The sequence below is a fragment of the Necator americanus genome, chromosome I, assembly GCF_031761385.1.
Source record: "Necator americanus strain Aroian chromosome I, whole genome shotgun sequence".
NCBI classification, from domain to species: Eukaryota; Metazoa; Nematoda; class Chromadorea; order Rhabditida; family Ancylostomatidae; genus Necator; species Necator americanus.
In genome coordinates this window covers 6,934,353-6,994,595 of record NC_087371.1, presented here as the reverse complement: position 1 = coordinate 6,994,595, position 60,243 = coordinate 6,934,353, and the positions used below count along the sequence as shown (strand labels likewise).

The 60,243-nt window shown below is 39.1% G+C and overlaps 4 protein-coding genes across 10 annotated transcripts; 2 read left to right on the top strand and 2 right to left on the bottom strand.

The window, feature by feature from the left end:
* Window positions 1-6,257: 6,257 nt before the first annotated feature.
* Window positions 6,258-16,892, bottom strand: RB195_004751 (uncharacterized protein; the record flags this gene model as incomplete). Of its 2 annotated transcripts, none has more annotated exons than XM_013448793.2 (12): window positions 6,258-6,330; window positions 8,592-8,776; window positions 10,383-10,480; window positions 10,547-10,657; window positions 10,706-10,826; window positions 10,923-11,042; window positions 11,114-11,239; window positions 11,556-11,628; window positions 12,327-12,370; window positions 13,595-13,709; window positions 13,768-13,840; window positions 16,877-16,892. In XM_013448793.2, the coding sequence occupies 12 exons, from the start codon at window positions 16,890-16,892 to the stop codon at window positions 6,258-6,260; spliced, it is 1,155 nt and encodes a 384-aa protein (XP_013304247.2). The 2 variants fall into 2 exon arrangements, with proteins under 2 accessions (XP_013304247.2, XP_064034004.1); XM_064182737.1 differs by lacking the exon at window positions 16,877-16,892 and adding an exon at window positions 13,901-14,117.
* Window positions 16,893-28,176: 11,284 nt separating this feature from the next.
* RB195_004750 (uncharacterized protein) lies at window positions 28,177-33,879 on the top strand (the record flags this gene model as incomplete). Of its 2 annotated transcripts, none has more annotated exons than XM_013448792.2 (12): window positions 28,177-28,220; window positions 30,339-30,409; window positions 30,494-30,630; window positions 30,938-31,012; window positions 31,124-31,219; window positions 31,355-31,429; window positions 32,392-32,487; window positions 32,686-32,837; window positions 32,890-33,064; window positions 33,126-33,249; window positions 33,643-33,735; window positions 33,788-33,879. In XM_013448792.2, the coding sequence occupies 12 exons, from the start codon at window positions 28,177-28,179 to the stop codon at window positions 33,877-33,879; spliced, it is 1,230 nt and encodes a 409-aa protein (XP_013304246.2). The 2 variants fall into 2 exon arrangements, with proteins under 2 accessions (XP_013304246.2, XP_064034003.1); XM_064182736.1 differs by lacking the exon at window positions 28,177-28,220 and adding an exon at window positions 28,910-29,025.
* A 96-nt stretch (window positions 33,880-33,975) lies between these two features.
* On the bottom strand, window positions 33,976-37,015 carry RB195_004749 (uncharacterized protein; the record flags this gene model as incomplete). Of its 3 annotated transcripts, XM_064182735.1 has the most annotated exons (5): window positions 33,976-34,146; window positions 34,789-34,944; window positions 35,199-35,306; window positions 36,609-36,764; window positions 36,851-37,015. In XM_064182735.1, 5 exons carry the CDS (start codon window positions 37,013-37,015, stop codon window positions 33,976-33,978), a joined length of 756 nt encoding a protein of 251 aa, XP_064034000.1. The 3 variants fall into 3 exon arrangements, with proteins under 3 accessions (XP_064034000.1, XP_064034002.1, XP_064034001.1); XM_064182733.1 differs by lacking the exons at window positions 33,976-34,146; window positions 34,789-34,944 and having other exon boundaries at window positions 35,190-35,306; XM_064182734.1 differs by lacking the exons at window positions 35,199-35,306; window positions 36,609-36,764; window positions 36,851-37,015 and having other exon boundaries at window positions 34,789-34,959.
* A 1,592-nt stretch (window positions 37,016-38,607) lies between these two features.
* On the top strand, window positions 38,608-44,930 carry RB195_004748 (uncharacterized protein; the record flags this gene model as incomplete). 3 transcript variants are annotated; one of them, XM_064182732.1, is made up of 16 exons in its annotated part: window positions 38,608-38,704; window positions 39,365-39,526; window positions 39,633-39,775; window positions 39,883-39,999; window positions 40,264-40,431; window positions 40,499-40,638; window positions 41,584-41,738; window positions 41,897-42,010; window positions 42,083-42,170; window positions 42,514-42,568; window positions 42,720-42,805; window positions 43,293-43,389; window positions 43,509-43,616; window positions 43,667-43,810; window positions 43,875-43,994; window positions 44,808-44,930. In XM_064182732.1, 16 exons carry the CDS (start codon window positions 38,608-38,610, stop codon window positions 44,928-44,930), a joined length of 1,917 nt encoding a protein of 638 aa, XP_064033998.1. The 3 variants fall into 3 exon arrangements, with proteins under 3 accessions (XP_064033998.1, XP_013304244.1, XP_064033999.1); XM_064182731.1 differs by lacking the exons at window positions 38,608-38,704; window positions 39,365-39,526; window positions 39,633-39,775; ... (1 more) ...; window positions 40,264-40,431; window positions 40,499-40,638 and having other exon boundaries at window positions 41,612-41,738; XM_013448790.2 differs by lacking the exons at window positions 41,584-41,738; window positions 41,897-42,010; window positions 42,083-42,170; ... (5 more) ...; window positions 43,875-43,994; window positions 44,808-44,930 and having other exon boundaries at window positions 40,499-40,642.
* Window positions 44,931-60,243: the final 15,313 nt, after the last annotated feature.

Sequence of the window (60,243 nt, the reverse complement as noted above, 5' to 3'; positions counted from 1 at the left end):
GACTTTTGCGGAGGTGCAAATTCTTAAATTCTCCTCGATTCAGTAGAAAATCCTATTTTTCGAAAATTTGATCGAAGAAATTAGATATTTGTTTCTATGTTGTGCCAACGAGGTTTTGGTGAAACATTAGTAGTGGCCTTAGTTGACGTTTTGACAACCTCGTCTTTATCAAGAATCCCTGAAAATGATCCGGAGATTTCTTCTTGTTGCTATGCATATCCCATCAAACTCCTCCTCTCTCCTCGCCATGCCTCAATATCGTTCTAAGTACACCAGCAACAAGAACTCCAAGCAGGAAATCACGAACTGACCCCTCTCACCGTCCAGACCGGCGCTCGCCAACCATTGTGCTCTCTTAGATTGTCACCCAAAGCCAGAGATCTACATACCGTACACAGTACAATATCCTTAAGTGTTGGTGTTTGGATAGTGTTAAGGAACTGTATGTGGGACAGTCTTACACCTCCTAGAGTGTTTATGAATGGCATAAAGTCATTAGTAGTTGATAAACGCCTCATTTCTATTATTCATAGATGGATTCCTCACGAAAATCCAAAACGCTTCCAATACCTCCCGAGCAGAAATTTCTTTATTTTAAATTTGACATATTTTTTAACAACTATTATTTTACTATCTTTATTAGTTTTTATTTTCATTACTCAGATTTTATATTACTATTATATTTCTATGTTATTATTATCAATATGTGGCATGCCAATAATACTACCGTAACAATATTTTGATGTATTAGTAATATAATTTAATATAGTATAATAATTGTATTCCTGAGCTAATTCAGGATAATATGTCTCTTCCAGAACTTTCAAATTTTAAAATTTTTCAATTTTTCCAAATTTCAGGTCGATTCATCCAAACTCAGAACAATTCCAAATTTGCCCTTTATTTTGGATGGGGGTTTTGAATAAATAAGGAAAAGAAGGATTTTCACCAAATTTATAAAATTTTTCAAAAAAAACATTGCAATAACTTAGTAAACAATAATATTATTCTCAATTTTGTTTCTCCAACCTTTTTCTTTTTTTTTTTTTTTTTTTTTTTTTTTTTTTTTTTTTTTTTTTTTTTTTTTTTTTTTTTTTTTTTTTTTTTTTTTTTTTTTTTTTTTTTTTTTTTTTTTTTTTTTTTTTTTTTTTTTTTTTTTTTTTTTTTTTTTTTTTTTTTTTTTTTTTTTTTTTTTTTTTTTTTTTTTTTTTTTTTAATTTTTTTTTTTTTTTTTTTTTTTTTTTTTTTTTTTTTTTTTTTTTTTTTTTTTTTTTTTTTTTTTTTTTTTTTTTTTTTTTTTTCCTTTAAATAAATAAATTTTAAAATTTTTACATTAATTTAACAATAAATTTCCAAATTTAAATTATCTAACAGCGAGTAATTAAACGTTGCAAAACTAAACTAAGAAACAAGATTAAAAGAAAACCTAAAATTCTTAAAAATAAAACAACGAGGATCAGCAACAACTTTCATAAGTTGAACTATAGTAAATTTGTATCCATAAAATTTTGCAGAAAATTCCACGAAATATCCACGGAATTTGTTGAAATCCGCCTGTGTAAGGTTCACAAGGTCATCAATTTAGGTCGTTCGTGATTTCGTGAATTTTCTAGTGCTTTTTTCCCACCGACATCCATTTTCTAGTTCTCGTTGTTCTCATTGTTGGTTAAATTCAGATATTAGATTTCTGGTGAAATTCTTCATAGTAGCAATATGAGGTTGGAAAAAGAATTCGTCCATGAAATTTTCGGAATTTAATTTTTCAATCGTAACGGGGGGTTAGTACGATTTTTTCAAGGCCAACAAAAATCTGTTGGTTCTTTGGAGCATTTTTTTTGTGTAGCTTAGAATCGCTCGGTTGAGTTTCCGTGCACAACAAGGATTACGATTATGACGACAATAGTAGCTTTATTAGATAAACGCCAACATTATCAACTACCGTAAATGTCTTAAGCGTCAGCCATTTCAGCCCCCTCTGAAACAGCAAACAGCCAATTTATTTGTTTTTAGATATAGAAAAATGATGAAAATTTGATCATCTTTTTTTTCATTTTCATCATCATCATTTTTTTCATTTTTCATCCTTTTTTGCCTCAGTTTATTATCAGATTTATTTATAGGCACAAACTTGATTCAATGACAGTTCGTTGCAGGACCTACCTGTCGATTGGATAGATGTTTTCAGTCTTAAAATAGATATGTACTTCCCCCACTCGATTGCATTTAACCGCAAGCAAATTCCTATTCGACGGCGCTATATCGTATCGCACGTGCACTTATTCGCCAGAGTGCACTTATCCTCTTGGATAAATCATATTCGATGCGGACCTAGTAGGCGGGCGTCGGGCATTATTTGTCTAGATGGTGGTCCGTGATGACTCCCGTCGAAATCATCATCGATAAAGCCCAAAAGCATGGATTTTAAAATTTTAAAGGCATGAAATTTAGCGAAATCATCGAATTTGTTCGGATCTTTAAAGGCATCACCCCAAGAATCTGAGGTGGTGCGGATTTGAGGTGGAGTATTCGTATACGGAATGAAAAAAGGGAGAACCATCGTCTTCCATGCATAAATCCTTCACATCCACCACACCGCTTCCGCTTAAAATTATCAGGAAGGAGGAGCCCTAAAACTATTGCTTTCTTGCTTTTTCTTTATTTATTCTCATATTCAAGTAGTCATCAAACTTAAAGGCATCACTCCACGAATCTGAGGTGGTACGGATTTCAGGTGGAGTATTCGTATACGGAATAATAGAATAGTATTCATTAATGACTTGAATCACCTCCATTTCTTCCTAATTGCCGTAAAAAACGGCGCGGAAGATACGGCTTCATCCGTTTTGGCGCGCCATTCTGTACAAGAGGTTCGATTGGAGCGCGCCATCCTTGTGCACGCGCCGCATCTTCCGGGCCGTTTTTTACGGCAATTAGCAAGAAATGGACGGAATCACACCCCTCTCTATCCTATGTACAAATACTCTACCTGAAATCCGTACCACCTCAGATTCGTGGGGTGATGCCTCTAAGCGAATAGATTGTATGTAACGTTGTAGATACAGTATTCTTTCCAACTGAATCATATCCAATTTAAGACTGTGTTCAATTTTTTATTGGAAATATTGGAGATATTCATTAATGACTTGAATCACCTTCATGACTTTTTTTCTCTTTATTTTCCCTTACTCTTTTTTTTCAAAATCGATCTTTTGATTGATTTGATCTACTCAAGCATACGGAACAAATGAATCAGAACTTCTTGTAGAAATGACATAAAAACCCTATGATTGTAACCATGTTGCCTTTGGATGAGCTTTGGCCCACAACTTCGCAAAATAGATAGAAATAAGGCAGTAGTTCATAAATTCAAGAGTAGTCAAGCTCACAACTCCGCAGAAGTCTGGAAAAAACGTGTGAAACAGCCAGCGATGTGTTGAAGTCACTTATCCCCAACGATGCTACTTATTACGGACGATAAAAAACAGGCGGTCCGCAATGCGTTCACGATTATGTGGGTGAAACTGCTTCTCCTACTTATTCGAGTTGTATTAATCGGATTGCGGGCTATGGACGACAACAGAGTTGCCCGTGTTGTATCGCGTAGCAAGTTGTATCGTAGAGAGAATGGGTGCAGCTAAGGCTGATTATAACGCTTTTTTTTCTGGGTTATTAGACGGAATTAAGCGTCATTACGGTATATATTCGTGAACTACACCCCTACCGCTATCTATTCGTGGAGAGACTCCAAAATCGTGAATTTCCTGATATGCCATCTTTATCCAGAAGATATATGTAAAGTATTTTGATATTTTTGAACCTACTAAAGACTTACCTCCCACGAGATCCTAGAAATGAGATTTGTAGTCATCAAGAACGCCTACAATGAAGAGATTGAGAGAATTCTTGCCGCGTCCGAGCGGTACAAATGTCTGCTTTCTCCACTACCGAAACATGAACCTCAGTTTGCTTATATTCTGTCTCATCAGAAGCTGGGGGCGGAGGAGGAGGAGGAGGAGGGGGAGGGGAGGGCAAAGATTGGAGATTCTTCGTTTTTCATTCATCAAACCCGAACCTTATTATTTATCACTTATTTACCTTGTCGATTCGTTCGAGCAATACTTCTGTTATTACTTACTGTCAAAAAATTTGACTTTTTTTCAATTGTCATTGTCTACCATCTTTTCCGGGTTCTTAATCAGTGTCGTGAAAGCAGTGTTTGTGGAAAAAAACCAAGAATGAGGTCGCTTCAAAAGGAGGTTCGCGGCGTATTTCAGAAGCATCAAATAATATCGAATCAAATAGAAATTTCACACTAAAAGCGGGATGTTTTTCCACACAAACTTTTCGACAAAATGGATTTTGGGCATCCATAAACTGAGGAAAAATCCCCCAAATGCTCCCTTAAACATATTGACGACAATGCACACCAATTTTCGCGCGCATATGGACAAAAGTATCAAAAGGTGTTTTTGATCTCTCGTATACGCGCACCAACGTGCTCGTACTATCCCTTGTGGCAGTGTTTTGCAGTGTAGCTTTTTCCTTCAAATTTTTCGTACTTTTCATTTCCTCTTTCTGTAATACATAAGGATGTCCACGAGGCTCCACCACAGCGCCGGGAGATCACGCGTGCGTGTTCCATACGCATAAATGCATCCGACAATCGTCGACACCTTGAAAAATGACTAACGCAACCTTTGACGGTAATCTTTGGACAATCGAGTATGAATACCTCCAACACTATCGTTGACCTCCTGCCTCGTACCAATCCTTCGCTACAGTACCGTCTATGAAAGCCGCAAATTCGTCCGACGTCAAAGTCAGATAAAAATGACCTCAGTTATGGTGGGATCGGGTGAGCCTAATTTTTTTTTTTTTTAGGAATTTTTGAAGATTTAAAATTGCATACATAAGGATATGGATTGCATACTCATCAAAATTTCTTTTTTCGTTGCCTGATACTAGTGCCACTGACTCAAGCGATTACTGTGAAATCTGGGGTATAGGACCGCTGCTCAACTTTGGAATCCAATGGAGTTGAAATTCCAACATAGTGGTCCCAACACGAACGCAACTGCTCTACTTCTCCACAATTCAGACAGAAGATCACCTCCAACGGTGATTCTGTTTCTGGAAATTTCTATCCTGTCCGATCGATAGATGGCTCGAGATACCAGAAGGACAATAGAAAACGAGCGTAGTCGAGGAAACTCGTATAGATCCAACACGTAGAACAAAATATTAATTATGTAGGAGGTGCTATTTGTCTTAGAAACAATTCAAAAAAATTTTTGCTGAGAATTTCCCACCATGACATATGGACCGAAGGAAAAAATCTAAGGATTTCTCATAAATTTGTTAATTTCTGTCACTCCAATCGCTGTCATTCCCTAATATTTTTTTCTCATAGGTTACTGTTTCCGTTCTATTTTTTTGTATGTTCTCTTCTCAATCTAAAGCCGTCCTGTTCGGATATCTTCGATTTAAATCTGTCCCGCCTCTCCTCCACCATGATGCTCATGCCCTTTTCAGTTCTCAACAATAACTTCTCATCAAACAACATCATTGGCTACTTTTTTTCAATGAAAGAAGTACAAACGCACTCCTCATCTACTTATTTCAAGAAAATCTCTACAATTTAAAGTCATCGTCACCTTTTGCATGTAATGCGAAGCCTAATTATCGCTGACATACATACAAGTGCAGTTTCTTTTTATCAATCACTTCTCCTCATCCAGCACAACGTCTATAAATCTCCGCTATACCGTATAGACGATGCATTTATTATTTCTAAACACTCAACACTGCTCTTTTTCCATTAGAAGCGCTAAAACGACTAATGGCTGCTCTGCAATTAAACGTGACAACAACTTTATTACGCAACGAAATTACTACTTAACTACGAACACGAACACAAACGACAATAATTTTCAGTTCGGCATCATTTAACATTGTAGCTTGACGGGGGCGGAGCTCTAACACCAAGACGGCGCGTTACTAGCAAAAAGCCAACAGAGATCGTGAGCTGGACAACAACACACAACGCCTTCACCATTAACTTTACAGTTTGAGGGGAAAAGTGAAAAATAGCATCTGAGGGAACACTACATAATGTTTGAGTTACTTGAATACCGAACTTTTGAGACAATATAGGTTACTGATTAAATATTACAAGAGTAGAAAAGACAGAGAAACACAGAGAGGAACAAAAATCCACGCCTCTTCAAACTTCCATGCTTTGCGATTGCTTCTTCCACTTAGCGGTGGTGGCTATGGTGACCAGCTTGTTGCTGTTCGATATACTTGCGGCCTGCGGCGGATTGGCGCACGCTGAAATTCGATCACAGTAGTTAAACACACTATATCGCGCTATCAGCTTCGCAGTTCACTACACTCTGCTCAGTGTTTGTATATATGGACGTAGTAGTTAGAGTAGAGAAATCTTCCTACCATGATGCGACCAGCTACTTTTTTCAATTCGACCAAAGAAAAAACAGAGTGACGGAAGGCATTCCTTCAGACACGATAAAATCAACGCCGATATCTTATATAAATAAATGTACATACTCATATATTATGTTGTACAATCATCCTATTATGCTTGATTAAAGAGGTTCCAGTTAAGCCTTGCCAGCCAGCCTCATCAGATCGACGAGCGTGTCATTAAGATAGCAAGTCCTCTTTGATGACTGTTTGATTAGTTCAGATATCATGTTATATTAGTGTTATATGCTATAGATACGATATCTGTCTAAAACGGACAAACTTTTCTTAGATTATAAGGATAGATGATGTAGAGAGCGTTATCCTTAAACGCGCTTTAGAAATGTCCGAATAAATTCGCCAATTTCCTTCCACAATTAATTTCATCACCAATTTACACTTGCATACATGATTGAGTTCCCTTTCAGAAATTTCCCCCCGGAAAGAAAATAAACAATTTGTTACTGATTAGAGGCAAATAACGATTAAACTACTGTATAATACTCAATAAACCTAGCATACTTCAACTTACCATTTCCGATAATGAATGCCACGAGATGAAAACATTTCAGAAAAGAAGCACATATTCAGGAAAGGGTGCTTCAAAAGGAGAAACTCAAGGGAAACTACCCCAACCGAGCCGATCGGATAGACGGGGATTGCAGCGAGGGAAATGAGCGACGACGCAATCTCCTGTCTTCCATTCGGCTTCATTATTATGGTGTAAGGTATGTGCAATAGTCAGAGAAGAACAGTTTCTCTCACAAATCATGAAATATGCCTCTCATTCAAGACTTCTACTACATGGGAGAGGCAGGAAACACTTTGGATGGTCATCCATACCTTTTTCACAATCACAATACGTTGTGCAAATGTAAACGTGCAAACAAAATGGATGCAAAATGAATTCCTGCAGAAGGTCAGTTTCAAGAAATATGGAAGTGTAAAGGAGTTACGGATGTTCAGTCCAGATCGACAACGAAACATTGTTCTACTTCAAATGGAAGCAACCTCACAGTGCCCAATATTAGCTTCCCCATACTCATATTGGAAGAATAAGGAAAAATGAACAGCTTCAGGTTTACAGCCTTCTTCAGACGTATCGTTCGATTTCATCAAATTCATCAAATCAATTCATCAAAATTGCTGCACTTCCGAAAATCCGTCGTTACAGTGGAAATACCGCCTAGAAATCTTCTAGGAAAAAAAAAACATAAAGGTTTGTTTATAAACATAAATGAAAAATTGGAAATATTTTTTTTTACTTTTAAATAGAGAACTTAGACTACCGAGAGAACGGAGAAGAGAAAACGCAGAAAAAAAAAAAAACTGCACTACGTTCTCCTTAAAACAATTATCTGAAATGAAGAAGTGTCACAACTAACGAAAAAAAGAGGGTGATTAAAGGAGAGGACTGCGTGGCGCGATTACTTATATGTCATTATTGTCAAATTGCTAATGAGTTGTTGACACCGCAGACACCAAGTTTACAGCACAGTTGTTGCATTTTTGTTCGAAATGAGCAGAGTGACATGAGTGTAAATTCAAGTTTACTCGGTTTCAAGTCAGTTAATTTTCCAGCATATTTTCATAGCTACTTAAATTTATGAACCTGTGTTCTTCGCATTTTCAAAAAACTGAATTAATTTCACACAATGACAACTAACTTACTTGAAGTTTCACATCCATTTCAATTCACGTGACAATGTGCAGGGTAAATGTGTGATATGTGGTGTCAACAGAACAAGCAAAGACATACGGACATCCGTACGGAGGGCAAGATAAAATCAATGAATCGGTCATAAGAGTAGGATATTGTTCAACTACAAAGGGGCAGATATATTTGTCTCATGTATTTCGCAACAGCTAACTGCAGTCTTCTAATGCCAACCTAACTCAAAGCGCTAAATGTCGATGAAGATAGTTCTTTACTGCAAATGTTACCACCTTATAACAACTCCACTGAATTAAGTGTTTGACGGCGATATCTACTACCAGACTTTATGTTCCCGTAGTCGCGTAGCTCTGGTTAGTACAACCCAAGCTCATGGAAGTAATAAACATTACGCGCCTGCTACTTCAACAACTTGAAGCCTATCTGGACTGACCACTGCTGTAGGAGATATTGTGCAGCGTGGATCTGAGTCTGCGTGCCAGTGATGGTGATGACGCGCTCCTCTTGTCCTGATGAGGGTTCCAGCTGGATCTGCGCTCCGCTCTCGTCACGGATTCTATTGATGCGATCGCCACCGCGTCCAATTATCGTGCCACCCAGGTCCGACGGGATCGTCACCTAAAAACCAAGATGAAAACCACGCGTACCTGACCAATAGGAAGCGGAGATAGCCTTAGAATAGTGACTAGCTAATACAGCCCAGTACAGTCTTGCAGTTAGACCCATGATAGCACCAATTCACACTAGACTAAATGCGCATTGCAGAATAATGTCTCCTTCACATCGATATCGGCACCTCAAACGAGCAGCAGCCGGCCGGCGACACAATGCATGATTGGCTATCAGCTAGGCAACCGCTGCAGCCTATTCAATGCTCACTGCAATACTCAGGTAAGCCGAGGCGGAGCCACAATCGTACCTACCTCATCAGCACTGCCGCGCTTTATTAAATCGAGGCCGAAACACCGTCGACGAAACGCCATCCTGCGTATAGTAATGCGGCGCCCATTGATTACTATTCACAGGTTGAAGCACAGTGAAACAGGCTACAGGCGAAATTCAACGATTAGTTGACCAGAACAGTAATCCACCCACTTAGGAGGCAGCAGAAGGAAAAAACGCAAGCAGGAACTGATATTACTATTTCCACTGATGGTAAGTTATAACGCATGTAACAACAATCTCTGCATGAACATGTTACCATCCACTAACTAACAGAAGCCCGATTAAGGAAATGCTCATAGCCTAAATGAGATGAAAGAAACAACAAATGATGAGATCCGAGCGGTCCAAGTGACGACATGAACTTTTTCCGTGGAGAAGTTCTTCCTCTACAATTGTCCTCTAATTCTAACTGTAAAACAATTACTTCAACGCATCTGCTGCGACTGGCGGAATGCCGGAGACTAGCCGTTAAAGAAATAAAAGTGATCATTACTTGCACAGGTATAAATAACCTATTCCGAGACATGAGTCTACGTCTAGCTAATCGTTTGTAAAAAGGTGCCATGCAGATTGAGAACAAAGACAGGTGCAATTTGATTTCTGGAATATGTCGATCAGACTTCATTAACAGCATACACGAGAGTCGACGTGATGTGTCGATAAGCATGCAGGATGCTTTTATAAAAATTATGTTGAAAAATCCTGCAATGAATCAAAATGTGACGTTGATCTTGATTTTCTGTATAAACAATAACACGTATCAATATAAAACTGATAGATTTTTACTGCTTTGCAAAGCTGAAAAATACCAACGTGAAAAGTTCTTCGATATCCATCATCCACGCGTATCCTTATCGCCTTGTTCGCACTTTACAACTACCAATTTGCTCAAGATTATTTTTGAACTTGATCCCAAGCATCCCACAGGACAGCCCTCCGTTATATCAGTTCCATAGAAGCCATGTTTACGTGTAGATGATTACAAATTCGTTCGGATTCATTCAATGTAAAATCCAAGGAGCTATGATGTCTCCCGGAAACCGACACAAAGCGAACCCGTGGTGCTAAACCCTCCAAGTATTTGTAGAAAGAACTAAACAACCAGTCCAAACTAAAAAGATCCTTATTTCTTAAAGGTCATCATCATTACAATTCTTGACCCAGACAAAAGCAGCAGATTGTACTCAATATAATACAAGCGGGATACGAGAGTACACTAAAGTGCACGTAAACACGCTCTATGGTCGTACAACTAAAAAAAAAACTACCAAAATTTCACCTGAGTGGTCTGGATTGAGTTCTGTCCAGGATAACCACCATAGAGACCTCCACCACCACCATACTGAGGAGGGCCACCCATGGGTCCACCATAAGGTCCTACAAAGTTTTTATCTAACACATGAGGACACTACCAACTAACAATTCAGTTTGAAAAAAAAAAACCTGAGTCATAGTCTCTGCCAATTCCGCGGTCGTAGCGCATATCAGGGCCACCAAGTCCGCCTCCACCGCGCATTGGAGGCAGAGGTGCTCCGAGTGAACGTCGAGGACCTCCTTAACAAATCATTCTATATTGTGCATGAACACAAGAATAACTACTACCTGAGAATGGGCTGATTGGGGGTCCACCACGTCCTGAGGTAGGGTAAGCAGGGGAGAAGCCGCCATAGTCTGGGGCCATGGCAGGGTCATAGTTAAATGAGGTATATGGATTGACAGGGCCCTAAAAGATGGGTAACTTGATGGTATACATTAGAACACTTCTCGTGATTGCATTCCAATGTTCAATACAAAGAGTCAAAAGATCCAACAAATAAACCTTAATAGGAATTTGTTTCAGTTCTTCCACGATATGTTCTACAGCATCAATGACATTACGGTCGTCTCCAGACAACATACAAATGCGATCAGTTGACTGAGGGCAACACTGCTGGAACACCTACAAAACAATCCGTTACATGGGCAATGAAGAATTTGTTCGCACCACCTTATCGAGAAAATCTTTAGTACCTTGATTCTGGCGTTTGTTCTGTCACGTAGTTCTTTAATTTTTCCACCTTGTCGCCCAATCAGAGCGCCAGCGTGCGATTGATGTACAAGTAGACGGATAGTGCACTTGTCCTTTTCATTTTGTGTCTGGAAAAAAGTGCGCCTGCATCACAATTAACTCCAAAAGAGATGGTCCTCGATGAGCTCCTCAACACACTTAACGCGAAAAATGTCAAACGGTCGGACCTGACTTGACTAAAAAAAACAAATGATGAATGTTGGCTTCCAAAACATCGACAAATTCCTGCTGTACCTGCCTCAAATTTCACTCCACAAATAACCGGCTACGTCAATGAAGTAACAAAACCAAGTACCATAATTTCGCAATTTTCACTAACTTAGTGATTTTGATTAAATTCCGTAAATTACAATCAGATAGCATGAATCCAATTAATGCACTTACATCTTCAATGCGTGGCAAGATGTCCTCAACAATACGAACGATCACCGATGGTGGACATACCAGCGTCAGTACCCTGTTGAAACACAGATTTAGAAGTGTTCACGAAAGAAACCAAGATAATATATTGAATATATAACTATTTAATATTTAGAATATCTTTCAAAATAATATTTACAAAAGGTAGGGGTTTCTATATTGTCTATGTTGGCAAAATAAAAGGCAAAATAAAGTAATTTCGACACGGAATTTTTATACTTCTACTTAAATCCTTGTCCAATGAACATAATAAAAGTGGTAGAAATGTTCTTGCAACCTAACCTGGCTAGTGTCAAAGATTCACAAACAGAAAAGGCTGAATGGAACTAACTTACATTTTAAACCTGACGTTTCTACATATCAAAATAGCTTTCTCATATGAAAAGAAAGTATTCACATAAGTACACACAGAAAAGTCTGCTTTATCGAAAAAATTTCTCCCGAACCCGTTTCTTTCTTTTTAGTTCTTTTAAACAGCGAATTCCGGTGACACCGAGAAAAAATATTCGTTGGACAAGGATCTTCTCATGAATCCACAAATTCCGCGTTTTACTTATTTAGGGAAAAAGGTGGAATAAACTTAGGGCCCGGGTGGGTCATTGTGGTGAAGAGGTGGTGGCGACGGAGTGAGTGGTCTCTTCCCGTACGACCACACGCATTCACATTTCTCAAGTGTCTTGGGCACAACATATTGTTGTATGACAAGCAATGGGAACGGGTAGCATAGGGAATTACCGTTCGGGAGAGTTGGAATCGGGAACTGAGATCTGGCCTTCGAACTGAAAACGAGGACGGTTAACGCATCATGTAGCGAGCAGCTTCCTTCAACATTCTTAAACACAACGCCACAAACACTATCTGAACACTGAAGCTTAAATATGACTCTCTCTTCATAAGGGTTTACCTTTTCGTGAACACTGCCCACTAAGGAACCAAATCTAGCTTATACAAAGCGCCTATGATCAACAATAAACAACTTTGCTGTTCTAATTCATGCAAATTTCGCTGTAACGCCTCCTGTTGATTACGATTACGATGTTTGACTTTGAAGTGAATCTCCCCTACTTTGCAAGTAAACAAAAGAGCAGTTCTTATGGCAGGAACTTAACAATGTCGATTCACGCACTACTCTTTCAGGTACTCTTCGTACTAGATACCCTTTCGATACGAAACAAAACTAAAATTCTTTCGATCCTCACCAACACTGCAGCCGAGTCCATACACAACGCATCTGAGCAATAAGATCCAAGCCAATACTTCGACGAAAAAACACTTCTCGACACAACCATATCTTTTTTATTTAGGAATGAACCTCCTTTTGCAGACTACGAACATGCAAAATAGGTCCTTTTATTATCGTTCAACGAAAAATTTTAAATTCAGATTTCACATGTTTTTAAGCATCAGAAACTACTTTTTTAACGCAAAGACAGACGCAAAGACACGCCGGAAACCACAACCGGTGTATGTAAAGTCCTGGTTTCCTTGTAGGTAATCTTCGAAGTCTGAATGAATTCTTCGATCCAAAAAAAAAGCTGAGGATATGAAAGCTTTCGTCAACGATTTTCTGGACAAAACTCTGATTTTTTTTTGCCAAACCCATGTTGTTTTCACATTGATCATACCGTAGGTCCACATAATGCGAACGTCGGAACGAGAGGAGGATTTCAAGCAGTTGAGGAAAAAGCCAGTTTGAGGTCAAATACAGTATTACTGAGAACAAAAAAGTGATTACTGCACTTAGTTCTTCCGATTTTCTACGACTGGATGTAGTCAAGGTTAGGGTTCACGTGAGTGACGTAGGCGCTACGCTTATGTAGGTAACGAATAACAGCCAGGAACCGGATTGTTCGTGCTTTTTCTATTTCGATATTCCCATTTTCGTTATTTGCAAGCGAAGCTTAGACACCTTTGTGTTTGAACTCGACCATAGAAATTCCCGCTTAGCGCATACGAAACCATAAAACTACGCTACCCCAGAACCACAGAGGAACGGAACGCACCTGGTTGCGTAGACGTTTGATATTTTCACCACCTTTGCCGATGATTGCTCCAGCACATTTACTGCTCACAAGGATACGTAGTTCGAATTTACCCTGAGCCAATGCTTCGGAGAAACTGGAAGATTAGAACTCTTATAAATGTGTCTAAAAAACACGAAGATTACACACAGTACCCGTCGGCTCTCTGCCGTTTGGAATTACGTGAACTTCCGTAACGGTCGTCGTCAGTGTGTTCGCGCTTCATTCCTGAGAAAAACAAATAGAGAAGGGAAATTGGTAACGTTCACCGTACACATCAGAACAGACCTAATCGCAAGGAACCAAACGATGTGATGGATGCGGCGGAGGGTCGAATGGTCGAACCCAACGGTACGTGACCGAGCGACAACGGTACGATAGGAGAGGTAGATACGGAAAAGGGGGCAATTTCGTCATTATACGTCCAAAAGTCAGTTTTAGGTAATGAATTTGTTACAGGTGTAGTGACTAGGTCCAATAGCGATGTTAGTCTTAAGCGAGGCATGAACCTAATATGATACAGCCGATAACAGCATGATAGAAGCGAATGAGGAGGGAAAAGCAGTAATTTCGATGATAAGCGAGCATTCGGATGGTTATAAAGATAAGCGTCTTCTAGCATAAAAGTGGATTGCAGTAAAAACGTATCGTAAGTAATTGGATCCGTTTTCCTACGAGGTAACTTGTTTAAAAAGTGCAATGGACATTACACCGGAAGAAAGAGAAAGTTCTTGGAAGAGTGGACCTAACAGGGTTTCAGGGTGAAATGAATCTCCCCGTCCCAAAATGTTGATAAACAAACCTTCGACCCTCCAGTAAGTGCTATCCATAGAAGCAAACAAAAACAACTAGAAAACAACAACAAAACGAGAACAGAGAGCATTGCAACCATGCCAACATCTCTCCTAAATTTAGGTCGCTGAATGGCGCTGTGCAGCGCACCTGCCAGAAAAATCGATGGCAATTTGTATTTTGCTACCACGCGCTGCACAAAATTCGGAAGTACCGTATCCCAGAAACGCTGCAGAAGGAACGTGTCATCGTCTGCGTAAACGTGATGTGTTGGCATCTTTAGACTCTTCTACAGTACCTACGGGTCTATATCCTTGAATTTACACATCAGAATGTTTTCATGGTGTTATTCTGGTGTTTTGTTACGGGAATACTGTAGGATTGAATATTGCGCATAGTAGAGTTCTATGCATGTTTCAACATTATTGGATTCCTACAGTAACAGTCGATAAACGAATGTGAAGAAGTGTTTCTTCTTTGGAGGCGACCATCAGAGATTCCTCATAAAACATAAGAATTCACACGCTATACTAAGCAATGCAGCGATTGGATCTCACTACTTTTTTTTCATATTTATAAGTTTTTATCGTGCGAAAAAGATGTAGGAGTCGCACGTTTAGTGAAAAGAGCCATATAAGTTAGTATGTATCATGTGTATCGTATGGACGATGCAGTTGTAACTTGGAAGACGAAGGAATTGTGCCTGACAAGAAATAAACAGCTCTTATGACAGTGTGTACTTCTTTTTTCGACTGAGAGCATATTTAACTCCTTTTTTTTGAAGTGTACTGACGAGTTCTATTGAATCATACAAAAATAATGCAATAATGCAGTTTTTTTTCTTCAATTGGACACCTTAGCCTAAGGGAAGGAAAGATAGAATTTTACTTAAGAAGCACTGAAATCCTATCAGAAAGATGAAAGAGAACTGCACAAAATGAAGGTGAGCATATGTTAGATCCTAAAAAGTTTTGTTTATCTTAATCTTGAGAAAAAAAACTATGTTAGGTATACAGCCCCGCATTATTTGCAGGATGATTCAGTATTTACTCAGATTCTCTCATTCTGACTGGTTTTGTTGAAAAAAAGGGGTTTCTCTATGGATTCTGCAGCAAATAGGACGAAAGTACGGAAACTTCAAATGATCGCAGCTGATGCGATCATGCCAACATATTTGTGCAAAAATTTGAAAAGAAAAAAGAATAGTTGCATATTGTGCTTATAGTCGGCTGATAGAAACAACATGCAGCTCGGTGCAGTTGTGTAGGCGGCTCGGCTCGAAGCAGTGGAGCGTAGCGGTCACGATCGAGATAGGACCATCATGAACTGCAGGAATGAATGATGATGGAATCCCAACTCCACCGCACCGTTTCGAGCGCGACCGATTACAAAACTACAGCGAACTTCATATCGTCTCGACCCGTGTATACTTGGATGTGATGCTTATTTTTGGGAAACGGTAAAGAGGGTCCCGGCGGATGCTCCACGAATGCCTTCGAGATATTGTCCAGTGTATATGCTGGGTGATGCGCGAACATACCTCGACTTGGTCACGCTCCATTCGTTCGTAAAGAAGAATAATGTGAGTTGTCAAAATTACCGAATAAATTAAAGAACAATATAGTTAGAAGTACATGTCATTTTGTGTGGTGTTCTAATAAGAGAAAGGGATCGAGTTTTGTCTAGATATTGCATTGAGGAAGTCTTATCAAAAGAACTGTTTTTCTTCCGAAAGGTCAGAGATATAGAAGGCCGCTAGGTCTGGAAATAAATTAGGCTACAGAAAACTTTGGGACTCACAGGATAACGATAATCCTCCCGTTACTTTTGAAAGCTGACACGTTCCATTTTTGAAAAAAAAATTTCAAATACAAAATTTGATGATACTGGATGCATCTTTCTTTCATGTTTCACGTCTCGCTTCTAGTACGATTACAAATTTGAGATCAGCTCATATCACAAAATCAAGGTGGATGTGTCTGACTCTCCAGAACAATTTAGTAGCACGTGAATCGTGAATTGTATCCTAGCCGATGATGCAGCGTATGATAAGCCGTAGGTAAGCAGAGTCAGCTATTTAGGTAGCAACGAAAATGGATCCTCACTCTTTAGGATATGCACCATCGCTAATTGCTGTGCCGAGACATGATCGGGGCATGCTCGAAAATCCACCGGGATCCTCATTGCACTTACCCCTTATTTTTGACTATAAAGCAACCTGACCCACAATAAGATCGGTTCTATCATAATGCTCAACATTTGGAGACTATTACTCTTGAATACTACTTTTGTCCGATTGATAATCATCAATTGGTAGTGACTTGACCGCTACCAATTGGTGACGACATCGCTTCTGCAATTACTGCAGATAGTATAAGCTCATCATGAAATTACACAGCGCTTTGAGATGAGTTGGTGAAAGGACGTGAATATGGTGGCTGAGTTCGAGTTGATTATGTTAACTTCACTCACCCAATTTGTTTCTCATTCACTCAATTTACTTGAAGCAATTTCCCGTCACGTAATTTCTTGCAGCTGAAATGATGTCGGCGCAAACAAGTACATCGTCATGAATATTCTCCCCCTCAATTTTATCTGATGTCCATCCGCTTTCGAAACAAGCGGACAAAGAAATGGAAGATGTTATGAAAGATGTGATGAACATGAAGTTAATATTTTGCCGTAGACTTTGTTACTGAACTGATGCAATTATCCACAAGATCTGTAGTCCGGAGGAATCATAAATTTCCCCGTTCTTCAACGAGTTTTTCTATGAGTTTTAACCTCGCATGCACACATGAGAAAGAGAAACCTATCGGAAGCAAATTACTGTGTGATGAAAGCATATTGTAAGGTTATATAGAAAGCATAGAAAGAGGAAGTATGGTTAAGTTTAAAGTTATTCGGAAGTAGAAGATAGCAATGCACATTCGATTGGATTAGTGCCCAAGTAGGATATGTGTGAGCGTTGGAGCAGACGCAACCGAATCACACGGCTGAACAATTTTGGCGTTGACGTAGCTTAAGGCAACTCTTACCTTACATGTTACGACTGTTGCGTTCCGACTTACCTTATACATAAAATGCCCTAATAATCTACCTTATAGGATGTTATTAAGACGTGTGATTAAAGGCCATTATCATGTGTTAATTAGGTATTGAACTGAAGGGAAATCACAGATCCGAGATGGGATGAGCCCGTTGGAATTGTTGCTACTGTTAATGAGCTGCGAGGTGACACACACAAACAGACAGGAGGTTGCACTGGGTCGTGCATCAAAATGATACCCGAACGAACAGAACCTCCTATCTGTCGATGAAATACGATGATCGTTCTCTCATCAGATAAACTTAATGCCTACAGTACCTGCTGTGGTCGCTCGTTCTTGTTCCAGATGTTGCTGTGAATAAATTACTTTACTTCATTATACTGAACGTATTCAAGAGTGAGTTGAATTCGTAGGACATTGAAAAAAGCAAACGAGAAAAAATAAACAAATCGGTGATTCACTCTATTTCCTCTTGAATCTTACGCAAAGAAGCACTCTTCTGAAGTACTAATAGAGACGAAAAATATAGTACTAGAAAGTATAGGATATCGACTAATATGAAGTTGATGCAATGCTCTGGGGACGGTTACAGCCGACTATTATATTCTCGCTCATAATAGGAATATAATAAGTTGGCTGTTGCAAACAACAAGCGCTATTTATGGATTGGCCGCATATTTGTTCGTGTGCATGTTAGAAAGGATTACAGTAAACCAAAAATAAACGAAAAATACTAATATGCGTCTATCCACAAAACGGGAATTGAACTGGTGTAACAGCTCTTTGAGGGAATCCTGACATAATTACATCCCACATGAACTAACGAGGTATCCTCTCGAAATAACATACATAACTGATAGGTTGCCCTCACTAATCTGAGGACGGATATGCAAGAAGCAATGCAACCGAACGTGAGAGTCACGCGATATGGAATAAAGTCACAACCCCGAGATGTATAGTGCATTTACACAAGCAGGTTAACGTTCGCGCGGTTGTTTGCGTCGAAATGTTTTGATATTGATCGAAAACGACCGCGTCTCAGGCATTTTTCATGCAGTCGACACTTCATCAAGAGGATTAATCGTGATTTTTACACTCTATTCACCATATCAATGTCTCAAAATTGGAAAAAAAGACTAAATAGATCGATTGAAAAGTCGGTTTAAGGTAAGAAACCTGTATAAAAACATCTCAATTATAGCAAGATCGAATGGAAAATCACCTTCAAAACATCATCGTAGCTGTGATTTTTTAAAGCGGAGATTAATGTATTGGAATCCAATCATTACCGTTAACAAACTAGGACGCAGATTACAGGGAAAACTAGTTTTCATTTCAGCTAGAATGAGAGTAACTATGAATGTTATTGTTGTTTGAAATGCCACGAGTTGTGCCATAACAACAACCCTAGCGATCAATTGAGTGTTGTTTTACACACAACCATGAGCTTGATCACTGCAGGAACCTTTGTTCCACTAAACGCTACCATTTATTGGAGACTAGACGCTTTTCAAACGCTTTTAAACAGCTGAATAATGTAGTGAACTTGCAACTCGAAGTGAATTTTTGATGAATGCGGGATATTTACGAAGGGAAATACAAAAAATTTGAAAATCCACAATGCACTAAAACCCCAACTTTACATTTTGCCAAAGAGTTCCCCCCTTCCCCTGAGAAAAAAAAAGAAACAACAATGAAATATTCGTTCCGACTAACCTGGCGATTATCCGATGAGAACAATGAATTCTCGTTCACCACCAATAATGAATGCGTGATTAGAAGTGAGTAATGCCGAGCAGGAGAGGATACCTCAATCAAGAACACAAACACCACTGATTGTTGGTTGTGACTTGTCTCAACAGAATTAGAACACACGAAAACGAATAAAACGTGTCGGGACCTCGCGAATACATGAATACACAAATACATGTCAATTCAAATAATTCTTATTCGTAATAACAACTTAGCTTTTTGGATAAGACAAATAAGGACAGTGCACCATGAAATTGGCGTAGTAACCCTAGGAAACCCTGGGAAAAATATAGAGTTTGGGTTGTAAGCAGTAAATTACGGAAACGATCGTAGCTCCGCTCATCCTCCCCTAGACATCCTAAAAATGGCATGGGAACTGTTTTAGATATTACGAAGCACGTTAATACGTACCACTCTTTCAAACGCCCCGGTTCTCTTAGCAGCCTATTCATTGGTTTTGCTTGAATAGCCGTGCAAAGAGACCTCATTGATCCTTGACCGCCCGCACGTGGACGCGGCGCGTCTTAAAAACGACGATTAGAGGATTATAGGCGGAGTCACGCTTGCTTCCATAATCAATCTACAGTCCGAACTCTACGTTTTCTCTATGGTTTCTGGGGTAGAATGAAGTTGCGGTGGGGGCACTCTGACGCACCCAAATCGAACTGCTTTCCTACTGTATTTAGTGTTATTCGTGGCGGGTACTTCGATTGAGCCAGTACTGTAATACCTGCACTCGAAAGCGCGAAAAAGGTCATGGAGCGGAAAAAGCGCAAAGACGTCCATAGAACACGTTGATCGTTCTCGTCGTTAAACCATTTCATTTGTAACTGACTGCCTCTAACTTGCTGATTCTTCGTGAGATCACTCAGATTACTGGTTACCACTTGGGCGGAGCTTGCATCGAAGTCAAAGGAGAGGTTCGGCGAATGGCTCGCCAATCGTGGATTGCTGTGGAAGGAGCGACTTTGCCTCAACTATGGAAGTCCCGTTAAAGGGATCACTCAACGAATCTGGTGATTTCAGGTGGGTTATGACTATACGGAGTCGTAGATTATGGAGAGAAAGGTGATTCCGTCTACTTCTTCCTAATTGACGTAAAAAACGGCCCTAAAGACTTCGGTCGTTTCGGCACGCTATTTTCCACAAGAAGTTCGATCGGAGCGCGCCAGCCTTGTGCACGCACCGCATCTTCCGGGCCGTTTTTTACGGCAATTAGGAGGAAATGGACGGAATCACCCTCCTCTCCATAATACACGACGCCGTATAGGGACTCTCCACCTGAAATTCGCACCACCTCAGATTCGTGGAGTGATGCCTTTAAAGTCGCGAAGCAGACGAAGTTGCACACCCTTCATAACAGCTATCCAACGGCTCTCCTTTGGGACACCAACTTGCGAATACAAATCGAAAATGTGTGAATAAAGGTTTTTGCATGCATGCTTAGTGCTTGTGGATTGTGATTTGATTTATTTTCGGTCCTTTTTTTCTGTTTGGAAGTAACACATGATATGACTTATGATTTATTTCTCGTAAACTTGTTCGGAGTAAAACGTAGTTGGGGACGGGCACTCAGTGGCGCCCCTATTTCTGGAAGTAAATAACTAAATCACTCGGGACCCTAAGACCTAAATATTGGTTTTAGAAGATCTGCGACATGTAAGCTAAAGTTACTAGGAGAAAAAAGACAGATCGTCCAGAACTAAGGGCGCCATTGAGTGGCCCACAACTACATTTCTCCCTTGCTTGGAGGATTTGGTAAAGTTAAAACAGTAGTAGTTCCAGCTGTCGTCCTTTTTTCGTAGTAGCTTCAACCTACATGTCGCGGTTCTCCTAAGACTGCTTAGGTCTGAGAGCCTCGACTGACTTAGCTATTAAATTGAGTTCCTTGACCTTTTTTTGTGCTCTCAATGCAGGGATTACAGTATTGGCAAAGTCGAAGTACCCGCCACGAATGACACTAAATACTGTAGGAAAGCAGTTTGATTTGGGTGCGTCAGAGTGCCCCCCCCCCCTCCCCCAACTACATTTTATCCGGGTTTCTGTACTACGCCAACTTCGTGATACGCTGCCTTTAAAGGCATCACCCCACGAATCTGGAGTGGTACGGATTTCCGGTGGAGTATTCGTGTACGGGATCGTAGATTATTGAGAGAAGGGTGATCCCGTCCATTTCTTGCTAATTGCCGTAGAAAACGGCCGGAAGATACGGCTTCAAGCGTTCCGGCACACTATTTTCCACAAGGAGTTCGATTGGAGTGCACGCACCGCATCTTCCAGGCCGTTTTTTACGGGAATGAGGAAGAAATGGACGGAATCACCCCTCTCCATAATCTACTGTGCCGCATACGAATACTGCACCTGAAATACGCACCTCCTCAAATTCGTGGTATGCTGCCTTTAAGAAAGAGGACCAGAAGGTTAAAGATAAAGTGTTTGGCGTTTATCAATGCTTTTCGATCACGCCACTGTTCCTACCCTCCTACCCTCTCAGAGGTGTCTGGGACAAATTCATCGATCTCGGAGGGATGAAAGGCTCCGTTATCCCCAGCCACGGCGAATCATGAACTGTGCAGGCGTAGCCGGACTGCATTATACCACCATCCAATGGAATAGAATCCACAAAAAATGTAGGAGATGCTAGGATTAGGGATGGGTCCCTGCGCTGAATGGATTGAAATAGTTCTCTTGGTTGACCTAAAATGAATATATTCATAGAAAAATCCGAACAGTGACCATGGAATGTAGAACGTTGCAGCAGAGTAGATAGAAATTAAATCGAACTATGAACTATCCTAATAGAACACCATGAAAATACATAAAATATAATGAAAATACATAAATAATCCGCAATAGATGATTTCCATATAGAAGCTGAGAGCACTGAGATTTTATGGCATGACAAAATGAAGCCGGGTGCAGCTGCGTGAGCGGCCACACTCGAGGTGGCGCAGTGAAGCTAGCGGCTGCGGATCGAGATGGGACCCGTATGTTAGGAGCACGATGACTGTAAGTATATGAAAGGACGATCGGATGTAATCGTGTGCAATCACACCAAATGCAACATAAAATTACGATTATCAGCCTAAATTTCACCTTATTAGTAATTAGATATAATTTGTAATCGGAGACAGGACAGAGACGCACATCCATATGAATAACAAAGGAGAAATGGTGTGAATTGAGACATCTACGATCAAATTTCCTTCCAGCTATAAGTTATATTAAAGAAAAATACACATCTCGAAAAAAAAAACAGACTTTTGATGTGCAGCAAAAAAAAAAGAGGTGGGTGGACAAGCAGATAATATTTCCGTTCTATGACGTTGGAATTTTAGGCGGTGACTAGAGGTGGTAGATTTAATGAAGAACTGTGAATGTGCACATTCGTACGCCCTGACGCGTATTCTTAAAGAATAAAGGATGAAGTTTCTGGTGTTAATCAATCCGCTCGGGATGCGCCCCCACGTTCACTTCAATTCAGAATCGTTTGGGGTTTGCGAACGTGTATCTTTCCTATACAGTGACTTGTGGGGGCTAGCCGATGTGTCAAGTCAGTGTTTTTATCCTCCCAGACAAGTCTGGTACCAATTTATCGACCTCGGAGGGACGAAAGGCTTGGTGAGCAGGCCCCGTCGATCGTACTACCGGGCGGAACCTCTAACCGCTGCATCGATCCGTGCTAACAAACGGAACATTGAAAAATAAGTTCCATACAAAATAAGTCAAATTAAAATAAAACAAACTATCGCAAGTCAACAACACATACAAAAAGGATAAAAAATAAAAGAAGGTATGTCAAAAGACAATTGCGGACGTGTTTTAAATTAAAATGAAGTTGAAAAAATATTGAATGAATAAAATATCTTAAAAAAATTCGTAAAAAAATAAAAGGATAAAGGACAAAGTCAATGCCAAGTCAATGCCGCGGAACTTTATCATTTTATCCTTTACGTTTAGCAAGGTTTAGCCAGATTAATGGTCATTTTGGAAGAGAACTTACCTTCGAATACTTGAAGAATACTTCAAGAACGAGTGTCCCTGTCAGAAAAGTAGATTATCGCAAAGTGAATTGAGAAGATAGATCAGCACCGAGATAAGTTATAGAACAAATGTCTATGCGGTTCCATTCCCCTCCACCTCAATGCATTCTTGGTGAGGTATGATCGGGTCAAAATTACCCGTAGCCTTCTGCAGTTGCGAATTCGGCTGTGCTTGAGGTGGCGCGGTGGAGGTGGCGACTGTAATCGAAGTGGGACCCTCACTAGCATCCATCGGATTGCAAAGACAACCAAAGGTCCAGGTCTCGATCAACATTACTGGCTTCATCGTAACGTTTCGAGAACAACTGCTTTCAGATCTACATCATGCTTCAGATTGTTGTGAGTTGACCCGACTTTAGTTGACTTAAACGAAGAGAAGGAGAAATTTGTAGGTTACTGTTAAATGAATGAAATTGGCATCCAGTCAGCGCAAATCACTAAAAATTAAAATCACAAAACATAAAACGAATTCCACCGTATGCTTTGACAGTACTTTTTTCCTTTAGTTGCAGGGGATTTAATCTATCTCCAAATTGCTATTCAACAAATTCCCCCTAAATTGCTAATGATGGATTACACCTACTCGATCCTGATTCAATACGGATATGCAAGAACGGAAGAATTTTACTCAGTAGGGTCAACAAGATGTTACCGTCTTTGGATATTTTCAAGGATTGTTGATTGGTAGCGTGCATCTCTTTCTCCAGAGTGTTTCATTAAGTGTTGAACGTTGCTAGGCAACGTTCCACGACACATAAGGCGCATTACGTTGTTGGCGCCTGGCCAAAACAATTCACGCGACATTCTACGGGTGTTCTGGGGTTTCCTGAAATATCCCCCTTTTTCCAACGTATCCTTCTAGATTCCTACAACATACAATTCCAACATATCCTTCTAGATTCCTACATTCTTGTTTTGATTCTACTTTGAATTTCTACTTTGAATTTTACTTTGTATTTTAATGTGTTCATAAATTGCAGGGAATGAGTCAAACGATTTTTTTTTGAACTCGAACATTCACAGAACTGTCTTTCGAATGACTCATCGACTACACGACTATACGAATGAGAAAAAAAAAACACATTAAAACAACTCTCTCCCTGGCAACCAAAACAGACAAGCATTTTTCATGATTATTCCCTCGATACGCATATACTTTGAATAACAACGGTGTCTCCAGTGTTTTGTTATATATTTCTTGTTTAGATTCCAAATATTGGGATACATATTCCATACGGGAAGAAATGGGACCTATAGTCGGGTCAAAACGACATGAATCACGGCACAAGTTGCGTAAGCGGTTGCGCTCGAAGCGGTGCGGCAGAGCGCAGCGGTTGGAATCGAGGTGGGATCCTTGGTAGCAATATTCCTCACTGTAATTCGCAATGGTCCCACCTCGATTTCAATCGCCTTCTTCACCGGAATGCTTAGAGCGCACCCGCTTACGCAATTGCGCAGAGTTCCATGTCGTTTTGCCCCTACCGTATGTGTGGGTGGTATTTTCCAATGCTCATTTGTATTTATTAGAACTGAAATGTTCACTGGTTTTGAATTATTGTTAATTATTCCGTGAATAATCTAACAAATATGTATTTCTGCCTGTTAACCACCGACAATGCTCTTTTCTTTCGTTCTAAACCTAATTCTATACTTATGCAATGAAGGCTACGTCGAACTTTCAGGCAAAGTTCTGAAACTTGTAGTTTTTGCAGGCGAGCTCAATGCTCCGGTCGGGCGAAAACAAACCGAAGTCTGCTGGAACTATAGTAGGGTCGAAACGACATGAAACACTGTGCACTTGCGTACGCGGCTTCTCTCGAGGCGGGGCGGTGGGGCGTAGCGGTTAGGAGCGTGCTGGGACCTTTGCTAGCATCACCCATCGCTGCAGTTTGCGATAGTCCCACCTCGGTTTGAACTGTTGCCTCCACCGAGCCGTTTCGAGCGTGTACGCAAATGCACCGTGCTTCATGTCGTTTTGACCCGACTATACGTAGCCGGTTGCGCTCGAATTAGCGTGGTAGGACCCCTGTCATTTTTGCAACAAGATTAAGGCGAATGAAGGTCCTGCTAACGCTTACATAACTGCACTAGGCTTCAAGTCACTATGACCCCACTATAGCCTGGTGTGAAATTCATGCGAATTATATTATATTATATTATATATTGAATTATATCTAATGCGATAGCTAAGCATCCACAACGAGAAATTGAACTTTCTAAGAAACAAAATGTGCTCTACATGTATTCTTCATTCCGTTTGGGCGCTTAATATAAGCGATCGCACTCGAGACGTGTATAGTAGGATCAAAACGATATGAAGCACGGTGCAACTGCGTAAGCGGCTGCGCTCGAGGCGGTGCGGCGAAGCGTAGTGGCTGGAATCTGGGCGGGACCCTTGCTGACACCACTCTTCGCTGCACTTCGCGACCGTCCCACCTCGATTCCAACCTTTCGCTTTGTTTTTTTTTGTTCGCTTACGCCACCGCCACAGCACCGTGCTTCATGTCGTTTTGATCCTGCTACATTTAGTTTCGATTGTTGCCGAACTTGTCCACGTTTGATTTCAATTCTCAAACCTCTACTGAAGATCTGTTCCGAAATCAGGAAGAACCTAATATTTTTTTAAGAGGATCTATTTCAAACATGACAGATGTTAGCGGCTTGTCAGTAGAAATCCAAATTGACAAAAAAGAAGAGAGTCGAAGTCAGAGCTGCGGTCCTCAGTTTCCCATGTTTTCTCAACTAAAATAGGTGGGATTTTTTCTTCGTTGTTGTAAATTCGTCAGGAATGAGCAACTGGACTTGTTTTGGTGTGCTATTCGGCGTTATTGCTATCTTCGGTTTCAAATACTGTGCTCAACTGCTTTCTAAGCTAATTCATCCATGTTTCCTGAAGCCTACTCTCGTCCTGGCTTGGTGTCTGACCGAAAATCTCTTTTAGAGAAAAGAAATCGAAAGTTTCTTTTCACAAAGGGAAATAACATACTTATCCCAAAAAACAGTTTCACTTTAATTACAAAGAAATTCTTTTCATTTCTCCTGAAATCCTGAAATGACGGGATTTTACCAGTACTAGGAGACGAGTGTGGGAATGGACTGGATACGGTGATAATGGTGAGAAACGTTTATTCACCTGGCAACCCCTAATGGTCAGTGATTAGTGCGCTGCTCAGCTGTAGTTCTAAGCTTTCAAGCCAGGAAATTGGAATCGATTTCTGACTCGAAAGCTGGGATTATTTCGGTCTACTACGAGGTTGCTTTCATAGTTGTTCTGGAACAGTACGGTTACTGATACGATATGGCTATGATACTGACTTCGATCCGTTTCTAAGGCGTTGATTCGTAGTAACCTATTTGCGAAATATGGATGTAAAACAAATATAAGTATGTAATAGCATGAATATAAATGAAGCTATTTTCTTTTCATATCTGGAAGCAAAAGTTTGCACTCCTTTGTTAGCGTGCTATTTCCTAGAGAGTTTAGCCTAACCAAAGACACCATACATGTGCGCTCACATCTCCAGAAACTCGAATCGCGCTTCCCAGCTGAGTAAGGGTCGCATCACTTCAGTTCGAGCGCGACTGCCCACGCAGTTGCACAACAAATCAGGCTGTTTTAACGTGACTGTAGAAAAGCCCATAAGTATAGGTAAAATATAGGTAAATTTTCTATTCAATTTCAACTTTCAATTTTCAAGTATTTTCAAAACTCATGGGAAGGAAAAATGTGAAATGTGGAGAATTATATGTGAGGAGTCATCCATGATCTCAACCGCTTCTCGTTACATTTCTTTCATGTTAGTATTTAAATCGTGTGTTAACAAGAGAGGATAAATCTTTTTTTTTTGGGGAAATATTAAATGTGCTTTCTGTAACCAGGGTTGGTTCAAAAGGACCTGACCTGTGGTGTAGTTGCGTACCCTCGTTCAGCTCCGCTGCGCTATTGAAACTACTGAGGGTCCCATCGCAGTTGCAAGCACGTACGCAACTGCACCATAACACAGATCGTTCTGAGCAGATTGTACAGTCCAGAACCCTGAGTACACGATGTGTCTTTGCAGAGGAAACAGGGAGTTTGTCAAGGAGAAGTATAGTCTGGTCAAAAAGACATGAAGCTCGGTGCAGCTACGTTAGCGGCGGGGCTCAAAGCGACGCGGTGAACGCTGGCGGCTAGGTTCCGCGTAGGACCATCGCGAACTCCAGCGATGAGTGGTGCTAGAAAGGGTCCCACGTTGATCCTAACTGCTACGCTGCATCGCACCATTTTAACCGTGGCTGAGCCGCCTGCACAGAGTTTCATATCGTTTTGACCCTATCATTTGTACAGTATACGTTATCAATCATATCAATATCAAGCGGACCCGAGATATTTCCGCCTACATACACACTGTATGAAGCATTTCATCCTAAAAAGAGGTCCCGTTATGTTAAATCGAATTCGACGAAGAAGAAGCATAACGTATCGGCGTGATTGCAACCATAGTTACGAGGAAAACATCGTACTTTGAACAGAATCGAATACTCTGGTTTATTTCGCGTGGGGTTTTCGTTCCTCTCTGCTCACTAACCTCACCACCTCAATCGAATCCCGGCTCAAACTGGTTTCATACGTTCAGCGCTCTATGATTTGTCTCGTATCACTAAACTCTATAAATCCACGAATGAAGTAATCGAAAATCTTTACAGCTTAATTTCTAGACAAAGCTGACAAGCTTTGGGTAAAATGATATTTTTTTTTTTTGTTTCGCAGTATCTCACACTATTCTATGCAATTCTGAGGAACTCTCACACTATTCGTGACATTTTTCATCCATCTCTGTTTTTTTCCCCTTGAAACGTTCTCATTTTGGTTTTCTTATCACCTTCTTTGCGTTCTTTGCTCAAATAAGCATTTTCTTTCAGTACAATACAGCTGTCTCAATGTTAAATGGGATTGTGCTGTTGCACACCAAAACTGCCGAAACAGAAACGGTGAGCACACTTTCTTCTCTTAGATTTTATTTTTATCGTTCGCTTGTCTCGATTCAATACTTTCATATTATTAGGTTTTTTCTTGGGTACCAATTATTATGTGATGGTTCTTTTCGTCTTAATACCGCCTACATAAGTAAGTCAAATGAAACACGAAGTAGGCAAAATATATGGTTGTTTGGTGTCTTTTTTTTTTTGAAAAAGTCTGATTCATAGTCAGAATTATGACTAAGAATCAATCGATGACTAGCAAACACAGTTGCTCAGACGCACTAATCAGCGCAATACCAAGTGATTTTTTTTTGCTTTGTTCCTTTTTTCTTTTATAATTCAAATGTTTGAAGGAGGCGAATATCTTGGGGAAGATAATTAAAATAATGATGATGGAAACAGGTGCTTACCTTAAAAGATAAAAAGTCGCTAATTGTGATTCCACAAATTACTCAGAACATCTTATATGTGTTCACCGTTCTTACAATTCATATGGCTTTTTCTATTTTGTTGCTGTTCCCTTAATTTTTATATGTTGTGCATTCCGGCTATATGTTTATGTAATGCCACCCATTTGGCATCCTAAAAATCTCGTCTCCTTTATAGCGTTTCGTTGGGGTTTTGACTAAAACACTTTTCACCTTCTGCATTTTTTTTTGCAAAGAATATATTTTCTGCGTATTTATTAACTCATAGGTATGGGTATGGGAAAGCCCCGGGTGGACATTGCTTTCCAGCTACAGTTTGGTCAAAACGACTTGAACTGTGGGGCAATTGGATGGGGGATTGCGGTATCCGCAGGATGTAAAGTACGGTCAGAACGAAATGAAGCACGGAACAGTTGTGTAAGCTCGAACCGATGGAGTGTAGTGGTTAGGATCGAGGGAGGATCCTTTCTAGCACTATTTTTAGCTGCAGTTCGCGATGGTCCCACCTCGATCCTAACCCCTACGCTCCACAGCACCGTTTCAAGCGCAGCCGTTTACGCAACTGCACCGTACTTCATGTCGTTTTAACCCTACTACATATTGGGCCCAACCGAACTGAAGAGCTAATTGCCTTGAGGTCTCATCGTGACACTTTGAACGCTGCCGTTTGCTAATTCAACCGCACGGTTCAGGTCCAAATATAAACGTCGCGTGCATATTGACACAACAAGCAAAAGATCAGTTTTCCCTTTGCATGGCGAATGGCTTTGTAAACTTCGTTATTTTGTGGTGAAGTGACATACTCCAAAGAGCTGAAAGACGATCCTAGTGCTTCTGTTAATTTCGGTTTAACAATTGTTGAATATCCGTCAAAGAGAGAGCACGTCACTAAGCAATTTGATGTCATAACTGCTGTAGACAAGACAACATGCAAGTATTTGAAAGTAAGTTGTCTTCCAAAATGACCATTAATCTGCCTAAACCTAGCTAAACGTAAAGGATAAAATGATAAAGTTCCGCTGCCTGCACGATCGATCAGAGGTTCGAATCCGCCCTAGTGCTCACCAAGCCTTTCATCCCTCCGGGGTCGATAAATTGGTACCAGACTTGTCGGGGAGGATAAAAGCACTGACTTGACACATTGGCTAGCCACCGCAAGTCACTTTCACAGGCCAGTCACACGTTCGTAAACCTCAAACGATTCTGAATTGAAGTGAACGTGGTGGTGTATCCCAAACGGATTGATTAATGCCAAACACTCTATCCTTAATCCTTTAAGGAGGGATGCGGAAAAATTTTCGATGTTTATGTCTTCGAATATTAGACTTAGACTGAGTTCGTGGAAGTGCATTGGAATAAGCACAGTGAAAACGAAGAATAACTCAATTGCGGGAAGCAGAGGGAAGAGGGACTTAGGGACGAGCATCAATTTGCCCGACAATGCAATTTTTTACGCCAGTGAAGTGTTCAGGGGGTTTGAATCACTGAAAAGAACTCAACAGTGAAAATTTCCTCGAACGCCGTCCCATCAAATAATTTTCCATTCCAATTCTAATTAATTCCACGAATTCTCGTAACTCATATTTATCAGAGCGGATATTCTCTATTACTGTATACATCCTAAGAACTTCATGTACTTCTTTTGACAACCACAACCACAAGCCACCCTGTTCTTCGTCAGCAATTCTTCTTTTTTCAGGGAGATCAAAATCGGTTGTTTTGGTGTCGATGGTTCCGGCAAAACCACTATTCTCAAAATGATAAAAGGAGGTATGATTTTACTGCTGCAATTTTTGTAGTGCATGCTGTAATGATTACATCGTGACGTTGGAATTAACGGAAGTTTGATTCCAGAAGATCCACGCGGTGTACTGTCAACGAATGGTTTCTCTATGATCGATATGGAGTACGACGACGATTTCACCATCAAAGTGTACGACCTCGGCGGTCACGAAAGGATTCGAGACATTTGGACGAATTACTATGCCGAGGTATTCAGTATTTTTTATTTTATATATTATTTTATATTTCAAGTAAGTAGTAGTGTATGTCGTGAGTATTAAGAATCCAACCAATTATGAATGATGTTTAAACCATATGTAAGACGTATTCTTTGATTTAATTATTGGATCTGATTCTTCTGAAGGACTGATTTTAAGGTTTTTCATCGAGAGTTACCGTACTTCATGGATAAAAACTCGCAATCTACATTTTTTCTCTTCTTCTCGTTCTGAAAAATGTTTTCACTCCTCTCCATACACAATTATACCATCCATATGATTTCTGCAATTTACTCAGGTTCATGGAATCATGTACGTTGTCGACATTTCCGATGAAAGTCGTCTCGACGAAAACTATGAAACAATACGCAAAGTAGGAGCATTGACAAGATTTTTTTCTATTGACACGTTTTTTTTTTGTTTTCATTCTTCGTTCAGGGTCTAGGAGAAAAGTGGAAAAATGGATTCCTTACACTGAATTTAGGTTCAACTTCACAAAGACACAGCGAAGAAACCGTTTCTAGTGGTGTTGAACAAGAAAAAACCTACTGAACTCGATGATTTCGATTTCTCAATGAATGTGAGCTTTTTTCACAGAATTTTCTCAATTTTCGTCCTCTCTTTCTTCACCATTCTATCCAGAGCTCTGCTCAAGAATTCTGCATAGGTTTTTATACGTGGTGGTGCGGTTAATTAGCGTGTTTCGTTATTCTAGGCTGACCTTAACGCTGTCGGCTCACAGCAGAATCAAATGATATTCGTCACACACGTCAATGTCTATAAAGGAGAAGTAAGAGTGTTATTCCATTTCATGTATTAAATTCCAAGAGAAAAGACCGAAGATGGTTGAAGAAGATCGTTTTTTAGGAGATTTTCTTCTGCTCAAAATCAAAGCACAAAATTTATGCACCTGACATAATTTTCTTCGTAATTGACCGAAACGAACAACTGGAAAAAAAATCATGTAACTATTGTGATTGCGTTAAAGGGAGCGTATCACGGCATTGACGACGCTGGGATCTTTCATGAACAGTCTGAGTTTGGGTTGTAGACGAGTATTGAGTATTACGACTAAATTCCTCCTAATCGTCCTGAAAAACGGGGTAGGAAATGGTTTTAGCTCCTACGAGGTACGTTGAAACACGACGTTCACGAAAACGCGCAGCGTCCACAAGGTCAAGAATCGCTGGGGTCTCCTCGGCAGTCTATCCTCTAGTCTACTCAATAGGCAGCCGAGGAAACCTGAGTGTGTACGAAATTGGAGCGTTCTAACTTACCCAAAAGGAACTAAAGCATTTCCGACGATGTTTTTCACGACGATTAGAGGGAAGTGAACGTGGTCACGCTCGTACTTTGTATTTGTACTCGTCAGCCCGAACCCTATACTGTCCCGCAGAGACCTCCATCTTCAATTTCATGAAATTTCGCGCTGAAGGCAGCATACTATGTGACGTGGTATGGATTTCTCATGGAAAGCTTCTGAACGGGGTCACAGACTGCGGAAAACTACGTGGTTCACCTGTCTGTGATCGCCATAAGAAACGGCATGGCTTCAGGGCCGTTTTTTATAGTGACTACGGAAAGATGAGCGGAACCACCTGGTTTTCCACAATCTACGACTATGTACAGAAGCTTTCCATGGGAAAACCGTACCGCGTCAAATCCGTGATATGCTCTTTCTAAGTCGTATAGTCGCGTAGAGATTCACACATCAAAACAATCAGATATGATTTTCATATTCCGAAAATTCAGCTCAACAATGCCAAACATCCACCACCCTTGGTTTCGAGACGTCCGAAACGTTCTGCCAGTCCTCTTCTAACGCAGTTTTGTGTATTTGTAGATAAGGTGCGTTCAGTTTGACTAGTCGATCGATTCGACTAACTTATAAAGATTTGATAAACAGGGATCTAAATGCAGTGGAAGCTTCAGTACTCACTCATTAGTGTTTTTCTTTCTATTTTCATAATCTAGTACTAGTATTAACACTACTTTTCCAGTTCCGTGCAGCCAGTTATATCCTATTTGTTCAAACCAATATTTTAGATAATTGAACACTATGTTTTTCTGTCGGAAGGAGTCCAAGCAGCTGAAATGGCTCTAAAAATGCGTCAGCAAGCGGAACGTGATGAGCGACGTTTGCGGCTAATGCAGCAAGAACAAGACAAAATAAACAGCGAAATAGCAGCACTGGAGGGGTGAGTATAAAGACGTAATGTCGACATGAATCATAAAGTTAATATCTTACAGTCGGGCAGCAACTGGAAACGGAGATATCCGATGTGAAGCGCCGATTCCGGAAGAGCCGATTTATTCGGAGGTTCAACAGAAAGTCGCGGCAACAGCAGCCGCTACTACTGACCCTGATTCTATACCAATAACTTCGCGTTCACCCCAACCATCTGTCTCGGATACACAATCACCGGTAGGCCGCCCTATTTCTTTAGAATAGCTTGATGGAGCCGATAGGTTATTCTCATTAACAGACGGAAGTCTCACCACGTCCTACAGTATCCCAAGTGTCAAATGAAGTAACTGATGCTGCACTTACAAAGCCGATTCCTTTGCCGCCACCAAAGCCGGCTCGAAACCGAGTGGTACCAGTTGACGGTAAAGTTTTATTCTTTTTTAAATTCAACTTTAACTGTGACAATTAACACTATGACTCCAAATTCGACTCTTTCGACGTTAGATAATGAAATTCCGTAATTTGATGTAGCACATAGCAGGAGAGCTGCAAGGTTCTCGTAGTTATGTTTCTGTATTCGGCCAACATTCCCCTCCAAGATCACTTATTATAACTTCATAAGCGAATATAATTCCCACTATGAACGACTTTTTCTCAGAGAACACTTTGAAATCAGTCTTCCATTGGAAAAGGTCATTTTAGAATTTTGCTTAATCAGTATCAATATTGATCGGAACTACTGACACACAGCAGCTTCGACATTGTACCAGTAGATGCAGTAAAACTCGAAACTAGCTCAGAAAAAAATTTTTTAGATGGCAGTCGACCGCAGTCCGCTCCGAGAAATCAAAATATATTTACTGTTGAACGACCAAACCATGTGGACGCTACTACCAAAAACTCTATAGGTATGAATTCTACTCCACGAGAAATTTGTGTAAAAAGATTGAAATTTCGCAGCACGAGAAAAACATCTCAATCGAATGCGTCGAATACAAGAAGGATTACGAAGGAAAATCGAAGTTATCCAATTACAGCCATTAGACTTGTGATCACTGATTCAGACAAATTAATGCGGGTTTTATGTATTTGCCAATAAACGTTCATTGATAACGAATTTATCAACAACAAACAACAAACGAATTTGCTCAGTCGAAGAGACCGAATCCCATATCATCGTCGGACTCCTCCTTTGGCTCTTCCTTCTTCTTGCTCTCGGCAGCTGGTGCCTCAGCGGCTGCAGGAGCTGCGGCGCCACCAGCAGCGGCTGGTGCAGGCCCAGCAGAGCCAGCGCCAGATGAAACGGAGGTAATCAAGTTCTAAAATACAGAGATCCATTAATGACTCAACCAACAAATTCTTCAAACGTAGAATGTTCGTTTATTTTATGATGAAGTCCACTAAGCAAATATTGGATAATTGGCTCTACAGATGTAGCAAAATCAGCATCTTGTTACACTTTTCTAGCGTTCTCCAATGGTGATAACTGTTCAGTTGTTAGCGCTGCGGCTCATTATTTCAAAATTAATCTGACTGGCTCAAAGAATTGCACAAAACAGAACCTTTAGAGCTTCAAAACACATTAAAAGTAGAACCACGAACATTAAGCGAAAATTGGGAGAAATTCCTTATTAGAAACATTTGTAGTTGCTTGTCATTTCTCTACGCAACTTTAAGCGTCCCAATATCATCTGACTTGACTTTCGTTACAATCCACGAGTTATTCTGATAGATGCTGTCGAAAAGCGGCCTCGGTGGAAGGCGCTCCCGTTAATTCAATTGTCTCGAGCCCAGAGGATGACACCGTTCGACATTTCAAGCGAGAACGGCACCGAAGGAGACCCGAACACCCAGAATAGGGCATGATTTACCTTCTATTACATACACTTCTACCTTAGATTCGGTAGGAGCGCCAAGAAAGAAGGTCATACAGTGATCTCGAGAATGAAGCTTGAACAAACCTTGACATCAATTCCTTCGACTGCCTTAGCAAAGAGTCCTGGCCAGAATGGTTCGAACTCAACGTTGGCGGCCTTAAGGAGGGTAGCGATCTTGTCACCAGTGATTGCGACTTCATCATCCTGGAGGATGAGAGCGGCGTAAACGCAAGCCATTTCCTGGGTCAAAGCCATCTCGAGTGCAAGTTGCAAATTGCCTTAGCTCCACAGAGGACAAGCGCTCAGAAGGCTGAAACAACACATCCACCTTCACAGATTAAATAAAACTCCATGGGATTATAGGATTTTAAATTGGAAAATGAAAGATATAGCAAGGCGAATAACCGTGCGAATTCAGAGCCAGAGGCAAACAACACATTTCAATACGACTTTGTTCAAAAAAGTACAAAATCAACAACGGCAGCTTATGCCACCAGAATGCAAGCTCCTCCCGCTTCTTTGATCTTGTTTTCGGCTTCGTGGGAGAAATATTTGGCCTTGACAATGAGAGGTTGCTTCGGGAGCAGTCCTTTTCCAAGAACCTAAACAATACACAATGTAGCCAACAAATGCTTAAAACATAGATCTATTTTCTTAGATGAGATCTAAACGATACCTCATATTATCCTGCTATATTTTGGTTCACTTGACACAAAAAAAATACGAAAGTAGCTGGATGGAAGTTCTGCCTCTTATGATGTTATGGATAAGAAATAATATCGTGGAGCAAAATTGCTCTAACAAAACCAAACTAAAAAAAATGAAACCGAACGAAAAAATCCGTCAGATAATTTAAGTGTTCGATGTAAAGTATGTGGGTTAAATATTGGTGATGAAGTTATGTTGCTTGCAAATCCACTTTACTTCCATAAAAACTCAGTCGGCCTCATCAAATAAACTAGCGAAAGACCGAATTACAGCTAACTACTGTGGCAGGGAAGAAAAACTTCACTAATAGAGACGATTAACCATAACTTCTGTTCTACCAAAAAAATTCACTGGAAATGGTTGAGCAGGCTTAGTTCGTAAAAAAAATAACGGTTGACTCAACCATTCGCATATTTCTCTCATATAGCAACCAGTATTTCGAAGGTGAAAGCGAATTAATCTTAATGTCATCGTATCCACGCAAACATAAAAAGCTTTCCTACTTGGCCTTTCTCAATTGCACAATGACCAACATACGGAAGTAACACTGAAAGGAACCGCAATATAATATACAAACCTAGAGAAAATGACCAGAGTTAAAAGTTGAAAAAGCAGGGTTTTGCAGTATACGAACTTTCTATATACGACATTTTTTACGAAAGGCTGCAAACGAATTTTCGGTGTGAGCGTATAACATGACTACATTTGGATTTGCTGACAGACGGTGCCCGCCTACTATGTTGTAGGTCTGTGTATTGATGGTATCTGCTCATCCCGTAGAAGCTTGCAAAAAAATTAGACCATACTTTAAAAAAGACTCTCGTAACCTTAGTCTCGATTCTCTTTCAGAAAAATTAGTCACATAAGTTTAAACTAGTCGGTCAATCCACGACGGATTTCCAAGCAAACATTTGTTACCGTTAGTTCTGTGAATCATGCGTTCAAGAAAGTATGAGTATAAAGTATGAAATAACAAAGCGTGAAATGACAATTGTCTCGAGCCCAGAGGATGACACTACTTCGAAAAATCACCAGAATAGCACCGAAGGAGACCCGAATATCCAAAAAGGACATAATATACCTTCCATTACATACACTGCTATCTTGTAAGAGATAGAAGCGCCAAGAAGGAAGGAAAAGAAGAAAAAGAGAAGAGAAAGAAATCGGGAATCCCAAATGCTTAACAATCGCTTTACCTTGAAATATCCAGCCTTCACGCAGTCGATGACCGGAGCCTTGCTGGGATTGGATTGCTCTTTGATGTGCTCCGGAACAAGAGACCAGAGTCGGTCAACATTCACAGTCGGACAATAATAATGATTCTTGTTCAAATGGAATACTCGCATACCGACCTAGAAAAAAAAGGATTTTCTAATAAAACCAAGTCGTGCTAAAAAAAAAAAACGCAAACGGTCAAACATATTACCAATTAACTAACCTTTCCGAAGAGACCAGGATGAAATTTGTCACGGTTGATCCTATGATGATGTTGACCACCAGCCTTTCCTCTACCTCCGGGATGCTTTCTGTGCTTACCAATACGACCGTGTCCATGCGACACGTGACCCCTCAGCTTTCGAGTCTTTCTCTTGGCGTGGGCCATACCCTGCAATAAAGTACTGCATAGGTCCCATTACAAAAAAAAATCAACGGATCGATAAGACCAGAAAGATACTACACTAAAGATGATTAACTTAGAAAAGAGAAAATATATTCCAGAAGACGAAAGATGTGAATTTCAAAAAGAGTTCAAAATTGAGAGAAAAATCAGGAATCATCCAAACGAAAAAAAGTCGCAGAGTTCCCCAGTGGGGGAGCCTGTCTCAAGACACCTCGAGAGATGCAAAATAAATGATATTTGGATGAACCTCCCCATGATATTTATACGGTGTCACCATGAACATGAACTAACGAACAGAATAGTTCAGGGGAGCTAAGATCATATCCAATAACAACGAAACACTCCTTGTCATATTCCAAAACCCCAAATGTACAATATTACACCACTGTTTACTAAAATGAACCTAATTCTAACTAAGAAAAATGAAACCGAACGAAAAAATCCGTCAGATAATTTAGGCTGTCGAAGGGAATTTCATATTCCAATTAAGAGACGCAGAGAAAAATATCCTCCGTGACAGCCCCCACAACATGCTTCTCCGTGTTCGACATGCATTAGGGAGCTGCGTAGCAACCCATTACAAACTGGACGTCCTTTAAATCGGCTCTCGTTTCAGGACCATTTTCAATATCGAAGACAATTTCCATGATGAAATTGTGGATGATGTTTTTACGCTTTATTCGTTGTGTTTTTCTTTGTCTTCTGGATTTATCCATTTAAATCGACTGGTTTTACGTGTGAGTCGAGGATAACATAGTTACGTTAGCAATTCTCCCCCCTCCCTTTCCAGTTGCACGCGTGGGTGTTTTTGTTCAGTTTTACGTGAATTTCTGAGAAATGTCCATTTTCTTTGCTTTCGTCCACTTGGTGTCATAAGCTTAGCTTTACTTCACAATAACTGAACTGACACTTAAAAAAGACGATGAGGGATTTTCGTGTTACTTTCTCTTCATTTCAAAAATCTAGAGGCATTCTATTACAAAAGCAATGGTTATGGTAGTTGTGTTTATTCTGGTGTTGTTAACTTTTGAACACTCCTACGTTTCATCTTCAGTTTCATCTTCGTTTTCATCTCCAGTCTGCTATTTTTTCCTAAACCCGATGAATAATAGAGACGTAATTTTTGAAGAGACATAATTCCCTCTTTTGCAAAAATTTTCGTATCCCTTCATAGTATCATAAATTAAAAAACTTACGGGGAAGCTGGGACGTCGGCGTTATCCATGTTTTTAATTACCTTCACCTATCACTCTGCAATTTACAATACTATCATAGAAATATCAAAAATTTCGAAAAAAAGAATTTAGTCTCTTCAAGAGTGGCGCCCCTGTCCTTGAATATGAAATTAAATAGTAGAGTATAGGTGGAAAATTTGGAGGATTATTCGGAGAGTTGAAAACGCCTGAATAAATTCAAATACATTATTATCATTGCTTCTACAGTAGAATTATTCGCGTGCGGCTTTTTTGTCATATCCATATCAACTTCATCTCTTTGTGATCTGTTCTCGCGCAGACAAAAGTGTTCTGGGTTCACGTGGATTTATTTCTTTAACGGAGAATCTTCTTACAGGTATGGCGGCAGCGGCGCAAAAATTACTTGGTAGGATTGGAACACTTGGCGTAGGTCTAGCCATAGCTGGAGGTGTTGCACAATCTGCACTTTATAATGGTGAGTTCGAAGCTATTTTTTTCTCACTTCCAATTATAATAGATAGTATGAGTTAAGTCGTTACTCTGTTACTTTACTCCATCAGTAAACCAGATTCGTTCGCTGTGGTCTTTGAAAATTTGTTCTGAATTGAACTTTAGAGGAATGGAGCTTATGCGCGATGAACTTATAAATATCGCTTGCTTGAGTTTCTAGTAATAATCACAAATTTTGGAAGAAACCGGCACTAACAAAGTACCAAAATCTAGAACACTAAAATCAATTAAGATGGCATAGAAATAGGATTTTTTTAAGTCGTTCAGCAATCCTTGATATACTTGATCCCGAGCTTTTGTTTGGGTTCTTAGTTTTTCGATTTTTTTTTCGATGCGTTAAAGTGTCCGTTTACTAATTATTTTCGACGAATGAGGTTACAGGGGGATAATGTAGTTAAAAAGGGGCATTCAGTGGCCTCCTTATTTTTGGACGCTCTATCTTACTTTTTCTACTTAGTAACTTTAGTTTACATGTCACGGATCCGCTAAGACTAATGCTTAAGTGTAAGGGCACCACAAAGCCGCACCTCTCACCTTCCCTCTCCACTCAACTACATTTTACCCGGCTACACAACCGTATGCCTTTATTAATCCGATAGATTTATTATAATTCGTTTACTTTCAGTTGATGGAGGACAACGAGCCGTCATCTTTGACCGCTTTGCCGGTGTCAAGGACGAGGTAGTCGGTGAAGGTACTCATTTCCTCATCCCTTGGGTGCAGAAACCAATTCTATTCGACATTCGCTCCACACCAAGAGCTATCTCGACGATAACTGGAAGCAAAGGTTTGTGTTGTTCAGCTATAAACGCTACAGTGGTTGTTTAGTAGCTAACTATGCACTGCGAATGTTTTTTTCTTTAAATCCACTCATCTTTACTGGAATTTTTCAGATCTGCAAAATGTGTCGATCACCCTTCGTATCCTCCATCGACCAGATCCAACCAAGCTGCCTAACATATACCTGAATATAGGTCTGGATTACGCTGAAAGAGTATTGCCGTCCATCACAAACGAAGTTTTGAAAGCAGTTGTGGTACGTTCACAAAGATGTGATGTTTCTGTTCAACTCAGTGACTGCTTTACTCTAATCTGTTACCTTTCTATTCTAAATTACTATTTCATTTGCTTCGCTCTTTATAGGCTCAGTTTGATGCGCATGAGATGATCACTCAACGAGAGACTGTCTCGCAACGTGTGTCATTGGCTCTTTCGCAGCGAGCGGCTCAGTTCGGACTTCTGCTAGATGATATTTCTATCGTAAGTAAAATGTCATTGCACCTTATATTTCTTCTACGTCTAGATTTCATGGATGAAATTCACTAGATTTGTGCTTTGATAATCTTGGAATTTCAATCTTTCGACGATTTCGTAGATTTTGCCGTTACTTCATGGGAAATTTGATGTGTGGTTCTATTCCATAATGAGTTTTTTTAGCTGCAGCTGAATTTTACAAACTTAACTACAGCAATGAGTGTTTTTTTTTTTAGTTTCTGTTCAGTAGCTTTAGTAAACTTTATTTAGACGCACCTATCCTTTGGTCGCGAATTCACGGAAGCGGTCGAAATGAAACAGGTCGCTCAACAAGAAGCAGAGAAGGCCCGTTATCTTGTAGAGAAAGCTGAACAGATGAAGATTGCGGCTATTACAACAGCTGAAGGAGATGCCCAGGCTGCGAAGCTTCTTAGCAAGGTCTGCAAGCTCTCGATCAGCGTATATTCAGTAGTTTTGTTATTTGGATTGATTTGCCACGTTTAAGGCATTTGCTGATGCTGGAGACGGATTAATAGAGTTACGAAAAATCGAAGCTGCTGAGGAAATCGCTGATCGCATGTCAAAGGCCAGAAATGTTACTTATCTGCCCGGAAATCAGAATGTCTTGCTCAATTTACCACAACAGTGATTTCGTACTTATATGACTAGTAATAATGGTCTTACAGATATCTAGCTGACTCTGTTTTCTGAAGCTGATTCAATTCTTTTTCATTTTGATTATATTTCCACAGCTTTCTATGAGAATTGTTGTTCTTGTTATGCATCTCACTTGTATGTTTTGTTACGAAAAATCACCTTTAGATTAGATAGGGTACGTGTTATTGTTTGAAAATTTTCATAATTGTTAGAATAAAACTAAGCATAGGCGTGTGTGGACTGTATGCTGTTTGAATGGTGACGAGCCTGTTGTATCTTGCTTACAATTTTTGGCTTGTTTGAAGACCCGCTAACGGTCGAATTTGAAAATGGCCCCTCATAACGATTTCAACAATTTGCGGTGTTTGTGGTGTTACTACTATTATTATGTGCTATTACTGACTAGGTATTGATTAGGGTTTCACGACTAGAATCTCTTCTCACGACAAATTGAAGAAAGTATCTTCTTCGCAGGCCCTCTTAGTATTTTTTATTTATAAAGAAATAGTAGGTATCCAGAGCGTATAGAAGAGCGTATATAAGAGTGCACCAATGTAGCTGATTTTTTAGACAATAAGTTATCCTCTTGTGGTACAACTAGAAGTGATTCTTTTTGTGATTCTACATGTTCAGGACACAGTTAGTTTTAACGTAGCTCTTTACTTAAGTGCAGGAAAAAAACCTGAACGCGTTCAGGTAGAGGCGAAACGATCCACTTTTTTAACCCTAGCCTCTATCTTGTTTTTACGATAAGTTCTAGATGTACTGTTCTGATTATAGTTGGTAGAAATCCATCCCATGATTATTTAGCTTCATTCAATACTATGTATATGCATATCCATTCAATTAGTTACTCCTACTGATTTTGTGAGAACTATTCGAATCCAATTTTTTGTTTCTCTACAGTTGGTCAGGAACGAGTTTCTTTCTTAGGTTAGTCTCGAGAACTCAGCCAGGCACTATGGCCACGATGCGCTGTCGGTTCTACGAGAACCACTTTCCGGATGTCGAAGAAACAGTGGTGGTAAATGTCCGACAAATAGCAGATATGGGTGCCTATGTAAGCCTCTCAGAGTATAACGGAAAAGGTGGGTTTTAGTTTTTTTTTCCTGCATTGTATAGAAATGTTACAAAAAAAAAAGTTGCGGAAATTAACACTGTCCCTTTTTTTGAGTATTACACGCGATTGAAAGTTAAAATGGCGTCTCATGAGTTACTTTTACTTTTAAAAAGTCTGCTTTTTCAGAAGGTATGATACTGTTGTCCGAGTTGTCACGTCGACGTATTCGATCGGTGAACAAGTTGATTCGAGTGGGACGTAGCGAATGCGTAGTGGTCATTAGAGTGGACAAAGATAAGGGTACGTTGCAAAGTTTTCCTCTCTCCGTAACGCATTCATAAACAGATAGTGAATGGTTCTCTCTAATTTAAGGTTACATTGATCTTTCAAAGAGACGTGTGTATTCTAAAGATTTGATATTGTGCGAGGAACGGTTCGCAAAAGCCAAGGCCATCAACAGGTGTGTTTATTTCTAATTCCATGTATTTTGGGAAGTTTTTTTTTGTCATGCTTTATTCCACAGTTATCTTTTGATTGTGGAAGTCAATAAGCTGTAGATGAGTTTCAAATTGCAACTTTCAATTACAAGTTCTTCCTCTATGCTACACGCTGATTTTGTATACTTTTTTTTGCTGCAGTAGGCAGTCTACGGTAATTTTTCAAAAAAAAGGGGATATGTTGAATTTTCTCCTATCTCTTACTGATGAAATGTATTCTAAAGGAACGACATCACGACGGAAATCTATCACATCACTGTTAGTGATAGATTTCTGTCGTGCTGTACTTAACTCAGGTTTTTTTAGTATTCTCCGGCATGTTGCTGAGCAATTAGGATACGAAAAGGATGAACAGTTGGAGGCAAGCTTTCTGGAAACATTCTCTTTTGGTTTTTTAAGCAATGCTTCATGTTTCTACAGCTAGACTGTAACTTCATGAAATAGAGCATGCTAGATTTCTATGAAAAATTGCAGACAGTGTTAGCGAAACTGAACGAGTTATACCTTTTCAGGACCTTTACATGCGAACAGCTTGGCATTTTGATCGAAAAGAGAAAAAGAAAGCGGCTGCTTATGACGTCTTCAAACGAGCGATATCGTAAGAATTACTCAACTTAGATGATCCTATTATCTCTCAAATCGAATTCTGCAGATAGAGATCAAATCAATTAAATCAAATCTTAAATTGAAGGACAAACTATGTCGAAATAATACGGTAGACTTGATATCTGATCCCTACACTAGGTGTTTTCTTCCAGTTTTAGTCCATTTCTGATCACTTTAACTGTTTTTTTTTCTTCTGGGGTAAAAAAGAGTTTTAATGTTAGTTGTAGTACTTATTCGAGCTTGGTAAAAATATAATATTTTCTTTTGAAGGAACACTTGTGTGAACTGTCTCTATCTACAGATTTTCTTGAAATTTTCCTCCGCTCTTTCTGTAACTATCGAGTATCTTTTATTTCTTAGTCTTCCGGAGTGATATCCTAGCGAGAAATCAGCATTTCTACGTTCTGCTAAGATCTTACATGTTTTTGAACTTTTTTCTTCGCTGCTGTACTTCAGTAGAATTATTTCGTCCTTTGAAGGGATCCTCACGTTCTCGATGAATGCGATATAACGAATGAAGTCAGAGAAGCACTTCTTGAAGATATTAGAAAGAAACTAACCCCGCAAGCAGTCAAGGTATGTCATCTTGTTCATTGCTTTGATAATTTCTTATTTTGAAGTGTTCTTCAAGCTCCAGTTTTCAGTGTGTTTCAGTGGTTCGGTATCTCCTTGTCCCTACTCTTACTAGTTTTTAGATTAGAGCCGATATTGAAGTCTCTTGTTTCTCGTATGATGGCATCGACGCAATCAAAGAAGCTCTGATTGCTGGAAAGAACTGTTCAACGGACTCCATGCCAATCAAGGTATCTTTAGGATTTGCTAGGTTTATTGCTATATTGAAAAGAATTTTTAGATTAATCTGATTGCTGCGCCTCACTTTGTAGTAACCACCCAAACGTTAGATCGAGAAAATGGATTAACTGCAGTAAATGATGCCCTGAATGTGGTGAAAGAAACGATTGAGAAGTACGGCGGCAAATTTACGATCAAAGAGGAGGTATGCTTTGGTAACGTTGAATTTCTTGCATACTCATCACAAAAAGTAATTTTGGTGTTTTCAGGCCCGTGTTGTCACTGATGTCGACGATAATGATATCAAGAAGAAGATAGAGTTGGCTGAACTTGAAGAAGAAGAGGGATCTGATGAGGAAGACGAGGATGAAAGTGAGGATGAGGATGATGTGAGTGGTTCTCATACTCAAGCAGGGATTTATGAAGTGTCATTATGAAAAAAGGTTGTTCTGCTTCCTTTATTATTCCTTTATGTAGTGGGCAGGGTAACGTGGTTTAAAGCTTTTAGGCATTTTCAGACGATAGCATTACTTTACTCTTCATAATACAAGTTTGCGAAAATTCCCTTTTTTGTTTTCGCTTTTTTTAAAAGTATGGGCTAAGAAGGAGTGTAGTGCAGTGGTAAGGGATTTCTTTGCGACTGCACGGTCGATAGTTCGAAATCACCGTACGCAAACCAAGAAATTCTGGAAATTCGTTCGGGGTTGAATAATTGGTTCTAAGCTTATTTGGTAGGATAAGAACAGTGATGTTGTAATTTGGCTGGCCACAAATGTCGTTGTTTAAGTCGCACTCAATTTTTTTCTTCGCTTCGATTTCGCTCCTGCAGTGGAACGCATTTGTGCATTTCAAAGAGATTGATTTGATGCCAAGGACTTTATCCTTTATTCTTTTCATGAGAACCATAGGATTTTTATTACGAAGTAGGAGACATGTGTATTGTGTCGTGTTCATCTGAATCACTTCATATTTATTTTGGAGTAAACAGGTAGTTTTAGAGGCTTTGAAATTAGTTCCATTTTTATCTGTAGTATTGACGTGGAGCGTAGAGTTAGTACGAAACTATTTTGTAGCTTTATTGTTGTATTCAAAGTAGATTTGGAGTATTTTTTAGTTATATCCATCTAGTAATTACTTTGTATCTAACTATCTTTTTTACCCATCCAACTTTTAGTTTTGCAGAATCAAAAATTCAATTTCAGGATGGTCTAGTAGCTCCGAAAGGTTTGGATCAGCAGATGGATGCGGAAGAAGCGAGTCGTGATGCGAAAAAGAAGAATAAAAAAGCCAATGATGCAGGAGATAGTGGTGACGATAGTGAATGACAGCGTACAAAACTCGTCGCTTGCCATAACTTGGTTTCTGTTTTCTAGAAATTCTATCGCTATTCACAGAATGTGCTGTTGATGATTTGTTGGAAGTATTGTATAGCTGACTAATTTTGCTACGTTGGTAAGGGGAAAATATGAAGAGCAGCTGATTTCCGTTATCAATCCGTTATTGCAAATCAGATAACGCGATTACGCTTTAGGAACTCAATTAAGGACTGCCTTTATAGACGATATCCTTGCCAACTGTATAAATTGGTTACGCTGTAAAATTTTCCGTTGTTACTTGAACTTTTATTCCATCGCGGGTTATATCCGGAATGGGACAAACTAAGATGGTGTTAAACGGTGATTTCATTCATTCATTCGAATAACATCGTTTCTATTAAAATGATGCAAGTTTCTTTTTTTTCCTATTTTTATATCTAATAAAACAGTTCTACTTCTAGTTTCAATATATTGCAGAGTCAAGGAGGGATATTTTAGTTTCTTTTTTTTTTTGTAATACGCTTTGTGTGGCTGTAGCGTTATCGATCAACGACTATGGTCATCCAGGTTGTGGTGTCCTGCGACGACCGAAGGAACAGAAAAAGTTGTGTTGGAGATTTGTTTCGTGTGTGTTTTTCCAAAGATGAAAGAACTGCACATTTTCTTATGTTATTCTTATTTTTTGTTTTCGTTTCTTTCGTCTTTTTTCTTTCTAACATGGTTTGCATAGGTGCGATTCAGTATGAAGAAATGAGAAATGAGTGAATATTACAGTTTCCGGAGAAATGAGTGAATACTACAGTTTCCTATTAGTTTTGTTTCAAGGCAGCAGTGAAGGGGAATAAGCAGTAACGGCTGTTTCTGACTGATCCGGGTGAGAATATATAAAGAAATATTACAAATGTTTTGGAAAAAACCGTCATACTGTAAGACGTTTGTCATTTCTGTTTGTCTTAGAGTATAGAATTTAGTGCCGAGCTTTCTTTGTGTTCCCTATAGATAGGAACCTAACGTTTTATGCAGTTATTTAAGTCTGTACATGATATTTTCTCCCTAGAACATGTTCCGGCGATTAATCCGCCACACCTCTTGATCCAAGGTCACGTAGCGATGAGTGAAATCACCTTGGGATCACTGATGTCCTATGCGCTGATTGCATTAAAGACTGCACAGGAAACATGATTAATTGTTGGCCTTAGGCCATGATTATGAAGCTGAAATATAGCCGGATGCCGTAGGTTTAGATCAAACATCAAATATCTTCACATTTTCGTTTAGATTGGAAGAAAATTGGAGATTTGTGGATGGAAATCCAAGAAATCATTCAAGCAACTCATATACTGGAAAAAAGACAGAGAGAAGAAGGGGAAAGAAATAAGTCATCACTCTCTTTCAGGAGCAATGGATTGGTGAAAATCTTTCCAGAACTGTTTTAAATTTGCTAGAATTTATTTGTGATTTCGTGCGTTGCCATGATTAATTCCTTATATTTTTTTCTGCGGTTCAAAAAAGACTCATGAGCGAAACTTTTCCTCTGATGCAAAATCTAAGAGAAATCTCCACTGCCACTAATGCCTTGTGCAACAAATAACCTGTTAAAGTAAATATTGCAATTAATTTTAATTATTTGAAATTATTGGATTTATTTCCCACCATTCATATACGGCCGAGTCAAAACGAGTTAAACACTCGCAAAAGCGTGGTGAAACCATCTTTGCTGTCCAATAGGACCTAACTGGGGTCCCATTTCGAGCGGCGTAATTGCTTGCGCAGTTACAATACGCTTCCGGTCGTTTTCACCCAACTGCACGGCAAGGCAAAAAAAAGTCGATGCGGTGTACAAGACGGGTTGAGTAGTTGTAAGCGGCGCGGTCCCTAATCTCGCAGATATAGTCGGATTAAAACGACATGAAGCGTGGCATAGTTGCGTAAGCGGCTGCGCGTTCGAAGCGGTGCGGCGGAGACAGCAGTTGGAATCGAGTTCGGACCTTGGCGAACTGCAGAGATGAGTGCCGGTAGTGAGGGTTCTCACACTATCCCAACCGCTACGCTCTACCGCGCCGCTTCGAGCGCAGCCGCTTGCGCAACTGTCCGTACTTCATGTCGTTTTGACCCAACTGTAGTTCGGTGCCTAGCAGGGGATGCGGATGTCCCGAGGGCCACATATCTTTACGGTAGCACCTTCAATGCCAACACAGACTTTAGCAAATTTTGAACCGCGTTCGTTTACACGCTATATTTAGTAGTGTGGATGCTTTTAACTAAGTAAGGTCAAGAATTTCCCTAAGATTCAAATTCCCCTAAGGCTAAGAAAGAATTGGTTCCCCAGCAAACATTAAGGACTACCTTATCTATTTATCTAATGAAAAAATCATTCGAAGGCAGCAAAGATCTTCAAAATTCTCAGTGAAATTGACTAGAAAAATGAACTCAAATCAACCGGAGTGCATGTAGCACAGTTGGTAAGAGATTCGGTTGTGACTGCACGATCGATCGATAGTTCGAAACCGAACTAGTGCCAACCACGCTCTTTATCCCTCTGGGGTCGATAAATTGGTACCAGACTTGTCTGGGAGGGTAAAAACACTGACGTGATGCATCAGTTAGACCCCACAAGTCACTGTACACGTTCGTAAACCTCAAACGATTCTGAATTGAAGTGAACGCGTTGTTGGGTCCTAAGCGGATTGATTGATGACAAATACTTTGTTCTTTATGCTTTAATTAAGCGAAACATGATTAGTATAGTCTCGCTGAAGTACAATTTTTACGATGCTAAGATTTCAGCGATTTCGAATTCATCAATTTTTTTTTTGGAAGGAAAGACAATAGACAATTCCAAAAATGAATATTCTGTTGTGTCGCGGGAAATTTCACCACTCAACGATAACGGCAGTTCTCAGATTGCAACATCGAGCCGGTTTCAGCTGCAGTTTTTTTTCCAATCAGCACTATTTCGCGAACATTCTTTATTTGTCTTTCGAACAAATAGAAATTCGTTCGAGGGAATCAATTTCGAATTGACGAGTGATTTTTTTTCTCGGCTTTGGATTGCTTGTTTGTGGAAATATGGAAGGTATAAGCTTTTGAGCAGCTTCTAGAAATTTCTGTTTTTTTTTTTTGTCGCAACATAATTGGTTAAAAAGTGGTAAAAGGCTGTTGGCAAGCTACTGATCACTGTTGTGTTGTTATTGATGTATTGATTGGTATTGCTGATGATTCCGATTGGTGTTATTGATTATTGTTACACTATTATTGATTATCTATTATTGATAAGAACTGCAATAACTGCAGGCCTTAACCGGATTCATTTTCCCGGTTGATCCCCCAGGGCATAATCAATACCATGCAGTTGTGCTGATCAATACGGAGGGCAGTAGGATGCGATTTTCAATGTCCACTCAAAAACTTCTTCCAAAGAAATCGATTATCGGAGGATATTTTTCCTCTCGGTGAAAGTTAGAAAATAGCTAAAAGTTAGAGAATAAAAAAGGGAAAAAATAAAATATAGAAAATAGAAAATAAATGAAATTAAACAAAATAGTAGAAAATAGAAAAAAACCGTAAAAACTCCAACGTAACGTCATGTGGGCCCTGAACAAATCTCCTAAAAAACCAACTGAGGAGGTAAGTGGGCGTTACTGTCTGAAAAGGATCAAAATTCCAGAGTAACTGATTTTTTCGATGATCCTCACCTTTTTAAATGGTAGTCATTCGAGCAAAACGGTTCTAAAGAGTATTTTGAATAAAAAAAAATAAAAATTAATAATTAAAAAAAATGAAAATTGAAAATTTAATAAAAATCAGCGTTAGAGCAAAAATTTTTGACTTCTGCCATTCTTTCGACTATTCTATTATTCATTAGCTTCTTTTCACATGATATCACTTTGCATTGTTCCACTTATCGACTGAACGACGACTGTGACAGCGAAATTTTGCGTAACGTATCGCAAAATCCAGCTTCCACCGTCCGGTCAGATGTTAAAGAAACAAACGTCGACGACGTACGATGTTTGTTGACCGCCAGCCAGCCGCTACGATAATGTTTTCATCAAAGAATTGAATTTCGCTGGATTTGTTTCAGTTTTGGAGAAGAAAAGAAAAGAAAAAACTCAAGTTTACTCTTACGAACAACTTTTTTCTTAACTATCCTGACATAGGCAAATGTGTTTTTTCCTTTTTGGTGCACTGTCTGTTTATGCGAATAAATAAATAAATAAATAAATAAATAAACTTCTACGAAGGGGATCCGTAGCTTTTTTGAGTTACGAGAAAACCATGCAATCGTTAAACTGAGAAATCCCTCAGCACCGTTAATTGTTAACGAATTTTATGATAGAGGAAAAAAAAACTCACCGACTATAGACGTGTTGAAAGGACATGATGCTCGGTGCAATTACGGAAGCAGCTGCGCACGAAGCGGTGCGGCGGAGCGTGTGGGGATCTTGGGATCGAGGGGACTCTTGCTAGCGCCTCTCATCGCTGCTTTCTGGGTTGGTCCCACCTTGATGGGAACCGCTTTCGCCACCGCGCCGCTTCGAGCGCAGCCGCTTACGCATCTCCGCGGAGCATCATGTCGTCCTGACCAGACTATACGTCGCGACTACGCATAACGTATGTGGTAGCGTCGCTAAACGATGAGGACCGATTTGTTCGGATTATTAAAAAAACGATTGAGTATGAGATGTGGTTATTTGTGTTGGGTTGGAAAAAAAAGGAAAAAAAAAAGAAAAGAAAAAATTCTCCGTTATTTAAACCATTAAAAATGAGCTAGGTGTTGGATTTATTTACTGTAAGAGAGAATCTCACCTTTGCTAAGATAAGGTAAGATGTATGACACCTTGAGATGTATGGATGTAAATAAACAGACAACAAGAGGCAAACAATTAACAAATGAATAAACAAATAAATAAAAACGTAGATAATTATAAGTATTACAGCAAATATTAAGAAAAATCGTGATTTTCCACTGAATCAACTTTTTTCATTGCTAATATAGCTGAATTTCGATTCTCATTCTTATCCGATCGCCGAATCTCGAGGAATCGTGACGACAATCATAAGCAAACATTATTCCTTCGCATATCGTTCCATATAAAATCTAGAATACTGGAATACTGGATTTGAACTCGGCTTTGCTTGTGCAAATTCGATCCAAGTTTTCGTTTTATGACGAAACAATTCTGATAATTCTATTCTAACTATACAGTTAGGATGCTGATCCCATTAACTTCGAAATTATTCAAAAAATCTAAAAAAAACATTTACTTTCCGTGAATATAACTGAAACGCTATGCTTTTATCAAAAAAAAAAAAAGAAAACAAGAAAAAGAGAAAAACAGTAAAAATTATTATCATATTATTAATTATCCGTTATTATCATTTATTTAATTATTATCCGGAAAAGTACAGGAACTCGGCTAAAGCAGCTCAATTAGCCCATGGTCTTGAATTCCGTAAACAAACGGGAAAAATGAAATAAAAACGAAATAAAGTAGAATTGAATAAATAAATAAAAACGTATAGTTAATGAAAAGTAGTGATTTTTTCCATTTGTTAGTTTTTTTTTTCGGTGTTTCTCGGTGCAAAGATAGTAGATCTCACGAAAATTTTCGCTTTTTCCCATTTCACCGCTAATATTAATCTTATTATTTGTTATTACATTACTAAAGGATAAAAGTGTACGATTGATTGATCCTCAATCCTTTTGAGATTTCCGGATTTAGGATTGTTTGCGGGGTTTGTGAACGAACGCTTATGCGGCCTTTAATGAACGAATTTATGGGAGCCAGACGATATATGAATTCAGTGTTTATATTCAGACAAATCGACAATATATCGATCCTTGAGGAATAAAAAGCTTGATTGATTCGGTTTCGAATCATCGATCGATCGTGTGTACAGTAACAAATGAACATCAGTTATTGACTGCGCTTCATATAATTGAACTAACCCTGAACAATAGGAATTTTCCTAACATGCTTAACATGAGGGAAATTTCTGACTATAACTATGCAAATTCTTATTAAATAAATTTAAAATGAATTAAATTAAGCAACTTAATCGATTAAATTCTAATCCTCGCAATCTGGAATCACCCTAAATATGGATCCAAATTTTAATGACAGAATTACTTTTCTATCAAAAATTCGAGAAAGAAAGCGATGTGTTGCTAAAATTCTTGAGATCCTTTAGAAATATTGCTGAACAAGACAAGAATTAGGACATAAAATTATTTCTTGGAAAAAAATCTGAAATTTGTCATGGATAATTATTGGGTTATTCTGTAATTAGGAATAGCTTTACAATTTCTTTATTCAGCAAGAAAATTTATTTATTGAAGAAGTAAACTATTCTTTGAATTTGAAATGTTCTGCTTCATTTTCTTTTTCTTCATTCTTTCTCTTTCCTCATTTTCTTCATCCAATACATATTTTTCCTCTTGTTTTGTTATTTTCGCTTCATTTCATCCACTCACTGTGACTTGTTTCTTCCTTTTTTCTCAACATTTCTCTCCATGGATAAAAAATTAATCGCGATGTCGTTTCCGAATATCAAACGCATTGCGATTATAAGAATTGTTGTCGCTTGAATGGTGAAATCAAGTTTTTCTTGTTCCGTCATCTGGCTTTTTATGAAGCCAGAAGATGAGATAGCGGAAGATGCGTTCAATGCGATGGACAGCGTGCAGAATTTTGCGCATCATTACGGAGCTCCTTTCTTACGGATTTCGTCCACGATTCGCTCATGGACAATGAGCGGCAAAAGAGCGCATTAATCTGCTGTCTCCGTTGTGCATTTCTCTGTCCCTATGCGTTTCTTTTCATGACCTCACATGGTTTTCTCCGAGATAATTCATTCAGGAGGTGAAAATACGGAAGAAACCAATGTGAGAACGAGGAATTTGCGTAAAAATAGAAAACAGCACCAGCCAACGGAAACATATTGAAAGCAGCGTATTATAATATTGACGACGTTGAGATCTCACCACGAATAGACACGGTTAAAGGTGTGGATTACGAGTATGAGCCTGATCACGCCCCATTCCCCTTAGTAGTTCAGAAAAAAAGCGTGTGAAAAAATCTGTGTAATTCTTCCCAACGATACAACTCATCACTACCACTGATAATGGAACGATGACATTTTTCGCGCCACGTCTGTGATTCTGTAGTTGGAGGAGCTTCTACTGCTTATATATTCGAGGTATATTAGTTGGATTCTGGACGATGACGGAGTTGTCCGCGCATACTGTTGCGTAATAAGCTGCATTGTTGGGAAAACAGAGTCACAGAGGGGAAGTACGGATAGTTTTTTGAGACTATTAAAGGAAATTGAATGTGATCACGCTGATAATCACAAACTACACGTCTATTGATATTCGTGAATGGATTTCGGTAGTCATAAAAAGCAAATATAGGAGATTAACGGAGAAAAAATCCGGCACTATGGATAACTGTAGGAAGGATCATATTTTAGTTCGTAATTCAGCGATGGCTCACGAATCCGAGTCAAAAATCAAACTTGTTTATCAGTATAGTCAATTTCGTGATACAGTGACTTTCATTGAAGAACCAATAAACCAGGATCTGCCATCCAAGAACGGCAGCAATGTGCGGATCTTGGCAGTTGTTGAAAGACCATCGCAGAGTTATGTATAGTTGGGTCAAAAGGGCCGTAAACGGCTGCGCTCAAGGAGGTGCGGCAGAAAGTAGCAGTTAGGATCCTGTTGGGACCTTTGCTAGCGCTTGTGAGGGACTATAGCGAACCGGTGAATCCTGTTGGGACCCTTGCCAGCGCTTGCAGTTACGTGGGACTATTTCGAACTGTTAGGACCCCTGCGAGCACAATCGTCTCACTTAACGGCAAGCGCCTTTGCCTAGCACCAGCAGTTCGCAATAGTCCCACGTAACCGCAAACGCTAGCAAGGGTCCCAACAGATTTCTAACCGTTACGCTCTGCCGCACCGCTTCGACCAAAGCCGCTCGCCTTTCTTTCCATATCATAACAGGATATTTTACGGAGTTGACGAAAGATTCCGTTAATACGCATTTTCTTAGAAATAATTAAATTTTAGAGCGGGAGGGGGTTACGCAACCGGAGTAAAGCTCGAACTAACTTCCTTATCAAAACCAGAATACTCGATTCTTAAGCCTAAAATTTGCTGGCTACGTTTACGGATCGTTTACGGATGAATCTCTCCCAGCACTGGTTTTTTCAAGGTCTAAGAGGTTTTTTTTTCGCTGTCTTTCAATGATCAAAACACCATTTCCATTGATCCTATTTTGGTCATTCCAAAGAGAAAAAAATTGCATGTGACGGAGATGTGGCGTGAATGCAAATGTGGTGGTTTTAAAACTTGTCGATTAGGAAAAATTTGAATTTTATCATGATCATCACTCTGATAAAAATTAGATTTAAGATTGAAATTTTTAAAATAAGAATTAAGATTAAATTTTTTTAAAAAATTAAGATTAAGCCGACCTCCGCTTTTCCTCTTTTATTTCTGCACTTTTTTTCTGGAGAAACTGGGCCCCTGATTTTCGGAAAGTCGACGTATTCCATCCCTAATCAGCACTTTCATCGCTCTATCTCTATAATTTTCAGTAAGCCATGGATCTCTTCGGGGTGTTTTGAGGCTGGATTTCAAGTCGAACAACATTCCAACGCCCTCAAGGCATTGACCACCTGGAGATGCTCAGATTCTAACATGAAAAAGTTGCTTTTTTCCCTGAATAATTGAAACACCCTTCCGTTCAAAACCGGTTCTCCACGGCACGATATCAATTACGTTATGATTTCGATCAGCTCGATTGCACCACCGTCGATTCATCGATCCGTTATCCTCATCATTATAGCATATCTGATTTCACTTTTCTTCAATTTATTCACGCAAAAAGAAATGAATTAGGAAAGATGTTGCGTAGATGGCGCTGCGAAGAAGTACCGGTTTCCTTCCCCGTACATGTGTGTGCGTCTGAAATGAATGACATTGGATAGCTGGTGGTCAGTGGGCAGATAACGGTTCTCTCCAGGAGCGGTCACCGTTTCCGGCCGAATCAATGTACTTCATTCATTTTACGCAAAATTCCGCGCAAGAACTGGTCACTGTCGCACGCCGAATGCCTCGAGCGTTAGCATTCCACGTTAGGATCATTAATTAACTTTAAATGGAAGCTTTCATTTAAAAAAAAAATTCACCTTCAGGTCAATAGTTAATTAATTGTGTCGTTAATCTGAACTATTCACTGAAAGTAAGTACTGGGAATTAAATAATAGTGATATCAAATAATAATAACAATTGAATAACAATAATATTATAATAATTCCAATTTTTTTCAATTTTCCTTGAAAATCACAAGAAAAATCCAAATGCAATTTTTAATTCAACCAGTTATTCAAATAGTCAAATAGTTAATGGTAATAAATAGTCAAATAGTTATTATTAGCTAATCAATAATAAATAATCACCGATAATAATTAAGGCAGGCAATTAAGCAATTAAAAGTAGTACAAGCAATTAAATAATGATATAAAATAATAATAACATTTGAATAATAATATTATAATAAATAATAACTAATAATATAATAATAATAATAATTAACAACTAATAATAATTATTACAATCAATAAAATAACAATGATATTAAAAAGTAATAACAATTGAATAATATTATTATTATAATGGATAATGACTAATAATAAAAAACACGAACAATTAAGCAAGTAAAAGTACAAGCGATTCGTCAGATAATACATGTATACATTAAGAAATAAAGGATAAAGTGTCTGGCGTTAATCAATCCCTTTGGGATGCACCAATGCATCCCGACTTCAATTCAGGATCGTTTAAGGTTCATGAATGCTTGTCTAGCCTTTATCGCTTACGGAAGCTAGCTGATGTACCAAGTCAGTGATTTTATCCTCCCAGACAAGCCTGGTACCAATTTATCGACCCCGGAGGGATGAAAGGCTTGGTTGGCACTATGATGGTTTCAAACCGTCATCCATATGGCTACAACGGACCTCTAACCGACTGCGCTACACCCGCTCATGATCGAGATATGCGAATATGCAGATAACTAAATAAGCGAGTGACCAGGAGAAACGGTAGTTCCTCGAAAGGCAAGAGTAACGCGGAGGCTATTAATCACAGCTATGAGTGTTTGCAGTCTGAACGAGGTGATTCCACATAGATCCTCCCAGAGAAGTCTGACCGTAATCTATCGACCCCGGTGGGATGAAAGACTTCGTTGGTTTGGTTGCCTTGGTGCGGTATCGAACCGTCGATTGTGCAGTCAGTCGCAGCTGAACCTCTCCGACCATTGACTCTGGGATATTCTCACCTTCTGTAGCAGGAGAATGACCTGCCAACCCACCACAGCTCATGCTTTGAAGGGCTAGCCTTGTTGTGTAAAATTCAGGCGAAAATTTAGTAAGCTCCCTTCCATCTTGTTTTTTTTTGTTTTATGGCACACCTGCAGGTGTTTTCAATAAATAAATAAATAAATATGGATGCCCAGTGAATATACTATTTAATAACAACAATAATAATACTACTAATAATAATAAATAGTAACAATAAGTAGTAACAGTAGTAATAATAATGGTAACGATGATAACAGCAACAATAAAAAACAAAAAAAAAAAAAACCCTTACGTATTTGCAAAAATCCATGGTTTCACCTCGATCGTAAGCGTATTCAATTCTGACTTCTTCCATTCTAGATAAGTATATTTAATTATTTAATTTATTTAGGCTATTTAATGTGTATATAATCAAAATTTGGAGAATAAGAGGATAAATGTGGTGGGTGTGGCGCAGTCGGTAAGAGGTCCGCTGTATTCACACGGTCGATAGTTCGAAGCCGCCTCAGTGCTAACAAAGTCCTTCATCCCTCCTAGGTCAATAAATTGGTACCAGACTTGTCTCGGAGGGCTCGTCTTCTAGACGACTTGGAAAAAACACTGACTTGATCATCGGCTGGCCCCCGCAAGCCAATTGGATGGGTCAACACTCGTTCCAAAACCTCAACGATTACGAATTCCAGGAAAACGCGTTGACGCATCCCAAGTGGATTGATACGCCAGTGACTTTATCCTTCATTTACCGTTGAGTTCTAAATGAGTTCAAAATGATCCCAGTTTTCGTTGGTTTTGATTATTTACGAACTTTATACAATTACAAAGTATTTTTCCTAGGATACTCTCGAATGGAACCGATTTTTGAGCTTCTAGACGACTTGGAATTTGATAGATTGATAGGAATATTGATAGAATCACACCATTTTGGCAACATTTTCGGAAACAGTATTGTCGTTACCGTAGAACGCGTAAAATATGTAGAAGTCGGGTAAGGAATCTCATAATTTGGTTCTTGTGGTTTCTTCTGCTACGTTCATTCTTTTTTCTCTAATTATCATCCTTTCATTTTTCTATTATTTTTTTAGTTATTTTTCAACTATTTTTAATTCATTCTTCTAATTATTCTAACTCTATCATTTGTATTTTTCATTTTTTCAACGTCATATGCTCATTTTTCCAACATTTTTTAAGGAAAATATAAATGTTTCGAAAAATTTCCAAGATTTGTACTGTTTCTTTGGATCCTGTATCCCGTTTTCTTTTTTTTTTTTAAAAAGCGATGATCCCTTGGTTTAGAGCCGCGAACAGCAACTACATGTAAAATCGTCGGAACACATTCCCGCTCAACGACGCCCGCGGTGCTAACGCAGTTCGTGCACTTCTTACGTAATTTTCGATCTTCATCCCGTATCTCGCCAGTTCTCGAACTTGTGCGCTACGCATGCCTGCGCGTATGTCAGGCAGTTTTCGAACGAAAACTAATAAATCCTATAGTTGTCGGCGACGCGAACGTTTGCCCTCCGCGACAAGTCTCTACTTTTATGTAATTGCAAACAACCAGGAACTCTATTAAAAAGTACTGTTGTAATCAGTGACTTACAGTACCCCGCGAATAACCAGTTTTGTGGGGTCTGGCTTTTAGAAACAGGTTTCTAGACAGTTACTGTAACGAGTAGCAGGGTTTTGATCGCGGAAAAATCCAGGAAAGGAATGAACGTTGGTATTTATGGATGATCAGATAGATATGTAAGTGAGTCAAACTTAGAGGGGTATTCTCTGCGTACTATAACAGACACCTAACTTGCGGCAGCTCGCCTATGTGAGCGTTGCGGCCGCTCAGGTAAACATAAGTACTCAAAAGTAATACACACACATATATATTACTTTAGTTCACCATGCATAAATTTTGCCTTTCTGAATAAAAGGAAATATTTTTTAGAAGAAACTTCGACAACGAAGAAGATTTTGCTCTATTTGCTCTAAGCATGATGTCAGTACTAATTATTTTCACTGAATTCAAAAGAAAAAAAAGCGATTCAAGCTGCAACCGAGGAAATGTTCCCTTTCACCTTTACCATTATCTCGATCGATTCACATCATTTCTGCTTGAACTGTGTAAAAATTTTCTTCATTAATTCTCCGAGACAACATCTGTCACTTTCTTCAGTTTTCAAATCTTTTATAAAGGAAAAAAAGGGACGTGGACATGTCTCGACAGCTAAAATCAAAGAGCGAATAAATCACGGAGAATTTTTTCTTTCTCTCGAGGAATTCAGGGAAAATTCTCAAATGTAACACCTATTTTTAGTTGTAATATTTTCAATGCAATTTTTTGATCGTGAAATGAAATTACACACGTTTATTAGCTGATTTACAGCAAAATTCACAATTCGTCAGCTTCAAATAATGGTAAAAAAAGAACCGCGTCATTCACTACTTCCAGGAAAACCTCCTCTTCTTCAAACTGGGTTTCCGGATCTTTCAATTTTTTCAAAGCTATAGAAAAAAAGAAGTTTTTCTAGCATTATTTTTGAAATCGATTACGATGTGCTTGACTTCAACTAGTACTTCAAACGGGGTTTCCAGACTTTCGCAGGACTTGAGACAATATCCGAGACCTTAAGCTTTGCGACAACCAGCAATCTAGTCCGAAGAGACAATTTTCCTTCGATAGAGCATTTTCTCACTGATTTTACTATACATGTTTTGTATTCATTTATTTATTTTCCTATTATTTCTGTAGCTAACCCTAGTAGATGCAAAAATATGTGTTTCCATATTTTACGTTATTATCATATTATATAGTTACAGTATACAGTTCACATAGGCGCTTTTGAATCCAAAATAGAAAAGGCACTGTATTGAGCAAATCCCAGATCATGGAGATCACCCGCAATCGCTCGCTTACCGGGGCGGGGATTCGGCGACCGTCATAGTTCCCTCCTCACTCAGATCATACAATGAGACATCCCGCAGTGCTAAACCATTCGTGAACGGTTACGCTGAAATGATCGAGTTTCGCATAATCCGGAAAGATTTGCATGGGTTGGATTCACTTTTATGATCCTATATAATTTGGAAAAAACGACGTCGAATCGACGAATCGTTGAATTTGTTAATTTTTTAATGCTTATTGGTAGAATTCTTTCAAAAACAATGAGCTATTGGTGGATTTCCGTTTATGAGCCAAAAGTTGAAGTACTTCCCCGATAAGTAACTGCTAAGTGGGTCGCCACAAGCAATTTTAGTGATGCGTGGTGAAGCTAATAAGTTTGTAAACAAAAATGAAACATGAAAATATAAACAAAAAGAATTTCCATAAAAAATAAAAAAATAAAAAATAAAGACAAAAATGATAAAATAGACGTATTTCTCACGGGTGAAATCGCGGATATTGAGAGAGCGCTGATTTCCTGGTTGTCATTTTATGTGGTATCAGAATCCCTTTAGCCTGGAGCATATACGCAATTGCCATTTATTCAATTAATTACTTATCTGACTGGTTATTAATTATTATAATCAATAATAATTTAAGTTGATAATTTATAAAATTTTGACAATTTATATAGTTGAAATTTTCATTTATTTTTTCACAATTTCTTTTTGAAAGTTCAATAAATTATATAATTAATGACTTATAGTAATTTATGTAGTAATTTATATGGTCTATTCATCACGAAAAATTATGAGTTCAACGAATTCTTCAGAGATATACCCGCCAACGTTATGTTTTACACCGCTGGACATCATCCAAAAATAATGTAATATATTCCAAGACAAATTGGAGACGAATTGGAGTTCCAAAGCGAATTGGACAATCGGAAATAAAGAAATATCCGGAGAAAATCAGAAAGATTTGAGTTGTGTTGAAAATCGATATTTGTGCAGTCAACTGATGGGAGAATGGATGAGTAAGAGAGAATTGTCCGGGAAAACCTTGAGCTCACTGATACCAGGAAAGCAACAAGACAAAAGTCGCAATAAATAAAATAAAATAAACTGGTAATGAAATAAATCGGAGAGGAACATTTACTGAGCAGTCCAAAAATAAAGTCGTTCGACCCATACTGCCGCTAATAGCGCTGCGGTATTATCTTATAAGGGACTCTCGTCCCTTATAAGATAATATCGCAGCGCTATTAGTGGTGTGATCACGGGACAGTCGTTGCGAAAATTTTAATCGCTGCCGATTCCACAGAAATGAGAAATATCTGTAGATGAAATAAATGTAAACAAAAGAAAAAACAATGAATAAACGCAATAAAACCAAAATTTAACCTAATCTTAAATCATGTATAGCCCGATTTTGTATCTGAAGAAGCAAAGCAGGAGCTAGAAGAAAAAAGGAAATTGTAAAAATAATTGAGATATAAAGGAGAGAAGGCGTACGCTTCGCTGACAGCAGCGTCCAGACGCAAACAATTCGCCTGCGTTCTTCGATTATCTGTATCGTTTCAGTTTTTTTTTTCAAAAAACAAGTTCGTGACTGTGTGATCCATTGACTGCGCTATGGATGAGTCAAATATTCTGGGTTGACACGAGGGACAGCGTGACCCAACGTGGGAGGGTCACGCTTTTGAAAAAAAAACGACTTATTCCTACATATTTCTAAGAGCTAAGATATTTTTCCATTAGACTCATTAACAACAAGTCATTATGATACTCTGCTGAAGTTTCATAAAGTCAAAAAATAAAAAAAAAAAAAAAAGGAAAAAAAGTACATTTGGTGTGCAATGGTCACGGTAAAGTAAATCGGATCCACGTTCTTTTTTTGTTTTCTGGATACGGATATAGGGGAAATAAAAATATCTACTCAATCTAGTTTTGTTGTTTTGAATTTGTTAAAAATAAGAATTAAAAAAATAGATAAAAGCGTTGGTCCCTTTCATCGGCACGAGGAATTCAACCGTGAAAACACGCGCATAACCAATGTTAAGAATCGGTCATTAGATGTTGC